Here is a 51,384-nt window from a genome sequence, read left to right as displayed (position 1 = left end):
CGTGGCTGAAGGACGCAAGAATGGAGGGTGCCCGAAACCTGCACTCAGCTTCACAACTGAATGCTGCGGTCGGTTTACAAGCTGCCACCTACGCTTGAAAAATCATGCACACTTTCGTGTAACGACAATGAGGGTTTATAGCAAAGTTCTATCGATGGGTTTCCTTGGTTGCCTTCTGGATTTAAACTTTCACTAGTTGAGCGTCGAATTTGACCAGCACGCAGTTTGGTCTTTTGATCGCAGCGCTTTGACCATTTCCCATTCGATTTCGCACGAAGAAAGCTTTGTGTTCAACCACCATAATCATTAGACAGGGCTAGGTGATTTCGCTGTTTAATTTTGAACTTCCATGCCCTCCTCTGCAAATCTAAACTTTGTCCAGCGTGTCGGAAATGTGTCTATGCTGGAGGTCTCGGGCTGATGTACCCATATTTGAGGCAACTAATCGCGTGTTTTTGGTGTCTTCACCAGGCATTACACGATTTTTAGGTGCTCTGTAAAGAATACTTAAGCATTAAAAAACACCGGCTGACGCACCGATGCCACCTTTTTTAACTATCGGTGCCAGCCTTTATTCTACGCAGGTGGTAAAACAGGAATGGGAGGAGGGATGGTGGATGGTTTGTAGCTTAGGCTGTTGAGTTGGTGAATAATTTTGGCTCTTGATAAAATGACCACCACAAATGTGGGATTTACACTTGGGCTTTCAGGCTCCCATGCTGTCACAGTGTCGCTCACCAAAACCGAAGGCACAAAGCTCACGGTTACAGAAAGTGTAAACTACCGCAACATTTCTACGGCTACACGGTAATCCATGTCGTATGCAGGTGCCTTTCTATTTAAAGCAGACGTATCGAGGTATCCCAGCGCTAAGGCTGGCGTGGAAACCGTAGTCATTGAAACCAGTGAAAATAATTTAAAGTGGTAGAAATGAATAATAACATTGCTAATAGTTTTATTCCTACTCAGATCGCGCGGAGCCAGGCGCACAGCGCTGCAAAAAGCACTCGTGTCAATGTAGCCCATTCCCAACCTTACAAGCGTCCAATAAGTTTGCGTAGCCGTTAGTGCATTTAAGAAGAAAATAATACTACTAATAGTAGTTTTATTCGTACTCAGAACGAGTGTAGCCAAGCGCAAATCGCTGCAAAATGCGCTCATACCCAACTTTAGAAGCGTCCGACAAGTTTACGTAGTCATTACTGCATCTAAGAACCCAACACACCTGTCTAGACTTTGTTTCACCGCACATATACGCTCACAACGACACGAGCGCTGCAAAAAGCGCTCGTGTCAATGTAGCCCATTCCCAACCTTACAAGCGTCCAATAAGTTTGCGTAGCCGTTAGTGCATTTAAGAAGAAAATAATACTACTAATAGTAGTTTTATTCGTACTCAGAACGAGTGTAGCCAAGCGCAAATCGCTGCAAAATGCGCTCATACCCAACTTTAGAAGCGTCCGACAAGTTTACGTAGTCATTACTGCATCTAAGAACCCAACACACCTGTCTAGACTTTGTTTCACCGCACATATACGCTCACAACACCACCAAAACCTTCAAAGCACCGAAGCAAACACGAAAAAAACAACGGGAGGCTGTGTAGTCCAATGCACCGGCTCATTCCACTGACGAGGGGAGCGCCGAGTGGTGGCGCCACCCGTCCAGCTGCCCGGTCCCTATAGGTATGTTGTTTTGCAACTCACAAGTTCGAATCCCCTATAGCGCATTGCTTTTGAAGTGATTCACTTGTTTTGGGGCAATGCTGTCTATACTGAATTCACCATTTTTTCTCTGTAACGTTCATTTCTCCACGAACGAGTTCGCAGAACGCTTGGAGACAGACACTGACGCGCTGGCTAGGTCTCGTTGGCGTGGTGTGGTCATTAGCGCCGACTGCTTAAGGGAACACTCCCGAATCAGCCGACCCTTGCCCTGGTGCGAACACGCCTCTTACGGTACAGGCACGGGCCAGGCAAGCTCCAAAGGTGGGGGAAAAGCGCATCGCATTTGAGAGCCTCCGGTGATGCGGAGGGCGTTCATCCACTGCGTACGCCTCGGCTAGTGATCGTTGCGATTCCAAACCGCGTTGGCAATGTACGGCCGACAACATGTCAGTAGCGCGGTATGCCGCTTACTGGGATATCGAAGATACCCGGCCAACGATAGCGTCGGATGCCAAAGCAGAAACCGAAACTGGTTTCCATTTGAATTTTGGACATCGCGTCCAATCACAGTATCACCTCGTATGGACGTTACTGATTTAGTTGGTCCGGCAGCCGTAGACCACGCAGGGTAGTTTTTTTTCTTTTATAAGGCTTTATAAAAGAAATATCGCCTTATCGACCGGATAAACGATGAAAAGTGTGCCTATTTTGAGCCAGTCTACGTAGTGCAAGCAAAAACTGAAGATTGGCGAATTCACTTCAACGTCCCTTTAGGTGCCCGAAGGAAATTTCTCCACCGCGCAACAAGGTGTGCCTCACCGTCAAGCTGTTGCTTCGACCTTTAGAACGAAGACTCAAATTATGTACTAGTGACCACTGTTTTACCCGTGGTTGTCAAGCTATCTACGTCCCGCTACTTATGACCATGCGGCCATTGTGGATCCCAGCAAGAATAACTAACTGTATTACAAAAAGGCTCAAGATTAAAACTATTGAAGGCTCCCAGAGGTTTAAACGAATGATACACCGACCAGGATTCCTGTTTCGCTTGCAGGCGGCATCCTGAAGAAGACTGACCTCGCTGACTACCAGCCTTCAAGCTGGACAGATCTCCCTGTGGCTGTGAAAATGGCGAATGGAATGTTTCTGCACTCGGCTCCAATCCCGGGCTCCGGTATTGTGGTGGCGGCTGCTGTCCAAGATATTTCAGTGAAGTAAGCATCCCTTAAAATCATGTTATCTACCTTGCTTTGAGTATGTATCGTATCGTTACTCCACATTCTGTGGCATAAGTGCAAAGCGAGCGATTTCTAGCCTTCCGCTGTTGTCCTGGCCAACGTTATTGGTCCTGGCGACGGCTGTTGAAAGGATGGCCATGCGGTAAGCACCTGTTCTTGTACAGCTATCGCCAGTTTTCCAGAAGGCGGGGATGAGTGTAAATCCGGGACCATGTGCTGTACTGCCCGTGCAAATTTACTTCTGGCCGTACTGGACCATTGATTTGATTGATTGTAGGGTTTAACGCGCCGACGCAACGCAGGCGATGAGGCGCGCCGTAGTGGAGGGCTCCGGATTAATTTTGACCACCTGGTAATCTTTAACGTGCGCCGATATCTCGTACTCACGGGCGTTTTTGCTTTTCTCCTCGATTCGTTCGTATGGGAGCAGAACAATGCAGTTGCCCTTTTCTTCCGTCGTGCGCACTTCGTTTGACCTAACGCGGCTCTGAACAGTGCTCTAAGCTTAAAAACTACCTCGAAGAAAATACTTTGTGTGCATTTTCACACGAAAGTATAGGCCTCGAGTCTACTGTTTATAAATATTGAATTTCAAGGTATCATTTTGCGGTCCGAACCCAATATTTTGCAGGAATTATTAGAAAACAAATTGGATGAAAAGGGCGAATATTTTAACATTGTGTTCTAGAACGGCATGGGCATTCAACTGTCTTGTTTTTGCGGACTGCGTAAGTCAACTGAAGTAAACACAGCGGATAGCATTGCATTAAAGGGACACTGAAGTGAATTTTTCAAGCTCCCGTTTTTGCTTGCACTGCGTAGACTGGCTCAAATTAGCACACTTTTCATCGTTTTTACGATTGACAAATCGGTAATTATTTTACAAAGCGCGAAAGAAGAAAAACTACCATGCGCGGTTTGCGGCGGCGGCACCAACTAAAGCTGTGACGTTAGGAGGAGCGGGCACCGTGATTGGACGATGCCCAAGGTGAGCAACCAAACAAGTTTCGGTTTCGGTTTCGGTTCTGTAAAACACAACCGTTGGCGCTGTTGGATGGGCATTCTCAATAACTCAGTAATCATCGTACCGCGCTTCTGCCATGTTGTCAGCTGTAAAAATGCATAAAGATAAGCCTCCTAGGACGGCTTGGAATCGTAGCATTCACTAGCCGAAACCTACGCAGTTCATGAACGCCCTCCGCGTACCCGCAGACGCCCAAATGTCATGCGCTTTTCCCCCCTATTTGGAGCTTGCCACCCTCATGCCTGTATCGTAAAAAGCGTGTTCGCACCAGGCCAAGGGTCTGTTCATTCTGGCCTGTGCCCACTGCCTGCAAGCCGTCGGTGCTTATGGCAACAGCACGCCAACGAGAACTCGCTAGCGCGCCAGTGCCAGCCTGCGCGCGTTTTGTGAACTAGTTCGTGGAGCCATGAACGTTGCGCCCCAAAAAAAGGTGAACTCAATATAGAAAACATCGGCGGAAAACGAAAAAGTTAACTTACAGAAGAAAAAAAAAAGACGTACCCGCGGGGATTCGAACTCCTGACTTGCAAAATACTTGCGTTGGCATAACTAACGCCCCAAACCACTCGGCCACGGAGCGGTATCCGCAGGCATTGGTAATATAGGGTATATATTGTGCAACCAGTTTACACGTTTATTTATTTTTGGCATTTCAAGCAGCTTAGGTGACTATTTGTTGTATTGCGCTCGTGCTGTAAGCGTCGCCCGAGTTTCCACAATAGCTCACGTCTAGCAATTGCATTTCGTAGACGGAAAAGCGTTCGCACATGCGTAGTCGTGCTGCTGACCGCTGTGCTTGTTCGCCCAGCGCAAAAAAGTGCTTCCCGCACCCTAGATTTACGCTGTACGGTAAAAATATCAGTTGATTTTATTTCCTTAGTACCTATATTGACTTCGCTGACTCTTCTCCCGCCTTCAAGAGGCCTTATATTTTCCTACTGGCGTACCAGTCAGCGAAGCGTCGCATGTGCGCTTGTGCAGCGCTTGTGTGAAGCGACCTTGACTTGGAGCTAGATACAGTGTACAAACTAACCAAGTAAAGAAAGGCAGATTCTACCATTCACAAACGTGTCCTGGATTCGTTTCAACTGAGCGATCGAATTGCGACGACCCGTCGGCGGCCGGCGGACGAAACGCTGGGCCGACTGACTCTGTCTGAAGGCCGGGGAGGCGTGCAGTAGCGCGGCCAATTGCCAGCTTATCCCCTCCTGACGTCACACGAAAACGCCGCAGAAAATGGGCGAGCGTAAAGAGAGGAGGACAGCATTTTCGAATTAATTGTTCTACTAAATAAAATCGCGTAAACGCGCCCAGGGTGGTCGAAACATGGTCTGGGGACTCCGGACTACAATTTGCGCAAGTAATCCCGCAATGTTTACATATCACTTCAGTGTCCCTTTAACGCAGTGCAACCGCATGGCTCTATAGCCACAACATGAGCGTGAACATCATAGCTTAGCCGCTCCACGAATAGCTAATAAAAAGAACAATGTTTTCAAATAATCGGGGTCTTCCTTCTTTAATTCATTCTACCGCAAACCTCATAAGCACGTTATCATCAAAGAACACGAAAAGCCATCACGTGCTAACTAAGGAGTCGCACAGTCAGTCGCTACGTAACATCATTCGGCTGTATCGCTCGACAAGTTCTGCATATTTCCATGTTTAACTGTTTTCTACCTGCCTGTGTGTCCACTGTCCATTCGCTTGGTCCAACGAGGTCTCAACGCGCGAGTTCACGCGTGCAAATAACTCGTTAGTCGTGCCACGGAAACTCGCTCTGTGAAAACTAAAAGTTACTAAAAACCCCTTTACGCGATTAAGTAAGCATAGTGAGTAAACCACGTACATCTCTTGCAGCATCGGTAGCGCTTAGAGATCATGTCGAAGACATCCTGTCCTTAGGTTAGGTGTGGATGAAATTTTGTAGCCGCCATGGCTCTACACACCACAAACAACCGAAATGATTGTTCCCCTCGAAGCCTAATCCCTGTCCAAGGACGCCCCTTTACTTCTCCTCGGAGACTTCAACGCCCCACATCCTGCATGGGGCTACCATTTCGCCTCCAAAAAAAGGCACGGACCTCCTACGCGCCACCCAGAACCACCAGTTGATCACCGGCAACAGTGTCACCAGAGACACCACACCTGATTTATCATTCACTAGAAACATCTCCAGGATCCATTGGTCCTGTCTCGAGGAAACACTCGGCAGTGACCATCACCTCCTCTCTCTTCGCTTCCCAACCAAAAAGAAAACGACCCGGACGGGCACCGCACGCCTGACTAACTGATCCGCCTTCCGTGAATATCCAACCCGTCTCCCTGCAATAAGCCAAAGTTTAAGTGACTGGACCCAGGCCCTCGAACACGGGGTTAAAAAGCACACCCAAGAAATCGCACTCACTGACAGCACTCCGGCAGTCGACCCCCACGTTATGCACATTTGAGACGCGCGTCGTAGTCTTACTAAACGCTGGAAACGGCAGAAGCATAATCGTAAACTTAAAAAGCGCATAGCCCTCCTAACCCAGCAGGCGCAAGCATATGCCGCCGATCTCCAGCTTCAAAATTGGCACTCTTTCTGCAATCAGCTCCAAGGCACTCTCCACACAAAGAAAACGTGGCATCGCCTCCGTTCCCTTCTCGACAACACCAATACTAAAAGATCCACAAACCGTAGAATACATCAACTAATCCGCAACAGCGCCCTCCCCTCTCAAGAACTCCTAAAGTCGATCCGTGACCATCTTTTTGGCGACCCTACTACCTACCCACCCATCCCCGACACATGCTATAGGGGCCTAGCTAACGAAGCACTAGACGCCCCCTTTACCTTCAGTGAACTTCAGGCTGTCCTGGCCCGCCTCACCCGCAACACCACCCCAGGAAGAGACAATATTACCTACCACACTCTCCGCAATCTCGACGAGGACACACTCGAAGACCTCCTCGAACTTTACAATCATCACTGGCAGGGGGGGAACTGTACCTGAGCAGTGGCGAGACTCGGACATCATACTGATCCCTAAACCCAACAAGCCACTGACGCCGACTACTCTTCGACCAATCTTCCTGACCTCAAGCATCGGGAAACTCTTCGAACACCTAGTACATCCGCGTCTAACCGCATACCTTGAAGGCCACAACCTCTACCCTTTCACAATGATTGGTTTTCGGCAACACCTATCTACTCAAGACGTCCTCCTGCAGCTCAAGGAACAGGTGGTCGACCACCTGAGCCGCACCTCCCCCAAAACAGTCTTAACACTCTACGTCAAAGGTGCATTTGACAACGTCACCCAGGCAGCCATACTGGGAAACCTCAGTACAACGAACTGCGGCGTAAATACCTTTCGCTTTATAAAAGACTTCATTGAGAAACGAACAGTTACACTCCGACTGGGCCCTCTACTCTTGCCTACTTTCCACACCCCGGCATAGGACACACCACAAGGATCGGTTATTTCACCTCTTCTCTTTAATATAGCTCTGCTTCACCACCCTGACAAACTGCTAGCCATTCCCGGCCTCCACCAGGCATTCTACGCTGATGATCTGACTCTCTGGACCACCCAAGGCTCTAGTGGTGAACAACAGGACATCCTTCAGAAAGCAGTCGACGCCACTACTGCTTAGCTTCAGCCCAGGGGACTGACCTGCGAGCCATCTAAATCCGCCCTACTGGTCCTCCGCGCCCGCACAAAAGGCCGCCCCGCTGCGCCCACCCCTGACCCCCAGGTCACCCTAAGTGGCTCTTTTATCCCCCAAGTTACCACGCTCAGGATATTAGGCGTTCCCTTCCACTGGGATGTTTCAGGCTCTGCCCTACTCCCCCAACTGCACTGAACAGTCTCCCAGCTCATCCACCTCATACGCCGAATCCGGGGATCGGCATACGGTCTAAAAGAGCCAGACACTTGCCGTCTAGTCCAAGCCCTCATGGTCAGCCGTCTCACCTACGGAACACCGTTTGTGAATCTCAGACGCCAAGAAACCAGCAGGCTGGACGACCTAATCCGCAAAACTTACAAAGCTGCCTTGGGCCTCCCTACATTTACCTCCAATGACCGTCTGCTTCAACTTGGGCTGCATAATACCCTCAGCGAAATTCTGGAAGCCCAACGAACCTCACAGCTACAATGGTTGGCCCTGATTCCCACTGGCAGAAACGTGCGTCGCACCATCGGCCGGGCCACCCCGTCTGCAACTCACGAGCTTCAACGCATCCCTCTTGACATTCGCCGGCGGCTTAGGGTCGCCCCAATCCCAAAACATATCCATCCAACGTTCAATAGGGGAAGGGGAGAAGCTCGTGTCAGAACACCCACAAGGCGATATGTAACCGACGCACTGGCCATCCAGCCACTGCAGCCACCTACAAGCAGATACTGGTTCCCACAGCAGAAAGACACTCGCCGTCGCTCACGCGACCACCACCCAGTGCTAGGGTTGCCACCTTTCTGCGAGAAAAAAACCGGCCCTTTTGGGGTGGGGGGGTGGGGGGGATGGGGCGTAATATATAGAATATTTATTTGTGTCAAAAAAAAAACGCCATGTGTTTGACATGCGGCGCCATTTATTGTGGCATTTTCTTAGAGAGAAATCAACATAACCTTCGTACTGAAAGTGATTGAGAGCTTGGTTATTGTGCTCTGTATGTGCTTCAAAGTAACCGCAATTTCTTACCGCGGCCGCAGCATTTCGTTGTTTTGTTCCTACCTTAGCTCCTCCTCCATCTCATGCAGCGCACTCGCTCGCGTATTTTCTCCGCTCGCGCGTCTTTGCGCAGCTTGTCGACATATATTTATCGTCTTAGTTGTTTAATTGACGCTTATAAAACGCCAAAACGGACATAATCACGGCACGAGGGCCAAAAAACCGGCCAGTGACGGCCGGTTTTAAGTATGGACCGGCAACCGGCCCGCTGTTTAAAAAACCGGTCGGGCCGGTCCAAAACCGGGCAGGTGGCAAACCTACCACCCACCAAAAACAGCCCTACCTGACCATCATCACCCATTCTCAGCAAGCATGTCGGAGGTATCAAGCTGGCCTGGCACCCCCTCAAGCTCTTCCATTTTTCACTGTCTCCCCGAAGAAATAGATATAACAATAGTTTGGACCCCAGGCCACTCTGGTCTTGCTTGGAATGAAGCGGCCCATGCCGCAGCCCGCGCTCTCCACAACCGGACACTCCACTCTGCAAGGCTAGATACCACAGGACATCCAGATTCCTCAAGCCCCACCTTAACACCGCTCGACTCTACCTATCGCTCCATCCTTTCCCACTACACAAACAACAGAAGAAGGTACCCTCCTCTCCACCCATCCCTTACGCCACATGAAGCCTATGTGTATCGCCGCCTTCAGACAGAAACTTTCTATATTCACACGATTCTCTCACACATCTCCCCATCACTCTTCCTCCGTAACTCCCAAGCGTGTGACCTTTCCTCTCACCACCTACCCCCTAGTCTTCTCCTGCCTGCATCACCCAACCCCCCTTCACTCCCCCACCCTTGAGCAGTGGGAGTCCGCTCTGACCAGCTCGGCACTGGAGCAGCAACTGGCTCTGCTAAAACAAGCTCTGGAATCGGCGCGGGCTCGCGGCCTCCTGGACGTGGGAGGCTGGCCACTTCCCCTTCCTTTTCCCCTCAAGCTCAAATAAATGTTTTACCACCACCACCTCGGTATTCTTCAAAGTTCAGCCACTTTTCCATGCGCCAGTGGGACGTCACGGTGACCGCATTGCCGCTGTTGGTCCCCTTCCTTCCAGTTGCAGAAATGAAATATCCCACCAACGGAAGAAGGAAGAGCGCAACAAAGGCCACATATTTTGAAAATTCTGTGCTGTGGCGAGAAAATCACGGGGCGTCTTTTGAAAGGCGATAGTCTTTCTCGGGCTACTTAAAGGAGCCATGAAGACAAAATACAGGTTTGTTTTATGCGAAAGATTTGGTGTTTTATATTGCCCCCAGTGCTTTCCCGGCAGCAAACGGTAGTTTATTCCCTATGAAATTAATCAATTTGTTTCAACATTTTGATTCTCCCGCCAAATCCTGTGTTTGGTGAGGTCGTCGGCGATGACGTCAGAAAAGCAGGCCTTGAAGTGAACGCGAACGCGGCACTATACGTCCAGCGGACTACAAAGCCTTGTTGACCGTCAGTCCTCCGAGATGGCGCTACTATACCGTGGCTGACATTTTCCCACCTTCTATTTGCGCCAGGTCAGGTTTGTTTTTATTACGGTAGACAGTACTCGTGTCGTGAAACATGGGGTATACTCGGCAAACAGGGTCACGTAAGACAATGTCACTTGCGCTAATCTGCCTGTGTTGCGTCCGACAACCCGAAAGCGCCATACTGCTGTGCAGCTATGACAAGCCAAGTGTGCGCATTATCAACAACAGCATGCCCTGGTGGTTCAATGTTTACGTGTACTTTTGTAGTTTCCATGCTTACCCCACCATCTTACTTCTATAATATGAATATGTATATGCTTTACCTTTAAGCGAAAATATCTCGTGAAGGAAGATTATAAGCCCTGCATAACTTGCATTTGCTTTTGCCGGCCTCCGCCAATCGCAGAGTTGTCTGGTATGACATCATAGGCTCTGTGGCAGGAAATGAGCTAGTGAGTAGCATGGCCAACGCCGTTTTTCCTAATTATGGAGCTTATTTGGGCGAAGTTTACGTTAAAAGTGGTGTCAGCATGATTCCAACGAGGCAATATTTCGAATTAACCAAAGTCGTGTTTTGTCTTCATGGCTCCTTTAAGCGAGACTCACCTGTTAGCATTTCTATTGGACCATGAAACACGGGCTTAAAGGCCAACTGCACTCAAAATTTCAACCTCTTGAAAACGTTATTTTCGAATAGTCTGCCTAAAACGACTGCAAGATACAAAGTATGACAGCTGATACACGCGTATCCGCGGCGCAAACGACCATCAAAGATCGGAGATTTTGAAACCGAAATTGAGAAGAGCGGGGCTATTGCGTCCACCCGGCCCAGCATGCGAGCAAGCGGCCGCACGCCGCCGGCCCACGAGAACAAATCTTCGCTAATGCTTCACCCTGACCGCTACCCAATGACAAGCTGGCAGAACGGAGGTCGACCGGTTCTCCTGGCTGGCCGTAGGAAAAAGCGCAGGGCCGGTCGCTGTGTCACCTCCACTTCATGGCTGTTGGCCCGATTCGCCGGCAGGCGCAGCTTTGCCTGCGACGCAGCTATTTTAAACGTTTATAGTTAATTAACAACGCATTTCCCGGGGCTACCAGTCATGTATGAGTTGGTTTAGTGCTCCGAACTGTACGTTGCAAGTAAATTTTGGCGGGGTGAAATTTGAGTCAGTTGGCTTTTCAGAGCCATCGGACACAAAACTTCACGCATCTCCACGATGACGAGTGGGTGAAGCACTGGGAATCGTTCTTACTGTAAAACACCCGTGGCAATGCTCACTCGCGCATGTAAATGAGTGACTACACCTGTGTACGGTATATACAATTCCAATCCAATCCAATCCGATACAATTCAATTCAATCCAATCCATTTCAATCCGATCCAATCCAATGCTCCTCGCACATGCGCAACACTGTGTACACGGACGCCAAGCCCGGACAAAGCGAGGTCCTCAGGTGCTTCACCCCTAAAACAAAAAGCTTTACAAATACATAGACATGTTCACAAGAGCATAGTTTGCTAGTTTTATAAATACCTCCCTTCTGTACTGAAATAAAGAGATAAAACTCTCGCTTGCTAGACAGCTAGAGCCGTCTAATAAAAGCTAGATAGACGAAAATGTGTTTCTTTATTTTTTATTTCGATAAAGAAGTGATATAATCCGAAAAGAAGCAAACTAGGATGCTAACAACATTTATATGTGTTTGTAAAACTTTTCTGATGGGTACACAATGCTTTTGAAGCCCGTGGGACATGAATTCGTAAGTCTTATAGGGTTGGGATCAGGTGAGTACCCCTTAAACGCGAAAATTTGTCTGTCTGTTTGTCTGTCTGTTTGTCTGTCTGTCTGTCTGTCTGTCTGTCTGTCTGTCTGTCTGTCTGTCTGTCTGTCTGTCTGTCTGTCTGTCTGTCTGTCTGTCTGTCTGTCTGTCTGTCTGTCTGTCTGTCCGTCGGTCCCTCGATTCAGCTGTTTGGCCAAAAGGTGAAAGAATGCATTTGTAAATTACTAAATTGGTAAACTACTAAATGGTGTGATCATGTTCGTACTTGTCAGCAGTGTTCAGAAAAAAAGCATTAGTTATTTGAGGCAAGACATCAATACATAAATGATATTTGCAGTTTTCTTCTAATTAAAAATACACGGATGCTTTATTTTAGTGATAGCAAAATAGAAAACTCGCCCTAAAAAAATATTGTGACTCAAACATATCTAAAGCGTTCGCGGCGCCCTGTCGGGGCGATATTTTAACAAGTCCAAATGACAGTTCTTTTTTTAACAAAACTCTCTCCGTTCAGCTCTTTAGGGGAACTGCTGACTTCCTGGCCCCATTTCTAAGTGTAAGCGGAAGCGTGTCCGCACAGCTGAGGGCAATATCACGGCCGTTAGTTAAAGGAGAAGTTATCTCCAACATAGTGTGACTGCACCGACACTATGGTTCTAATGTTTTTGCAGGATAGAGCAAGTGCCATTCTTTAAGAAACGCAAGATAAGGAGGGGGCTACCGGACATGAGCTCAGAGAGGGTGCATAAGTAAGTGACTGGTTGTGACCGTTCAGACATAATTTTTTTTTTGTTATTAATTGCGGATCTAGCATCCCAATTTATAGAGCTATTCTATCCTCCTAATATAAACGTCCACGTTCGGAACCCGTTTCAAACGCACCAGACCCAGGGTTTGCTATGTTGTTGGGTGGCTTAGAAGCAGCTAAAAAGCATATTTGCACTAGAAGTTGGCGAAAGATTAAGAGGAACGTATACTTACAAATATTTCTGCGCGTTGGGTTACTTTTACGGAAAAGCCCGTGCATAGTGCCCCATAACATTTAAGAAGTCTTGTGGCTTCATGAGAGTGCCAAAACATTATTCCACGTGAGACAGATTTAAGCACAAACGTGGGAGTGGCAGAGCAGTCCCGTCAACTATATAGGATTTCCAAAAAAAAATTCACACATAACCACGAAGTGAAGCATGACGAGTGGGCGAAGCACTGGGGATCGTTCTTACCTTAAATCACCCGTGTCATTGCCCACTCGCGCATGTAAATGAATGACAACGCGTGTGTACAGTATACACAATTCCAATCCAATCCAAGACGATACAATTCAATTCAATACAATCCAATCCAATCCAAATTCGATCCAATCCAACCCAATCCAATCCAATGCTCCTCGCGCATGCGCAACACCGTGTACACGGACGCCAAGCAACGGAAAAACCAAGGTTCTATAGGGGCTTCGCCCCTAAAAACGGCGAGCTCCCGGTCGTAATGTACCGTCGGGAGTAAGAGTCTGGAGTCCAAGCAAAGCGGCCGAAGGGCAGCGCATAGTCACCGCAAAAGTGCGGGCGCTCCTGACCTTGCACAGCTGCTTCCCTGCTCTGCTTAAAATTCGTTTTCTCCCGCAATCCACCGAGCGCGTATACCGCAAAAAAGACGGAAAGGTTGCAGAGGTTGAATCCAGACTTCTGCTCCCGGCTGCACACTTCAAGTTGAAGCAAGTGGCCTTGCACTTTTATGACTGTGCCGTGTATGATTACGGGGGTGGTGTAGTGTCGAACAGGATGTTTCGCCCGAAATATTAGATGCGACTGCATCTCATTCACTCGCCTTGTCCATGCATGCATGCATCCCTCCATCCATCCGGCATCGTCGTCGTTGTCCGCTGCAGCTGCGCTGCCTGCGCATGCGCTCTGCGCCGCTCTCACCGCAGCGTTATCTGCGGGTTAGCGCTCGCTCCTTGCAATGCCAGCTGTGCGTCGGCGCGCGCTAGCGCTCGGTTAACGCATGCGCATGCGCTGCTCTCTCTCATTCCCCTCACCGCTTTGCGGCAGTATACAACGCGGTACCTGCGCGCCTGCGCCGCTCCGCTCCGTCGTTCCAGCGCCGGTGCTCCGATGTCCAACGCTGCTTTGAATGGAGACTAACAAGCCTGCTTTCGCGATGGTCGGCGCAACCGCAACAAGCACCGGGCAGCCCAATAACAGAACTGCTAGCACCACCGACGATGAGGCTCCAAAGCGACGTGCACGGGATGCGGGAACCCCGTAGTAGACGGAAATGCATCGTATACGCGTTCATGGCACGTTTCACGCGATGGGAGAATCAACCCAACGGAAACGCCGAGGGAAACCCACGATGCGTCGCATCTACACAGGGTTCCCGCGAAGGGAGGTGGGCGTAATTTTTTTTTTCTCAGTCCTCAGACGTAAAACTTTTAGAAATGTGTCCGCCCGAGCACTTGTGAGAAACGTTGTACGTTAAGGGTCAAGGCTATGTTGTGGAAGTCATGTGCGTTGAGTCGTACTCTGCGTTGTAAGCGTGCCTCGCTAAAATGCCTTGCGACCGGGTGATTCTCTCGCAGTTTGGTGGAAAGGCTGAAGTTCTCCTTGGCTCGGCGGCCCGAGCTCGGCGACGTCAAGGATGTGCAAGAGGTAAGTGGAGCTAGAACCTGATATCCACTGGTTGTCCGGACACATTCGTGCGCAAGCGAATTGCGCCAAGCTATGCCGCGCGTATAACAACGACCGACAAAAGCTTGAAAAAAAATCTTAAGCTCATATTAAATAAACATCCGCCTGGGAGGAATATGGCCCAAAGTTAAAGATGTGATTGGCAAACAGGTTCACATATCAAGCTCTTTCTTTCTGAATGGCTTTATTCCTAATCATGTTAAGCTACATGCATAGCGAGAGCCTCGATTCTGGCAGCGTTTGTGCCAAAGGTAGCTTCAGAAATTTCCCGCCACTCGAAAGCCCTTAACAGCCTGTAGACGCTCGACCCCCGGGCCGGAGATTAAAACGAAGGTCTCGTTCCCCTCTATTTATAGAATCAGTGCTGGCTACCAGCCCCTCGCGTAAGATTCACTAATATTATCAGAAGCCCCACATTCCGCTGTGACCCGGGCTTGGACTCCACGCTACCATGCCCCGTTAACACAGAACTGCCCCTTCTGCACGGCTCCAGCCGACAATGCTGACACAGAACACCTGGTATATACGTGCGCTTCATTGGAAGAGGCCAGAACACGGCACCTTCGAGGCACAGGCCTCCACCCTGGTAGACCACGTGACCTCCACCGGTGGATATGGGTACCCCACCACCGCTGCCTCCTTGCATTTCCCCGCGAAACGGGAGTTCACATGTATCTTTAATGTTGTCTCCCAGATAGCCAAATAGGTAAAGTATCAGGCACGTAGTCCTGACGTCGTAGGTTAGGTTTCCACTATAGACGTGTGCTTGTCCAACTGTGTTCCTTTACAGCGAGGAAATGGTTCACTGCATTAAAGAAAGCGAATGCGCAACTACTTAGTACGGACAAAGAGGTGCGCGCCCAACCTGGTCGTTGCGCATTTCTTGTCAATGCCATTAGGCTATCGCGAACGATAAAAGATACGCCTTATTGAAGTTCGAACAGGGTTTACACAAATGTGCGCCGGTTCCAGAAAGTTAAGCAGCCTCGACGTTTCTGCTTTTACCCGAGAATATTGGCAACACGAAATGAGCGAATTCTAACTCTTTCACTGGAAAGAATATAATTGGCGCTAAAGAGACGAAGACAAAGTAGACACAATGAACACATACAGGCGCCTTATGTGTTCAGTGTGTCTACTTCGTCTTAGTCTCTTTAGCGCCCATTTTATTCTTTCCAGTATACATAAACCAACTGGCTCAACAAGTTTTGTTAAATGATTCTTTCAGAAGCAGCAAGACCTCCTTACCGTTATCCTCGGGTTCATCAGACAAACTATGGACCCCAAGAAGCCGCTGCCCACGCGTTCGAGCTACGGCATTAAGTACGCTCCCGAAGAAGATTTCGGCGGCGCCCACCTGACCATAGTGGCACCGAGCGGCGATGCGGTGTCCGTGACATCCGGGCTGAACGGAATGTGAGTGAAAGCGAATCCTGTAATGGAGCAACTGTAGTGTAACTGACAGTGCTTGTCCCCACTTTAGGGAAAAACTAAAGAAAGAAAATTAAAGCCGTTCCACTCAATGAGAAAGCTATCGGAAATACAGAGTACTGATTTGCCATAATGGGGTGTAGCGCCGTTATCCGCTCGCAGCTACCCAAATCAATTCAAATTTCCCGCCCACGCTTGAAACAGCTGCAGTGGGAGTTCTGTTCTTTTTGTGCTTGCTTTTCCTCCCGCACGTGCCGGCATTGCACTGACACCACTTTTTGGAGCGCAGCCCTTTGGCGGCCGTCTCTGGGCTGAGCCGCGTTGTCGCCGTAACCGACTGAACGACGGCAGGACGGCGACTGAAAGAAAAAGCGAACGATGAAAGAAAGCAAAGGAGGAGATGGTTGCGAAATCGGGAGGGGAGGGCAGTTCGGCGTGGCGCATGGAGGAGTGAGTGAGTGAGTGAAAACTTTATTGCATAACAGCCAGTAGTCCTAGACGTCGGCCAAGAGCCCTTGGGCTCTAGCAGCGTCTTCGGCCAGCTGAATGGCCCAGACTTGATCAGCTGGGTCGGAGCTGAGCAATACGGTCTCCCATTGCTCTACAGTAGCGATGTTGCGACCTAACGTTGTCGCCTGTGGACAAGCCCACAGCATGTGGGCTAAGTCTGCCCTGTCCTTACACCGGTGGCACTTGTCAGAATATTGCCCAGGGTAACAGTGACTGTACGCAACCGGGTTGGGATACGAGTTGGTCTGTAGAAGTCTCCAAGCCACGGATTGCCATTTACTGAGGGTAGGATGAGCCGGGGGGAAGCGGGTCCGCTCTAGCCTGTAATGATTAGTTATGTCCCTGTAGGACACAAGGCGATCCCTACCCGAACAGCGAAGTGAATGAGCGTTGTTGTCGTCACCAGCTCGGTCAGAAAATCCTCGAGCGGCTTCGTGCGCGCATTCATTCCCAACCAGGCCAGAGTGTGCAGGTGCCCATATTAGACATATCTTGCCCGAACGCTGAATGTTGTTGAGCCCAATCCTTAGAATTATGCCTCTGGGGAGATGCGCCCCCTTGCGTAATTTATAATAGCAGACTTTGAGTCGCTCACCACGTATTTGATTTTTGCGGATGCCGTCATTGCCAGGGCAATGGCCGCCTCTTCGCCCACCTCCGGCTCGCTCGTGCGGACCGACCCGGAGCTGATGGAATTGCCCTGGTGATTGACTATTGCAATTGCCATAGCATTGCGACCCGGATAGTCGGCCGCGTCCACGTACAGCACGTCCTCCGAATTTCCGAATCGTTTGTGCAGGGCTTTCGCCCTTGCCTGCCTGCGTTCCTGATTGTGAACCGGGTGCATATTTTTAGGGAACGGTGGGATGTGAATTTGATCGCGCACTTCGGGAGCCAAGGGTATCCTTGTGAGTGCCTGTTCGCAGGTGGTTGATGCCCAGGGAGCCGAGAATATGCCCACCCGTCTGGCTGTGGCTAAGCCGTTCCCGTTGAGCCAGCCGTTGAGCCTCTATTAGTTCGCTAAGGGTATTGTGAAGCCCCAGCGCCTCGAAACGTTCGGTCGGAGCAGTGATCGGGATGCCGAGGGCCTGCTTGTAGGCCCGTCTAATAAGGGCGTCAATTTTGAGTTCTTCGTCCTTTCTGAGGTGTAGAAAAGGGGTGACGTAGGTTATCCTACTGAGGACGAAGGCTTCAACTAATCGAACAAGGTTGTGCTCCTTCATACCGTGATGCCGGTTAGCGATTCGCGATATGAGTCGGGTAGTCTGATGCACGCTTTTTTGGAGCGCGAGGACGGTTTCCGAGTTGTGTCCATTGGCCTGTATTCGGAGACCGAGAACCCGTATACTGGACACTGTGGGGATGCGCTGCGTTCCATTCGCGAAAATATTCACAACCGGGGGGTTCGAGTCGGTACGTCTACCCCTACTAGTGGGCCTGTAGAGCAACAATTCTGACTTTTGCGAGGAGCAACTGAGGCCCCTGGGACTTACGTACCGCTCCACCGCCTCAATGCCTTGTTGCAAGATGTCCTGAATTTGCCCGTCACTGCCTCCGCTGACCCAAAGCGTGACATCGTCCGCATAGAGGCTGTGTTGGAGACCATCGATCTTTTGCAGTATTTCGGAAAGCCCCATCATGGCTACGTTGAAAAGAAACGGGGAAAGGACTGAACCCTGTGGAGTTCCCCTGCTCCCAAGCTTGATCACATCTGATTGGAGTCCCCCTACAGCTAGAGTAGCTGTGCGTTCGCATAGGAAGTTACTTACGTAATTGTATACCCGTTTCCCAAGGCCCAGGCGGCCGAGGTTGTCAAGAATTGCCGAGTGTTTAACGTTGTCGAACGCCTTCGTTAAATCTAATCCCAATATAGCTCTGGTATCTAGAGGGGAGCAGCTTTCCCCGTCGATGACGTCATGTTTAAGACGGAGCATGATATACTGCGTAGAGAGTTTTGGACGGAACCCGATCATAGAGTGCGGAAAAAGTCTATTGTCTTCCATATAGTTGGTGATTCGATATAGAACAACGTGTTCCAATAGTTTCCCTACGCAGGAAGTGAGGGAAATAGGTCTAAGGTTTTCAATCTGGATTTTTTTGCCCGGTTTAGGTATCATAACCACCATGGCCGTTTTCCACTGAGGTGGTAGTTGCCCAATCTCCCAGAATACGTTCATATAGCGTGTGAGGGCTGCAACGGACTCGTCATCTAGGTTTCTGAGCATTTTATTTGTAATTCCGTCCGGGCCAGGAGCAGAGCGAGTGCGCAATGCCAAGATAGCTCCCCTAACTTCACTTATAGTGATGGGCCGGTCAAGAAGAGCATTTTCGTTGCCCACGTACGGAGGAAGCCTCTCGCGGGTGCAGTCGCCAATGTATCTGTCCTGAATGGCTTTGAGCAATTCCGTGTTTGTTCCCTGAAATTTATGGAGAAGTATGCTGATGTTGTTTCTTCGAGTAGTTTTACTATTTTCGGGATCAATGAGACAGCGTAAGATGTTCCAGGTTTTGCGAAGGCCTATTTCGCAGTCCATGCGATCGCATGTGCTATGCCAATTTTGCCGAGTTAGTTGCTGCGCTTACGTTTCAATATCACGGTTCAGGGCCGCCAGTCGCCGCCGCAGGGTTCGGTTGAGTTTTTGCTTCTGGAGTCGTGTGTGTAAGCTGTGTTTGGCTTCCCACATACGCAGCAACTTTGCGTCGGCCTGTTGTAGCTCTGCCTCTTCCGGTATAACCTTAGTGACACGTTTTGTGTCCGCTATAAGTTGTTCTGCCCAGCTCTGAATATTTGTTATTTCGACTTCAGAAGTACCGTCTCCCGCGGCCAGAGGGCCTCGTGCTTCGGCTCTAAGCGCGCGGAATGAATCCCAGTCGATGAGCTGTAGTTTTTTACCGGACTTTCCTTTCGCTGCCCCAGAATTTACCCCGATAGTGACGAGATAGTGGTCGCTGCCGAGGTTTTCCTGGGTATTTAGCCAGGTTGCTTCCGTACGCGTGTTTTTGGCAAAGGTCAAGTCAGGGGTAGTGTCCCCACTAACACTGTTTCCAATACGCGTGGGATGCCGCGGATCGTTGAGCAAGCTGAGACCCTCTCTCTGGGCATCAAGCCATAGATTGCGCCCCTTTATGGTGTCCCGCTTGTAGCCCCATTCCGTGTGGTGTGCATTAAAGTCCCCGACAATCAACAGTGTGTTCCCTCTTGCTATTTCGACAGCTCTCCGGAAGAGTTTACTAAATTTATGACTTTTTTTTGGGGAGCTATACACATTAAGGATAAACGTGCTCTGGGCATAGTGTTTCTGGTCTGTGATAATTTCTACAAGGATGTGAGGCATGGACGCCGCGTGCACCCCGGTCTCGCGCCGCAGGGCTGGGAGGTTTCGCCTAACAAGGGTGCTGACTGCGGGTTTTTGCTTGTCTGTTACACCAGAGGCATGAGCTTCTAGGTCATTGAAAGATTTGTAGTTTGACATTCGGGCAAAAACGCCTGTCTCTTGGAGACAGACCACATCAGGTATTTCATCCGAATTCTTGCTTTTGATGAATAGTTCTAAAGGAGCACGTTTTCTTTTGAATCCTCGACAATTCCATTGCCACACCATCAAGGTGTTGGCTTTGCTTTTTCTGTTGGACGAGCTATTGGACATGATCATTTGCAATTTTGGGGATGTCCGCCGGCGGGGGGCGGGAATAGGGTTTAGTGGACTTGATGGGACCCGGTCCCACTTCCCGTCCGGCTCGTGGGATTCCATTCTCTAGTGCTGTTATTCGAGCTTTCAGGCTGGCAATCTGGGCATCAACGTTTTCGCCGAACTTATTCAGCATCGCTCCGAATCTGGCGCTGAGAGTTTCAGTAAGAGTTTCGGTGAGGGTTTCTCCAAACTGACGGAGCATGCCGTCGTCAACGTTTTTATTCGGGCTCGCGCCTGCGGCCTCACTAGAGCTCTCAGAGGTTATCGCTTGGGCTTTACGTTTTGAGGGAGGGGAGTCCGCAGTGTCCATCTCTACGACAGAGGCACGCGTATGCGCGGTTTGTGAATTGACAGTAGCGAGCTGCGCTGCCGGGCTGACCGGGTCTGTCGGTTGGGTACCAGGGCATGCGCTACCGGGGCTTGCGAAAGGGGTTTTTGTTTCTTCCAATTTGGCGATTTTCGCTTTGAGCATAGCATTTTCAGCTATTAGCTCTTCGAGCATCTGCTTGATTTTGGTTGCCTCGGAAGAATGATCTGAGTGGTGGGATTTTAAGGCGTTGGTTGTGGAAGCATTATTTTTCTGAGTTTGTTTGCATTGGGAGACCGTATCCGCCCAGCTCACCTTGTTTAATTGAGAATGGCCGCCTGCTTGACGTCTGTTTCGCGACGTGGATCGCGACTGCCGTCCTTGGTTGTTGGGCCCCGGGTTGCTGAGGGTCCTCCTCCGCGATGTGGATCGGGAGCGGTGTCGACTACTGAAAGGAGCCATGAAGAGAAAACACAAGTTTGGTTCATTCGAAAGATTGCCTCGTTAGAACCATAACGACACCACTTATAACGCAAACTTCGCTCAAATAAGCTACATAATTAGGAAAAAAGGAAATGACCATGCGACCCACCAGCTCATTTTCCGCAACAGAACCTATGATGTCACTCGAGAATGCTCTGCGATTGGCGTAGGCCGGCAAAAGCAAACGCATGTTAGGCAGGGCTTACAGCTTGCATAGCGAGCTAAATGCCCGTGAAACATACTGCACAGTCTTTTTATGACAAAGAACGGTGGAGTAAACGGTTGAAGGTCCGAACGAACTCGCAAGCGTGTGCGCCAATGCGTACGAAACTAGCGCGCCGGCCGAGCTCGACATCTCGCCGTCGCGCAGACGAATTTTCGGGTTCGAGGCTCTTCGGGGCCAACGAACCGTTCCAGCACGCACAGCCGCGACCTTGCTTCGTATCGTAATCCCTTCACAGGAGGTTGGCCGTCATATCGCCAACCAGCAAAGGTAAAAATAGAAACGAGGGGAGTAAGGAACACCAAGAAGCGACGAGATAGTGCCAGTCGTCGCGTAAGTTTCGAGTGGTGTTGGCTTGCTGCTGTCGTTACGAGCTCGTTTCCAGTTTACAACCACTGAAAACTTCATTTTGTTCAGTTACGGCAGGGACCCTTACGTTAGCTCACTTCTGGGACATGCTGGCGCTCGTCGCCGACTTCGTCAAATCGCTCTGACCTTGGGGAAAAACATGCTGTAAACACCGCGCATTGACGCTCGTATCTTTCTGGTCGAAGCAGAGAGCTCGCGCGAACGGCTTTCCATACACGACACCGGCCAACTGGCATAAGTGATACTGCTACTGAAATTGAACTATTATTAACCGTAATCAAAATACGGCACATACGTACCAGTCTATATTCGTCCGTCGCGACGGGGCTGACGAGGCAGCGGTGCCGACGGCTGGGCGTTCGTCTGTTGTGGCTATCGCGGATGGTCGCTTTCCCGTCCACCGCGGATCCCACAACTCTTGCCGCTCGTGCACGTAGAAGCATTGAGCGTTTTTGTGGTGTGAGGTTGTTAAATGCAAGCCGGAGCTCCTCGGCGAGAGTTTTGTTCTCCGGATCAGGCGATTCCATGACTAGGGCTGCGGGTGCACTAGGTTTTACTAGTATTTTTAAAATGGCCGCCGTCTCGATCGACTCCCGCGTGTGGGTGCTATATGGAGTCGACATACTAAGTATCTGTTTCATGGACCGGCTCTATGACGCCATTGTACACGTCACGGAATGTTCAATTTTAGCGGGAGATTTAAAATTTTGGCTTAAATTGCCTTATTTCTCAGTGAATAAAGCATCATTTGCTTCCGGGAAAGCGCTTGGGGTACTACGAAACACCTAATCTTTCGAATAAAACAAACTTTTGTTTTCTCTTCATGGCTCCTTGAAGGATACGTCATGGGATCCTACCCCGTGGCTCCCATCCCGTCGGCTCTGATGCTCACGTTGCAAGAGTTCAGGGAACGAGTCGTCTCGTCCGCGTTGATCCGCTGAGGTCCCGTTGTTCTTGAGCAGGGACGACGCAATGCCATTGGAGAGACACTGCTGTCCTCGGCGATGACAGGGTTCTTGCTCTTGCTGCAGTCGCTGTTGTAGTCTTTTCTCCCATTTCCGCTTCTTCAGAAGGTATGGGGTTTGGAACCGCTGGCGGCACTTCTTATCTCCCGTAGGATGATCGCGGCCACAAAGTGCACACTTGGGTTCACAATCGTGTTGGTCCGCCGGAGCCTCGGTGCCGCAGATCTTGCACACTTTGTTGTCGGGCGCTGGGCAAACGTCCGAGCGATGTCCTAGACGGCCGCAGCTGTCGCACAGTTCGTGCCTCTTCTTGTGGATGAAGCAACGGTATTCCGCACCTCTGTAGTACACATAGTGTGGTACCTTAGGTCCTTCGAAGACGATGAGGACAGAGTTAGTACGGCCCATGCGTCTCGCCTGGAGAATCGTAGGATTCTTCTTGTAGAGGAGGCTGCGCGTGATGTCATCGGCACTGTCATATTCGGGGATGTTGTGGATAACACCCTTGACAGTGTCCTCCGGTGGCGCCGCGTAAGCGCTCACTTTGTAGGTGATGTCCCCGAAGCGGAGCTCTTGTATGGCCGTGTATTTTTTGGCCCGTCCCATGCTTGGAGTGCTGGCGACAATGACGTTTTTTACGACGTTGGTGCGAAGTATATCGTCCGCTGCCTCGTCATAACTTATTCCGGCCGAGCGCAACACTCCATCACGCAAGCCGGCTTGGCTTATCTTGGTGATGTCCAGCCCTTCTCGGGGCCGCAGCACGATTTTAATGTCCTCGCTTGGTAGCGGCGGCTGGCGGGACAGGCGCTGCGACCGATAGGCTTGCGTGTTTAGACGGGACGTGCTGCTGCTTGGTTGGGAGGCAGTGACGGGCTTGCTGGAGCAGCCGCCCGAGGCGAGGCCTAGCTTGGCTAGAGCGCGGGCGCTCCGTCGCCGGTGACTGGTAAGCCACCCAGCCGCTTCACTTAGGTCTTCGGGCGAGATAGACTCACCGTCCACCTCGATGCGTTCCATTTTGCTGCTCCGGGCGAAGGGGGAAGGCGCCGAGAGCCGCAAGGAGTACCGAGGTCCGCGTTCGAATGGTTAGGCCTCGGCCAGGGCGGCCCCGCCTGTGAAGGGGTTCTCGTCCGCTGCAGGCCGGGCGAGGGTCCAGACTTCGAAAAAGAGGTGTCCACCGAAACAGAGGTTCGCTGGACACTCGATGCCGTGGTTATTTCCCAGGAATTGTAGGAAATTACGCCACAAGAGCCGTGGAAAGACAGAGCTGACGTGGAACACGTCCATTCAGCTCGGCCCCCTCGCATGGAGGAAAAAAAAGCTTTTTTTTCCTCCATGGCGTGGCGGCGCGAGCCATCGCTCTCCGAAGTGTGCGGCGGGAGCGCGGAGGGGGCAGCACATGCTGTTCCCGCACGAGGCGTTCGACGGCGCGATGCTTGGCGAAAACGTGAGGGGGGCGTGCGTGTGACTATGATGTGCATCCGCTTAAGACGCAGTTCGCTTCGCGCCTCCGACGCAGAGGCTCATCATCGTTGCCGTCGAGAGGAGCAGGAGGAGGAAAAACTTTATTGGTGGCAAAAAATAGATCTTCGTCTGCCCAAGTGAGAGGACTTCTCATTCCAGAGCCCCTGTAGCTTTGGCTGTCGCCCGGGCCCTCTCGACCAGTCTGCGCTGATCTTCCAGGGTCGAGCTGGACAGCACGGCTTCCCACTGTTCAGTCGTTGGATTGTCGAGAAAACCCGCGAGTGAGAGCAGCCTCAGAGCACTGCTGCGGCTCCCAAATATAGCATTAGGGAGTATCGTAATCGCCAGTCGATGTTTTTTCTCTTACTGTCGGGAAAACCACCCCAACGAGTGTTCCGAACTAAATGTACGCGGGTTCTGCCAGTTAATTACATATATTTTGGGTCAAATATACCTGCAGTTTTTTTTTCGCTAAACAACTAGAGAATGGTGACAAGCGGTAGCTTTTCACCAGTTTCGAATAGTATTGACTATTTAAACCGCTTGGTTTTCGAAGCCTTTGCGGGACGTCTAACGACGGAACGCCGAGCTCCGTCGATTCGTGATCTCACAGCACCGCCTGATTCCGGCAGTCGTTTGACACCAATCGTTACAGCGACCTACGACGACAAGGCGAGCCCTAAAGTGCTCTGCACTTAAAACATCTAGATCACCTAAACGCCTTTATTAGGTCTGAATAATAAAACTTTAATGTCTAATTGAACGTTCTGGGCTTGAAGCGGCGATGAACGAAAACGCCGGTGTTGTGGGTGCCCCCATGTTTGGCCCCGAGAGGAGCACGAGGCCGCATGCAGTGCCGGCAGTGGGGCGCGCCGACAACCTTAATAACGGGCAACTGCTGCGCCGCTGGCTGGGGCCAGTGCGTAGCCGCGTCCGCGTAATCAGCAGTTTGTCTGGCCTCTTTGCAACAATAACTTCCAACCCGCCGCGGTGGCTCAGTGGCTAAGGCGTTGCGCTACTGAGCACGAGGTCGCGGGTTCGTTTCCCGGCCGCGGCGGCCGCTTTTCTGATGAGGCGAAAAGCAAAAACGCCCGTGTGTACGAGATTTCGGCGCACGATAAAGATCCCCAGGTGGTCAAAATTAATCCGGAGCCCTCCACTACGGCGCGCCTCATCGCCCGCGTTGCGTCGGCGCGTTAAACCCCCACAATCAATCAATCAACAATAACTTCCTTGAAAATTGTGCAAATAACGTGTAATGTCCGGTATTCAAACATAAACCACCTAGGGTTCCTCATACTTCAAAGGGTAATCAGAATATTTTTGTCGCAACCGGGACAGATTGCGTCCATACTTTATATATCTTGGTGTTCTATTTTAAGCCGACCACTCAAGCGATATTTAGGCATGAATGTTTTTATCACGCCGTTTTTAAACGATCGATGATTGATGGATTCTGGGGTTTAACGCGCCGACGCAACACAGGCGATTAGGCGCGCCGTGTGGAGGGCTCCGGATTATTTTGATCACCTGTGGATCTTTAACGTGCGCCGAAATCTCGTACACACGGGCGTTCTTCCTTTTTGTACCCATCAGAAAAGCGGCCGCCGCGGCCGGTAATCGAACCCGCGACCTCGTGCTCAGCAGCGTAACGCATTATTTAAGCGATCGATGGTCTGTATAGTGCACTGCATGACTTATATTACAGGCGAATTTTTTTTGTTTTTATGACTGAATTATATGTGCAGAGCAATACATTGCAGTACCTGGCAATAATTTCAGTTGGAACAGAAAATGGAGATGTATAGGATCCTCTTCGCGGAAATGGGGAGAATGTATCTTCCGCGGAAAATGACAGTGGTTGTTGCACCCAACTTACGTGATCATTCCACGACGTGTTCGCAGAGAGCCCGACCCAAAGCTTTCAAGACGGCTGTACACAAATTCTGTGTCTCGCGAGGTCGGTCAATTTTTGACGTTTGAAACCAAAAACAAGCGGTACGCAGTCGCATTTACGCAGCAAGCCGAAGGGCATGCAAAAAAATACATTAGCAGGGGCTTAGCTCGGCTATGCCAGGATATACGTAGCGGGAGCTAAGGCTCTGCTGGTTATTCTTAGCTTTCCTGGTTGTCTAGTATTAGCTTGATTATCACGCTTACTGCTGCTTCAATGACACACACACGGTACACGCATTACGTGACACATGTATATTTATCAAGCGGCTCCGGCGCAGCGTCACCAATTGCCCCAGAGCTAAGCTGGTTCCACAGGCGGAAGTCGGTGTTGCTGTGACGCACGACCCATCGATTCCAAACCTGACCACCCCTCGCATGATCATCAAGTGGACCGGGCCGCCACGTGCGGAACGGAGGTCGGCGAAGACGCTGGGCGTGTGGGGTGTGTGAGAGACGCCGGGCAGCGAACAACGTTCTGTGCGCCGTGTGATATTACTGCTCGCGCAGCACGGCTTTCCAGGAGCCACGCGAAACTGCTGAACCTCGTACAGTGCAGCTCATGCTACAAAAAACTAAAAAAAAAAATCACGCCATATCCACGGAATCAATGATGATAAGTGGGGCGAAGCTCGAGAGGGGAGCTCGAGAGGGGGAGATCATCGGTAACCGTAACTCTCCCGTGAAAGTTCGCCCATTACATCATTAAGAAAGACGTAAGACTGTGTGCGTACATTGTACAAATCAACTTTTATTTTCGGAGTCAATGCTCCCAGGCACAGACCTGGTGAAAGACCCCGCGCCATCGAGGACTACCCCGCACCTCTACCACAATTTGTCACGTAGGATGGGACACAACGGTAAAGAAAGAACTTTTATTTATGGCGAACTTGTGCCCGAACAAGACGAGAGGAAACGAGCAAAGGTCCTTGCGTCTCGTTCGATCTCCGAGAACGACTGTCTGCGTTCGTGGCGTGATCTCTTGCGTGATCTCCCCCTCGCAGTGCACGTGCGCTCGCGCCTCCGTTGGCGAAGAAGACAAGCTCGCGCTCCCGGTGCCGAGTTTGCGCAGCCGGTTGCAGCCGGTTCTTGCGCGTGCAACGCGGCCCACTTTGCGACATCTCCGAAAGCATGCGGCGGTCACGTACCACGAGACACAAGGGATGGACAGACCCATGGCTTTAGGAGCTTCGCCCCTAAAAGTTGCTGGCGATTACGATTCTTCCTAATGAGAAATTTGAGTGCAGCGCGAATTGCAGTCTCATCGGCGACGGCGAATAGCTGCTGCACCTAAGGAAGTGATCGCGTTATCAGCGAATGCACGACGGCGTGAGTCGCCGGGGAAGATGTCTCGTTCCGCCCGCCGTGCATCCCTCCCCCTTACACTTTCACCGTACTTTCATCGTGCGCTTTCATGCTCGCTCTACCTTAGGGGCCCCTTCGTTCTATCGGTTTTAGAAAGGCTCACGCCGACGAAAGACGCGAAACCGCCAGAGCGGGCGCTTAAGAGCTGCGCTCTAAAACCGACGCGTCTGGCTGAACTGTCGCAGTTTCGGCAGCGGCTTCTCGACCACGTCGGGCCTGCTGCTCAACAGCTACATGGACGCGTTCGCCAAGCCGGGCAAGCAGTTCGGGCTCGACCCTTCGCCGGCCAACCAGCTGGGGCCCCGGAAGCGGCCCATGACTTCCATGGTGCCCACCATGCTCACCGAGTCCCAGACGCCCTCGAAACTGGTCGGCGCCTTCGGGGCCAGCGGGGGCCTGCCGGGCATCTCGGCCATGGCCCAGGTGAGTCATATAGGGCGGGAAGGACCGCGATCGGGTGGGCTGGACGGTGCCTTGCGCGGTAAGCGGGAATGGAAAGTTAAAAGCGACCATGAAGACAAAACAAAACTTTGCTCAATTTGGAAGGACTATCATTTGGCAACTCACTAAACTCCATTCCAGCTGCGAAAGACGTTTTTTAACCAGAACAATGCGAGAAATATTCAAACAACTTCAAATTTTGCTGGGCAGTGAGGTATTATGGGAAGAGGTGACATAATATTGGCCAGCACTAAAAACAAAGTTACCAGTCTTTAACTGCTCAACTGTACGACTAAATGGAGCTAGTTGTCGGGCTGCAGTCACCCAGTCGTGCTTCTTAAGAATGGCTTCAACCCCGCTAACGGGATTCTGTGACGTCATAGAGATAATGCCGGAAAGTGGCGGGGGAGTCACCACTGGCTCGCGTTTCCCTTCATATCTCCGTTGTTTGTTCGAAGTTTGCGACAAAATTGGCGGCGTTGTTATCGTGACGAAGGAGTCCTTTTAACGGAACAAACGTGTAGCTTGTTTCAAGGCCCCTGTTGAGAAATAAAGGTGTTCTGGCAGGGGACGTGAGTAAGAAGAGATTAAAACGAGGATCGGCTGCGCTCGGGTACGCGCCATAAATTTATTGCCAGTCGAAGTAGTATCGGGGCAGTAAAATGGTTCGTTATATCCTACATTCGTTATAACTGTAGAAGTAACAAGAGGCTCTAATAAATCGGCAATCTGCCTCGCGCAACAATGTTAGATAAAAAACGCATTGTTCTAGGCTTCGAACCCAGTATAAACGAGGTAATCCTTATCTGTCTCCTTGTGGTATTTCAAGCTAAACAGACCGGAACGTGAAATTACAATAGAACGAAGTTCGTTCGGCAAAACAGACCGGCTTCATATTTAATTGAAGAAGGATGTGGCCTTCCCCTGGTGGCTTTTCACAGTCTGAGCGGAATAAAGTTTTTCACAGTGTCCACGCAGTAATGGACCCAAGGCTGCTAAAAAAATGGTTCTTATGTCTCACTTTTTTAAATTGCGTTTCTATAATGCTAGCTGTCGAATTTTGAGCCTCGCGGGAACCAAATATTTCTTCGTTATAGCCGATATCGCGCGGCTCTCGAGATTTCGGTTTCGTTATAAAAAGAATACATGTCATTGAAATGAAGTTGGACCAAACAAACTTCGTATTTAGTTCGCTATATCCGATAATTCGCTATATCGGTGTTCGCTATAACGAGGTTGGACTGTACCAACGCACCAACCGACACCGTCACCCCCTTGAAAGCCGGACGCTTGTCCTCTCGTTCCTTTCGCCACAGCCCCTTCCCCACCGTCCGGATATACAAAGGCCGTCGGCCCTTGTATGGGAAACAACTGGGAGTGCGGTCCTGGTGCATCGCTCCGAGCACTTTAGGACCCACTGTATCGGATGCCCATGCACGTCATGAGCCTTCACGTACCGCATACAAACCGGGGACCGCAACGCCTCCGGAAAAGGAAAGAAGCCGCCAGGAAATAAAAGCTCCCTGCCGCAGGGACGTGAGAATCTAACCAGGATCTCATGTGCGGCACAGCGGACCACAGCCGATTCTGCCGGTGTTGTTTATTGCGTCATTAAGACGTACGCCGAAGCCTGAAAGGAATTGGATTCGACACAGAGCAGGGCGGGGACGTCACACGGGAACATTACAGGCATCTGGCAAGAGGTGGCGGTCCCATAGGTTTCAAGCACAACAGAACGACTGGGGGCAGGTGATCCAGCTTGTACGTGTATATGCCAAGCAAGCAGAGGCTGGTGTTTGTTAACGGCTGTTAGCATTCATGGAACCCGACGGCCTAACTTCAGGAAGCTTCAGTTTCCAAGGGCACGTGCACCATGCAGCGCCGCCACCGCAAAGCTACCGCAAGGCCGCTTCAAGGTCACTGGTTCATATAGAGCCCATTCCATGGGCGCCGGGAGGGGAGTGCAAAAAGGGCACCCACCCCCTCCTTCTTCCTCACGCTTCCTCAGACCAGCTGCTTCATTTGCGCTTCCTTCTTCTTCCGCTAAAACTGGTGATGAGGATCTTCCCAGAATGTTCATAGGAACCTCAACGTCAAAACATTGGTAGCGGGAGAGGGGCCGCTTTTGTTGGGGTTCTTTCAGTGGGAACGCAAGTAGGCACCATAAACAAAGGTCTACGCCAGCCACCACTGGACGCCTTTACCCTGCAAATTCTGCCCGTCGCATTTTTGAGGAAAAACTGATGTTCTTTGGACAAATTCCGAACCTACCTTGTCCATCCCCGGCCTAGCAATGCCTGGGTTATTTGTTAACGACCCCCCTCGCCTAACGGCACGTGCTGAGCACCGCAAGGGCCGCGTCAAATGTATTTAAAAAACTGGCTTCGGTTTGCTTGCTCCTGCGAACCATTCTGGTCGGAAGCAGCGGCTTGGAGTCGGAGCGTGCATTTGCTTTTTCCGCACAGCTTTGCTGAAACTGCACGGCCATCACTGCGAGGGACGAGGTTCTGAATATCATGACACATTCCGACGCCCGGGCACCTGCCGTGCTTCAAAAGACTAAAGGGACCGCGCACAATAAATGCATGCGTCTATTGGATGGTGCTGGGATGCACACTCTTCGTTTTGCAACTGTGGGTGCGTGCTCACAAGCATTTGATGAATGTCACGGTTGAAGCTGTTTTGGCCCCGTCTGCCATCTCTCGCTACCACTTTTCCTAGTGGACCACCGAGTCCGCTGCGTCACCTGATGTCTTACTTGCGACTCCCGGTAGAACAGCGAGGAATTTATGCCCCCCCCCCCCCCATTTCTTTTTTTGCTCTTCGGCTAGGTGGCTGCGACGCGTGAAATCAACGGGAGATCACGAAAAACATTATGATAATTCCAATGGGAGTGCATTGCTTTTTGAAGCCCGGTCGGAATGATTTCGAGCAAAAACGCTTATCCGCGAGTATACGTACAGGATGCCCAGGTTGCGGCACGGAGATAGAAACCATGCGACATATTGTAACGGAGTGCAAAGGTATCCGTCCCGGTCCTCAGTTAGGGAGACCTCCAGCATCCGGAATTCCTTGGCTTTAAGGTTAACGGGAAAGTGAATTTGAAAACAGTAAATGATAATAAAAGAAGGTTAGAATGTTGGTGGGAATAGAGCCGAGAAGCAGCTCGGAAGACATCTGAACAAAAAAATCGGAATAGCACAAACATACCATTAAGGGCTATTTTTTTCCTATCGAGGTGATCGTACAGTTGCGTTACGACTAAGGTCGCTGTGGAACGCCACCCCAACACAAAAGAGAAGCCTCTAATCATCATCATCACAACCACCACCACCACCACCACCATCAGCATCATCATCATCATCCGGGGTTCCCGGATGCGTCTCCGTGGCTGCGGCGGGCACACGTCCTGGGACCCTAAAATCGGTAGCATCAGTTTTCAGCCGTTCAGCTGGCGTGGAGTCAAAAACTCGATTTTTTCCTCCCAAGCCAGTCGAGGTCATAACCTGTGCTTCGTAGGGTAGACAGAACGAGAGGAGAAAAGTCCGGCTAGGGCACCTCGTAGCCGCCAGGCGCCAAAGGGTCTGTGAGCATCGCGGAGATGTTTTAGACAAGCGCGAAGCTTGTCGGGGCGTTTTAAACAAGCGCGGAGCTCGTCCACTTTAGCGTTTCGCAAACCTAAAATATACTTCAGAAGCTTCTTTCAAGAGAAAGAGCGATAGCCTTTATTTTGGCGGGAGAAGTGGGAGTGAAGATGGAGTGTCTTGTGACACAAACTTGAAGGCGTTCAGTTCGAACAGAAAGAGGTGGGCTCTTTACTGAGAAGGCGGGAGAGGCCACGAAGAGTGAGAACAGCTGGCTCACGGCTCTAAACCGCTCGCGCTAGACCGCTTTTTAGAGAAAAGTGTGCACTTAAAGCCAGCGTGGAGGGTTCCAGTGCATGATGGTCGATGTATAAGGAGGAGGCATTAGGAGGAGGCTTGAAGGTTCTCAACGCGCGAATTTCGAACAGTGCAAATTAGGAGCTGGAGATTGGCGGGGGAGAGGGAGGCGCAGAAGGGACATCAATGCGGCAGGGATGGGGTGTACCATTTACGGAAGGTCTCTGGGGTAAGGCTATCATTGGCAAAGCAGTTGTTTATGAAAATTTCTGCTTCTCTTGGGAGCGAAGGCAGAGCGGATAAAAAGCCGGTTAGAAGAGGTCCTTGAGCCATTTTTTGTAGCGTAGAAGCCGTATTGCTGGCGGTAATGACTTAGAAGGTGGAAAAGCCATGTCGGGTAGCAGCAGAGGTCTAGAGGTTGTAAGTACACTCACGTGGAGCCGAGTGCCTGCCTGATTGTCCGGTGATGACTCCTCGTGTCCAGGCTACCAGTCAATGCGAGATGAATGGCGCTAGATCTCAGGATGGAGATCCGATGAGGAATTTTGTCGGTGATGGTATTGTTTGAGGCGGGACTTTTTAGTCTTCAGAATATTCAGGCGATGGGTGTTGAGAGCCGGGATCCAAGCGAGCTCGGAGGAACGTGAGGGACTGTCGATAGGTTTGTAGTAGGCTGAGGCGAGAATAATTTTGCTTCCAGTAGGGAGGCGTGTGAGAACTGCAACGACTTTGTGATTAGAAAACGATACCTCGGGGAGGATGATGGGTGAGGTAGCGATATATTTTGGAGTAAGATCTCCTTTTTCTTTGGAGCGAGCGCGCTATACTTGCGCTATACATGGGTTCGTGTGTGCAACATAACGGGGGATGCTCGGAGTTCCGTGTGTTTCTTGGAGGAGAATAAAGTAAGGTTGGGTCCGCTTAAACTTCACCAGTAAAGCATTGTGTTGGTATTGAAAGTTGTGGCAGTTCCACTACAGTGCAGTTGTTGGGGAAGTCGTAAGACAATTTGCGGACGCGGATGTAGGATCTTTCTTGGGAGTTCTTTGGATAGGTCAATGAGCGGAAGGCAAGTATGTAGAAGATAGCGAAGTTGATTCACCAGCGTGTCAACGTAGCGTGCGTGTTTTTGCAATCTTTCCGTCGAGCGAGTCGTTCTTGATGGACATCAGTATGCATAGTTTGCAGTACTTGGGTAATTCGAGGGTCCAGTTTGGATTGAAAGGTAGGAGTGCGTTTAGTAGTAAAGCTTCTAGTGCGCCTTGTGGGTGGAGGCAGTGTGCATGTGGGTGGTTGGAAAGATGGCGATTCGGAGGAGGTCGGGGTTCTAGATTGTTTGGATCGTTTAAGTTTTATGATTTCTGCCTGGAGTTTCTGATTTTCCGCACGAGGGGCATTCAGTTGAGCAAAAATATGGGCCATATTGCTGTCAGACTTTTTCAATTGAGAATTACTTTTGGGATCGTTTGTAATGGTTTGCGTAGTAGGAACCCGAGGGGCAGCCTCGATGCTTATATTAATGTAGCGTCTTGCTTGATAAAGAGAAAACGTACCGAGCTTGTCGACGATCCCGAATGCGACGATATTTCTACCCCCGTCACAACACCTGAGCAGCCTCCATCATTGCAGGGCCGCCTCCACATCGCTTCGCCCTCAAATTATCCCTCGCAGGACCACTCCATCGGACCCACAAGTGTCGCCCCAGTGTTTCACGTTCCAAACATGTGGGTACACCCACTTTTTGGGTAAAAGGCGAATCAAAGCTGATTATTACCGATTTCTTGATTTTATTTACATTTTGACAGAAATCTCCTAGTTACGCGTAACCATGGATTTAATATGGACCGTGAAGTTTGCCCCTTTATTGGTGATGTACATGCTCATTGGATAAATTATTGAGTTAGTTTTTCTAACCATATACTCAATAAAACATAATTACAGTAGCTTTATCGAAACCTATATTTTTAGTTTTGGTCTGTCGCATTCTGCGGACGTCCATCGGGCTCTCACAGGGAGAAGGAGACAACTCTTAAACAAGTGGCCGAGCCAAAGCTAGGCATTTACACATGCATAAGTAGCAAAGAACAGTATAGACCATCTCAGTTTATTTTTCTGCGCGCAATGATAAAAAAATGGACATTTTATATGGAGATATGATCAGTCTAGAGGTGCAGCAGCCCATTCCGCATCCTGGCAGAAATGATAAGCGAGCACAAGATTAAACCGAGAGGCAGTTTTGCGCACCTACATTCAGAGAACCAGCAGGCAGCAGGACAGCTTGGCAAATACAGGCCGCGACCAAACAATCCAGAACTGCAGACAGATACTCGTAGAATCTTTATCCCTTTCTTGGACTCTCTGTTGAAAGATTTAGAGACACGCTGCATCTGTGTTACCTTTATTGCGTCACTCAAAGGCGTCGAGGAAACGAGCAAGATTTGAAAACGGACCACTGCGAGTCAGCTAACAAACACTACGGTTTTGCAACTTCGACTATGAAGCTAAACATTCCCGTCGATCGTGAAAGAACATGGACTTAAATGAATACCCCGTGGATGTGCTTGCATTCGCCGAGAAGATACATCCCGACGTCACCCCGCCGCGGTGACTCAGTATGGATAAGGTGTTCTGCTGTTGAGCCCAAGGACGCGGTTCGATCCCGTGCGTGGTGGCTGCTTTTATGATGCATGCGAAAGCGAAAGGCCAGTTTGTGGATATTTCGGTGCACGTTCATTAGGCTGTCAAAATTAATTTAGAGCAGTCCACAACGCTCACCTCACAGATGCGTGAATTTGGCGCGTTAAACCCGAGAATCAATCCATTACATCCCGATATCAGTCGTACTCTGGTATTCACTGAAAGTTTAGCTGTGAATTTCTTCGCTTGGAAACACTGGAAACAGCCGCGGACATGGCCGAAGTGCTACGGACATGGCGCAGCTTGTGCCACTCCGCCAGCACGCCGCAGAAAAAAACACCGGCATGCGTCTTCTGCTTTGTTTCAACCCGATTCTCAACGGTGGTGTCAACGGAGATGTTATAATCACACTCACATTGGAGTCGATGCATTACTTTGCGTTCGGTGGGGTAGATTTTGTAACGTCCAACACACATCAGGTGCTTAGCACGGACAAGTACCGCCACCCCGCGGAGCCCGACGTAACCGCTGACGGCGCACTCACATTGTTGCCTGCATGAGTGCCTAGACATCTTGGAAGTTAACATCTTGAAAGTTAAACATCTTGAAAGTTAAACATCTCGAAAATTAAACATCTTGAAAGTTAGCAATTAAAATTCCGTATTTTAAAAACCTAATAACACAAATGGGCTTTGTTTAATATCCGATGGGTGCTCTGGAATTTTACTTATATTTTTATGCCCCCAACCTCTGCCCCTTCTACGGCAATGCAATGGGTTTGCCCCCCTCAAGACAGAATCCTACCGATGCCTATGAACTGTTCCAACATGCTTAGTGCATGCGGCATTCATTGCCGGACGATGCGCTGTGCCCCTCACGTATGGGCGCTTGTGACATTGCCGCAGCTGATCACGTGCCTGCGGTATTACTCGCTGCCCCGATGCGTCAAGAATGACGTGCGCATGCAGCCGACCTTCCGGGACGTCGTGGAAAACCTGGTCTTCGCAGAACCGAAGAGCTCAAAGTTTGATGCGGTGAGTGGCGTGACGGCACTGAGCAACGTCTCAATGCGGAACTGCGCCGTTCACACATCCGAAGCTCCCCAAGTTTATTCGAGGATAGAATAGAAGAAAAAACAGGCGCAGCACTGTGTTTCGTGAAAACTGCCATTAGATACTGCGCTCTGGTTATTGCTGCGTGAGGAATAGATAGGCCATGTCGGCAAAAAAATTGTGGTTGATCCCTCTTTCATAGGAATCGGTAAAACACGAAAGGGAAAGGGTCCTTCACAGGAGCAGTTGAATGTGAAAGGAACCTCCTCCATATGCGAAGGGTTCGTGAACCTGACTCCGCCAGACGAAGTGACGCCGACACGCAAGAAACAAAAAATAACCGGTTCATTGCGGGACAACAAAACCAAAAATGCATGCACAGAAGCAGCAGCTTGAAACAAATACGGTCATGGGAACAACGCGACTGCGAAGGGTGCCTCAATTCACGCTCGTCCCCCTTGCACGAAGGGGCTCGCATCGAGGCGCCAACTGTCGGCGCTCATTAGCGTCATGATGCACTACTTAGCTTCGCCTCTCTTAGACGGCAGCACCATCTGAATGAGTCATAGGGAAGGACATAAGGCGCGTTCGTAGAGCTGCGCACGTCTCTGTTCATAGCGCAGTGGCCAGAGCGCCACGTGCTTCCCGTTGTGCAGAGAGGCGAGAGAGTTCGTGGGCTCGAATCCGGCCACGTCCGTGGCACTTTGTGTGGTGACATCACTTGCATGACGAATATGACGCCACTGAGATCTTGGTGTACCCGGGCATAAAATACTTCCGTGTTAAAATTTTCGCTTCTGCAGTGTTTATTTTGGTGTTGTTCCGTCAACAAAGCACGTAACAGATGAGCAAAAGAACAAAACAGTGGTGATAGCGAGGCCAGAGAGCTGCCACTGCCTCAACGGGTCTTGTGATTCCCGCGGCCTGTTGCATGCGTTGCAAAATCGAGTGTGTGAAAGGGAAAGAATGGGAATGACTGCGATGAAAGGCCGATCCTGGTGAACAACGAAAGAAGCGACACGCTGTCAGTTCCGCTGCCAAAGCGAGCAAACGCGACCACTGCAACGCGTAGGGCGCTGAGCGCGCCAGCAGTGCGCGCGAGGTACGTGCGAGAAACGCTGACAAGGCGTTCGCACCGGAGCTAACTTCAAGTCGGCGCGAGAGAGAAACGAGATGGTGACGCAATCTTGAAGACCAACCAGTGGATCTTCAATTATTTTTTACCGCCTTGTAAGAGTCCGTAGCCTTAAAACCTGACATCGAAAAGCATTGCAACTGCATACGTTTTAAAGTTAACGACGATTACCTGTGCGAGGTGTGTGCGTTGTGGCAGAAACCAAGGCTTATCTAGGAATCAAACGTTTGCTTCCATCTGTTGTAAGATGAGAAGAAACTACCTCAAACGAGGCTTAAATATTTTCAGCGCGAAACGTTTTTCGAATACTGCAGCACGATGCTTTATTCTTTTTTAACAAGACGCTCTGGGCGTATGCCCTCACGCAGGCGACAAAGCTGCGAAAGTGGGGAAACACTGTGACAGAGAAGAAGCTTCCGTCTTCGGCCACGGGCATCCTCATCACCACCGAATACTGGATAGCGCCCAGCGACACCGTGCACGTAGACGGAAGCCACGCCGGAGGCTGAACGTACTACGTCCTGCTTTCGTGTGTCACGGGCGGAAATAAATATGACGCGGTTTCCCACATATTTGAAAAGGAAAGTGAAAGGTCGGCGATTCTATGAGTGCTGCCTGGCGTGCCACAGTTTGTGTGTTTGAAGCCGTTGTAGCGTCCCACGCGCGAAGTTGGATTTCGGTATTCTGATAAATGTGCCACATTAACTTCAGGTTAGCGTGCAATAGTTTCTTACGTGGAACCAACCAGGACCGTAGACAAAGTAAGAAAACGTTTTTTACAGCGAAGCTGTTTATGGCTGGGATCGTGCACTTTTCTTCTTCGTGAACAGCTCTGCCCCAACAACGAAAAACTGTGGATCCCGCGAACATGTGGGAATCAACGTAAACCGAAGTTTTTGATGATGTTTACGTCGTCGTTAATGTCAATGTTCTGAACTCATCATCACTTATTGTACTGTTAAGGGCCCCTTGCGGGGTATTTTATAAAGGGAGAGCAAGGAGAAAAGTTCCACAGTAGGTGATGCTCGATGGTACAGGCGTAGAAGTGAGGCAGATTCGTAATGAAATGGAAGCAACACCGCAAATATATATACATATACACATAAAGGAACCGTAACAATGAAAATCAAGATTAACAGCTGAAATGATTTGTGAATAACTGCTTGAACACTGAGGGGTCGCGTTCGTTGACAATGGTTTCGGGTTGGTTATTCCAATCTTCTATGGCTGCAGGTTAAAAGAATTTGTTGAAAGCGTTAGTTGACCCATGTAGGGGCTGCAAACTTAACGAGTTAAACAGGCGACGCGATGAACGGGAAGGAGGGACGAGGACTGCACTGCGTTGTGAAGGGAAATTATAACGAATTGTCTAGAGTGCCGTCCGACGGCACTCTGGCTGATGGCTGCAGGCATGGCTAGAGTTCCGTCCAACGACATTCGAATATTTAAGACTAAGCTAGCACCGGCCAAAGCGTCTGTCTTTGTAGTGTAGAGTCGCCGCTGGAGGAAAGGGAGACGAGCCAGCGTCGACGCATGAGCTCAAGGGCCTGCCGACGTGCAAGTCACCCGCCGTACAAGCTGGCAAAGAGGGCCAGGGAAAAGAAAATGACTGGCCGGGCTTCAACACATATGACTTATCACTGCCACCAGTGAACCAAGCTGCCTAAGGAGGAGCCATCCTGGAAACCGACCAAGCGGACGGTGGGAAGGAGTCTGACGATGACACCATCGATATGGCCACGAGCAAGGACCTCGCTAGCAGGACCTGCGGAAAGCGTGGACGCGAGAGCAACGCCGAAATTACAGAAGGCGACAACGCGGCTTCCGACGAGCCGCCTTGGAAAGCGGTGCTGAGGCGGCGTTCCACACAGAAGCCCCAGCGTAGCGTTCCCCCGGACAGGAGGGAGACAGCGTCGACGCCGGCGAAGACGCCGACGTAGTCGCGCGAGTGTTGTGCGCCGGTGTGTGAGTGCACCAGCGTCGGTCATCCTTGTGCCTGAGACCCCTGGCCCGAGTGTATTTTGCGCTGCTTTTGAATCCACGCCCCGTACCTGTGGTGCTGTTTGTAGTGTATGGGGGGGGGGGGGGGGCAGGACAACGTAAGGATAATGTAGAGGTCGGAACAGGCGAAATCACAGGGCGCAGGGAGAGATGGTGCGACAAGCATCTCTTATAGGTTACAATGCGTTTTATAGGTTACAACGTAAAGGATGCATGTCAAATTTTGTTGATGTAACCTATAAATCATTAAAGTAACCTTTAAACCGCTTTTAACTTTACGCTTGTAATCCTTATAATGGACTGGGATAAAGAAAACATCAAAATGGTTCCATTGTAATCTTTATTTTATAGGTTGCGTCCGTTTACAAGTTACAATATAGGTTACAAGGATTAGAGTGTGGTGTTTGTGGCTCAACCATTTCCTTCCCTGAGCCGAACTCACAGCGCGTTTTTCACTAGTTTTCGTGGAATAGCTGATTTTGCGTCTGTCGGTAAGAAGGGTAAGTAGTCTGCTTGCCGCAGAGAAACCCGCTGTAGGGTTTCTCTACAGAATGCCTTCCAACATTCATCTCGCGCACGTGTGCAGCGTCCGCCGAACAAGCCCGGCTTGGAACCGGATGGTGACGAGCGGAGTGGCGCGAGGAGATGCCGGACCCCATCGCCCGGGGCCTCTAACGACTGCTACGCCCGCCTATGGAAAGCTACCGTGGGAGTGCAAAAGCCCCGTTCCACAGTCGGTGCGTCCGTCTGGACAAGAAGGATCGCTCAAAAAGGAAGCGCAAGAACGTTCAGCGCTCGTCTGCGCTATTCTTTCTTAGTCCTCGTTTTTTGCGCTGTTTTGTATGTTCGGAGTGTACCAACTGGTACCACTCGAGACGCTAAAACATTACCAAGCCGGACGACGGCAGGGTAACCAAGTGAAGGCGCGCATTGCAGTTGTATGGCTGCAAGAGACATCGGCGGCATTCCTTTAGACAACTACAGCCAGTGACAGCGGCACTGTTCATTGACAGCCATTGTTGTGAATGGCTGCTATGCACAACGGCTGTATAGTGATGCCAGTGCCGGTGGACCCCGTCGGGGCTAACGTTGGTCGGGGCGATGGCCCTCCTCCATTTTCGTAGCTTTGCCGTGTACCCCAAGCCGTCGGCGCAGTGGCAGCCCTTTGGGACGGCCTTTGCCGGCGACCTTCTACGCGGCTTTTGGGAAGGCTTTCGTTCCCTCCCGACATTCGGGGGCGGCGGACAGGGGGGAGCGAGGGTCAAAACCTTAATTGGTACGTGTGTTGCTGTGCGGGGGCGGCTTCGCTTCCGACTGCGTGCGCAATTTTGCTGAGCTTGTCCGGAGCTGCGGCCGAGAGCGGTCGCATCAAGACTTGCTCCCGTGGCGGTTTCTGGGCGCCAGAAGGCCACGAATTTCTCGCCAACCGCGTGGCGGTTCGGCACCCTTTTTGGCCCCCGAGCCCCCATCAAGGATCGTTCCTCCATACCCTTTTTGTGTGCTGTGGTGCCTTTGAATTGTAATCCAGTTTTCATTGTCTTGTGTTATCTTATGTTCATGCTTCGTCGTTTCCTGTAAAAGTGTAAATCGACTTTTTCTTCATCATCTACATGCCTCGTCTCGTCATCGGGTCCTTCACCATTCTCTACGACGACACTACCCACCTCAAAAATGAACCAAACTTTACTGGCGGGTTTACGGACCCCGAGCTGCATTCCTATGAACAGACCTCAAGAACACCGGGCTTGAGCGGGGAAGGGCATGGAGTCAAGGTGGCCAATGGTCAACATGAGAGAGACGGGTGTGCAGATGGTGATTGGTGAAAATGAACCCGGACCGGACATCTCGACGGATACCAACCAGACTTTTGGCCGAGAGGAATTTCGGCTTCAAAATTAAACTGCGAACTGTTTCTTTGTATTGAAGAGGTTATAAAACCCTGGGTACATAGATGAAAATACGAGGCACATTAAACATAGCCTGGTCTCGCGATGTCAGAGTATCGTCAAGGTGTCGGCGGAAAGCAACAAGTTTACTTCCCCAACGGGCCGAATGAGAAGACAGAAAAGAAACACGTTGGCGCCTTGAATCTTGCATCCTGAGCCGTTGCTATGGGCAAGGACAGCAGGAAAAAGCACGCTGCGACGCCGAGGAAGCGACAAGGCACATCCCTGGAAATAACAAGGTTCTTTACAAAACTTCCAAAGTAAGTGCTGGCGCTTGCGCCGTCTTTTTATCTGCATCTACTGCAGCCCAGTGCGTCTCGATACTCCAATTTCCGAGGCCTGAATCGTTCGCGCTTTGAATGGCAAACCGTAAAACGTCGAACTCTGAGGGTGTTTAGGATCATAACACACGGAATTAGGCGTATGACATCTCCGATTTACCTAGCATTTTGTTTCCTTCCTTCATCACTAGTAGCCACAGGTTTTGTTCGGAGAAAAATATGGAAGGGCAAGAGGTTTGCCACGGAGATCTGAACACTCGAGTGCCTACATGCACTTCCATTTCTGCCGGCTTCGATTGCGTATATCGTGTGGGATGCTCCGGAAATATGCCTTGACATTAGCAGATGGAATGTATAGTTACTGTGCAGTACGCGTATTTATTCCTGTAAATATTTTATTACTGCTGTTCTTTTTTAAATTTGCAAAATTCGCGTAGGGATCTTTAACGTTCCCCGAAATCTCGAACATGCGAGTGTTTTGGCTTTCCGCCTCCATCACAAAGGCGGATACACTTAATTTCATTTCTCTATGCAGGTTTACGCGCCTTCTTGGTAAACGCTGGGTGTTCATCGTGTTTGTACTAGTAACTGCCGGTACCCTCGCCCTCTACCCTAATTTGCATAGAAAAGTTACCTTGGGACCACCCCCCCCCCCCCCAAAAAAAAAAAAAAAAATTCTGGGTACATGCCTGGCACAGACGCTGCGCTCGCGCTTCAGACGCCGAGTTGACGACGCCGGTTGCCGCACGTTCTAGAGCGTGCTGAAGAGGTCAACTTTGGCAGAGGTGTGAAAGCCTGCACACAAGAAGATCCGGGCCCGCCAGTCATGGAGAACTGTCAGCAGTGAGTTCGGAAATAAATGTGAGGTGCAACAGCCGGGTCCCCAACGAAGGAAGAGGGGCGGCCAGCTTTGCTGTTTCTCCAGCCTTGCAAAAGCTTTGCCGTGCTTTATTTCTGCTTAAAAATGATTTTTTTTCTGGGGGGGGGGGGGTACTGGAATGGTGGTGGGGCAATGAAAGTTGTCAAAGGCTTGTTCTTTCAAATTGGACGACGTTGTATTTCGTCTTGATGGCCCTTTTAATGGGTGCTCTGCCCGTACGCTATCCCTCAGGTGTACGAACTCCGATGGCTGGGCAACAATGTGCTGGAGAAGCGGCTTCCATCTTCGGCCACGGGCGTCCTCGTCACCAAGGTTTCGACATGGATGGCGCCGAACGACACCGTACATGTCGACGGAAGCCGCGCCGGAGGCTGAACCTGCGACGTGCTGTCCTCGGTGGCACGAACGAAAATAAATGACACGACTTCCAATATAATTGAAAATTAAACTGAGAAGTCGATTATCGTATTCCAATACTGCCTTCCGCACCACTGGTCGCTCCTTGAAGCTGTGGCGTAATTGCTCTTTCGAAACGGGTAGTTTATATTTCGGTAATCTAAGAAATAAGACACGGAAGCTGGCCGTCGGCGTGTAACACTTATTCGCAGTAGTGGCTTACGTGGAATGATACAGGTCAATAGGCAATGGAGTTAGAAGTCGTTCATTTCCTGTTGTTTTCACCGCGCCTGCAAGAAACCGTTCGGTTTTTGCTGCAAAAACAGACATGGAAGGCGAGCTGTGCTGTCGTATTCGCCTGCTCAAGGACTGTTTACTTGTGGTTGCAAATACATTGTGGCTGCAATCCTATACACGAAATGAAGACCCGCTGCCTATTTCCTGGCACCCTACATTACCTGCAGTATAGGAAGGCCAGCAAACCCCTTCATCATCGCCCCTTCCCAACTCTACGAGTAGTGGGTAGACCGGGGGACCAGCTCTGACGTTACAGTATAACAATAAGTCGTTGTTAGCGGCCAGACAGACCACCCTACAAGACTGTTGGCCCTGTTATCTCGCACCAGATTGCTCGTTTGGATGAAATATCTCCCTCTCTCCAGTCAGGGTAGTGTACTTTGCTTTTCACCTATTTCTCGCCTATGCCGTTTCTTTTCGTGTTTTTCCAATATTGCACACGAAAGGAGGCTTAAAAAGAAAGATATCGTCTCGTAGAAATTATCGACAGACTCATTATCGCAGCTAGAGGTTGGTACCCAGGCTTGTTTAACATTTATCATATATTTGTTGTTTACCATGGTCTTAATTGTTGAGACTCTTTCGCTAACGCAGCAGAATTATTCCCCGTTATCTGCCTGTGAAAGCTCTTGATGCCCTGACTTTGTTCATGCCCTCGGTAGCACAGAACATGCTCGATGTTGAACCCCTTGACACCATCACATGTTGTTCTAACCTCGCCTAATCCTACGATTCCCCATGTAACGGCTTGAAGCCAGAAGCACACAGCCACCCTCACTCGACAAAGTCCTGGTGCCAGGCGTTTCCAGGCAGAGGTCAGTGGCGGTTTGTCCGCGCCCAGAGATTCCATGCAGTCTCTGCATCGCTGACCTAACTGTGTGTTCAGTTATGGATTAGTTTGGATATTTTATTATTTTCTGCGTTGATAGCTTCTTAAACAAAGAACGTCAAAAGAATCATGTCTTTTTTGTGCACATCCCGTTTGTGGGAAGTTTAATTTTAATGGCTAAAGTAGCGTTAAATGCTCATTTTTACTGCGGGAAAAACTTTTTTTTCATGCAAGTGTCCCAATTTTCATACGCCCGCATGCCCTGTACGGAATACCTTTATGGCGCTGTGGCCTTCTGACGCCCTTGTGACTTCACAGCCCGTGACATCGGTTCAGGGCCCGGCGGTGAAGCAGCGCTTTGCGTGTGGAACTAGGTGATCGTGCGGTCAATGAGAGCGAGAGAAAGAGACCCGGGTTTCTGCTTGTCCCACATGTAGGTCCTCTTCATGAAGTCATGATGGAGTTGAATACCCCTCCACATCGCAGTCCTCCCACGCCTTAGTCCCGAGATATTCCGTTCCCATGAGGGTACATGGAGGAGAGAGAGAGAGAACAACTTTATTAAAGTGCCTGCAGCTCGGTTAGATCCCCTCACGCGGGGGTCTTTCCGCGACGCGGCCGTGACGTCTTCTCGACTTCTGGTCCCTCTACTTTGGCTCCGGCCTCACTACTCCCTTCGGCCGGCTTCGCCTGCCCCTTTGTTGGGGCGTTAACCTTTCGTCGGTTTCGCTTGGTCGTTGCCTTTCGAGGGCCGCCGAGATCTGCTGGACGGCCTTGGTCTGTTGTTCCTGGTCGTAGCTTCCCGCTGCGGCCTCGAGATGCGGCGGGATCATAGTCTCTGTCGACGCTTCGCGCGGGTTTTTGGCACTGTGCCAGAGGATGTGAGCCGCGGTGGCGCTCTCCTTCTGGCACACTCGGCACAAGTCACTCTCGTACACGCTCGGACACACGTGCCTCATCAGCACCGGGGTGAGGAGGGACCCCGTCTGCAGTTGCCGGTATATCACCGCTTCCTCTCGAGTCAAGCCCGGGTGGGGTGGCGGTACCTTTCGTCTGCTCAGTCTGTACCACTTCACGATCTCGGTGTAGGTGGTCATGGTCTCCATCCACCTCCACGACTGGTCGGCTTCTGCCGCAGCGGCGCGGTTGGTTAGTCCTCGCGCCACCGCGTTTGCCGTCTCGTTATGGTTGGTGTTGCCCCGGTCCGACACATCGATGCCCACGTGTGCCGGGAACCACTTGATGGCCACGCACCTCCTCTCACCGGCGAGGTCGACCGTGCGTAGTACTCGTGCGGCCTCCCTGCACACTCTCCCTCTGGCGTAGTTACGCACCGCCGTTCTTGAGTCGCACGCACGCAGGGTCGGCGATGGCCAGGGCGATGGCCACCTCCTCTGCCCGGTGCGCCTTCTGGGTTCTCACGCTCGCCGCCGTTATCGTTTCGCCAGTCGACGCCCTGACGACCGCCGCGGCGTAGGCCCTCTCGCTCTCCTGGTACTCCGCCGCGTCCACGTACATGGCCCCTTCGTCTCTGGTGTGGAGGTCCACGAGCGCCTTGGCCCTCGCCATCGTTCGCTCCTTGTAGAACTCGGGGTTCATGTTCTTCGGTAACGGGCATACCTGTAACTGTCTGCCTGTGGCTTCTGGCACAGGTACCTGTTCGTTTTAGGCTCCCTCCTCCATCGGTGTCAGACGCAGGTCGTGCAGTATCTGTCTGCCCTTTCTCGTTTCCGAGAGCCTCGAGATCTGGGCGGTCCTCTGCGCCTCCGCGATCTCCTCCAGGGTGTTGTTCACCCCCAGAGCCAGAAACTTCTCGGTGCTCGTGCAGTCGAGGAGTCCGAGTGCCGCCTTGTACGTCTTGCGTATGAGCGCGTTGATCTTGTTTCGCTCGCACTGCCTCCAGTTGTGGAACGCTGCGACGTACGCGATGTGGCTTATGGCGAAAGACTGCACCAGTCGGGTGAGGCTCTCCTCCTTCATGCCTCCCTTTCTGTTTGACACCCTTCTGATGAGCCGTGTGGCCGCGGTGACTTTAGCCGCGAGGCGGTTCACCGTCTCGCCGTTCACGCGCTTGCGCTCTATCAACATGCCTAGCACTCGGATCCTCTCGACCTCTGGGATCGTGTGGCCGCCGCTCATTCTGACCTTGATCTTCTTTTGTTCTTTCGGCGTCTCTTCGTCCCCTCTCTTTTTCCTGGTCGTTCTCTTCGGAGGGATCACCAGCAGTTCGGACTTGCTCGGGGAGCATATACGAGTCCGGAGCCGTCCAGTTGCTCCTCGATGGCATCCACTGCTTCTTGCAGCGTGCTGTCTATTTGTCCGTCGCTTCCTCCCGGGACCCACAGCGTTATATCGTCGGCGTAGATGGTGTGTCGGACCCCGGCCACTCGCGAGAGTCGTTCGGCCACCCCGATCATCACTAGGTTGAAGAGCAGCGGCGAGATGACCGAGCCTTGGGGGGTCCCGACACTGCCGAGCTTCTTCTCCGGGAGCTTCAGGTCACCGGCGTTGACCTCGGTGGTCCGCTCCGCCAGGAAGTCCCTGATATATTCGTACGTTCTCTTCCCCATGTTCAGTCGTGACACCTGGGCCAGGATCGCCGAGTGCCTCACTTTGTCGAAGGCGCTTTTCAAGTCCAGGCCCAGGATCGCCCGGTTGTCTCTCGTGTTAGCGTCGTCGTCCAGGATCTCGTTCTTCAGCTGTATCATGGCGTCCTGCGTCCCGAGCTTGTTCCGAAACCCTATCACGGTGTTCGGGTACACCTGCGCTTCCTCCAGGTACCTTTGCCATCTGTTCATTAGAACATGCTCTAGCGCCTTGCCCACGCAAGACGTGAGTGAGATTGGCCGGAGGTTCTCGATGTTCGGTGGTTTGCCTGGCTTGGGGATCAGGATCGTCTTGGCCGCCTTCCACTGCTTCGGCAGCTTCCCGGCTCGCCAGCACCTGTTGTAGTACGCCGTGAGCTTCTCGATTGCTCTCTCGTTCAGATTCTTCAGTGCTCTGTTTGTCACGCGGTCGGGTCCGGCGGTGGACTTGGTGTTCAGGTCGTGTAGGGCCGCTCTCACCTCCCACACTTCTATGTCCCTGTCTACCCGCTCGTTGGTCTCGCCTTGGTAGTCCGAGTGTGTCTCCGCGGGGGTGGCCGGCAGGTATGTGTCGTCGAGGCGCTTCTTCACCTCGGCCTCTCCGTGCTCGGCCAGCGCCCTGTGGAGGGTCTTGGCCAGGTTGTCGTGCTGGTGAGACTTGGTCTTGGTCTCGTCCAGTAGGTGTCTTAACAAGTTCCACGTCTTACCACAGTGCATTTGTCCATCCGCCGCGCTGCAGGCTTCGTTCCACTGCTGCGCGCATAGGGCCCTGCTGTGCGACTCGATCACGCGGTTAAGTTCCGCGATCTTATTGCGCAGTTTTGTGTTCGTCCGCTGCGTCTTCCATCTCGCCGTGATTGACTGCTTGGCCTCGATTAGGTGGGTCAAGCGGCTGTCCACTCTGTCGACGCGCGTGTCCGTTTCGATTTCCCTGGTGGCCTCCCTCGTCTTCTGCACGATCTCGTTGGCCCACTCCTCGATGTCCGTTATTTCGCCTTGATCTTCAGGCGGCAGCAGTCGGAAGGCGTCCCAGTCCGTGAACTGGTGTTTCCGCGGACTTTTGCCGATCTCTTCGTTGGCCCCAAGCGGTACGGTGACCTCCACGATATAGTGGTCGCTGCCCAGCTCGTGTCCTGTATTCCGCCACCCGAACTCCGCCGTGTCTCCGCTCCTGCCCCTGGCGAACGTGAGATCTGGCGTGGTGTCCCGGGCGACCGAGTTGCCCGTTCTCGTGGGGAACGCGGGGTCGGTGATCAGGCTCAGCCCAAGTCCGTGGCGTCTTGCATTAGGTCTCTGCCCTTTGCCAGCGTTCTGGGGTAGCCCCAGGCCCGGTTCTGCGCGTTGAAGTCCCCGCAGATTACCAACCTATTACCGGGCCCCGCCGTTTTGCTCGCCTTCTGTAGAAGCGCCTTGAATTTCTGTCTGCCGTGCGACGGGCTGCTGTAGACGTTCGTCAGGAATGTGCTCTCCCTCTTCTTTTTCTTCCCCGTGATTACCTCCACCATGGTGTGCTCTATCGTGCTCTTGCTTAGTAGTTCATACTCAACGTATGTAATGCCCCTTCGGACCAGAGTGCAAACCCCCCGGCCTGGCCTACCGGTCGCAGTTTGCGAGCTGGGCGGGCTGGCGTGGGTCCGGTATCCCGGGAGTCTGGCCTCTTGGGTGCGGGTCTCTTGCAGCATGATTACGTCTGGCTTTCTCGGTACTTGTTGTAGGTGCTGCTGTAGTACCGCCTTCTTTGCGGCGAAGCCGTTGCAATTCCAGTGCCAGACCAGGAGGCACCTCGTCGTTACTGCTGTGGTTGCTGTTGCTGTGGGTGTCCCGTCCATGCTTGTTGGAGGTTGGCCATCTGCGTCACTAGATTTTGCACTGTCGTAGCCAGCTGCTGGCAGGTTCTCTCGAGCGAGGTGAACCGGTCGTCTATCGACTTGGTGAACCCCGTTCGGACGTACTCTTCGAAGTTGTCGAGCCTCTTCTCCATCCGGTCGAGCCTGTCTTCGAGGTTGTCCATCCTCTCGCTGAGTTTACGCTCTTTTAGGTTCTCGATTGCCCTTTTCTTGGGCGCAGGGCCCGCTGCCGCCGCCCTCGGGTTCGTTTCTGCTTCCAGTTCCATCTCTACTTCTTGTGCCGGTTGTGGTGTCTGCTGTTGTTGTGGCTGCGTTTGTATCCGCTGCATTATGGCCGCTGTCGTCTTCTTGATTTCTGCCACTTCCCTGCTGATTCTGTCGACCGTCGCCTCCAGTTCGGTGTTTATCCGCCCGAGTTGCTCGGCCACCTCTCTTAGCGCCTTCATCGAATCGCTTTCTTCCTGGGTTTTCCCGCCGCTTTGCTTTGGCGGCACCACTTGCTGCTGTTGCTGCCGTCTTTGGGGCTGCTGCTGCGGCTGCGGCTGCCCCTTCTTGGCGGCTCCCGACTTTGTCGCGTCGGCCCAGCTGACTCGGTCTCTGGATTGCGAGCGGGCACGCCGTTGGCGGCTCGCGCTCTGGCTTCGGTTCCTGCTCTGGCTTCGCGGGCGCGACTCATGGAGAGAGAGAGAGAGAGAACAGACTTTATTTACAGATCCTGCGTGGGGTTGCCAACCGGCCGCGCAGGGCTCGGGGCTTCCCTTCTAATGCCCTAGTCTATTAAAAGTCCTAGGGCACTGGGCCTAGATCTCGGGGTGTGCTCCTGGCAGGGCGTCCGGTACTGGGGTCCCACGGCACCCGGTAACCGGGTCCTTGGTCCCCTTTCTCTTCTGCCTAGCCAGGGCCTCCTCGAGCCGCTGGATCGCCCATCTCTGTGATGATGAGTCTATGGAGCGCAACCAGCGTTCCACTTGCTCGGGGTACGTGGCATCCAGGGACTGCCCGTCCCCATCGCGCACTTCACCGCCGCACTTCATGATGTGGCCGAGTGTCGCTAGTTCCCTTTCACAGACGCTACACACTGGGTCTGCGAACACCTCGGGCAGATGTGGCGCGCCAACGCCGGGGTTAGCACGCATTCAACTTGCATCTGACGAAGCATCACCGACTCCGCACGGGATAGTTCGTGGTGCGGGGCCGGGTACTCCCTCCTCTCGCCCCTGAATCGCTTTAGGATCTCTCCGTAGTCCGTCAGGGGCTCGAGGTCTTCCTCGGCGTTGGTTTCGCCTGCATCCGCGGAGAGGCTGGTGCTGGCGTCCCGGCATCTGACGAGTTCACGGGCCGCCGCGTCCGCCTCCTCGTTGCGGTTGTCGACGCTCGGCAGCTCCCCCATGTGTGCGGGGAACCACTTGATAACGGTAGTCGGGCTAGCGGGGGTGCTCCCTGCAGCCCGCGAGGCCCTGGCGAGCCCCACAAGCCGCTCGGCATCCCGCCAGACCGTGCTCCTGGCGAAATTCTTTACCGCTGTCTTTGAGTCACTTAGCACCGTGCGGGTGCCCGGTACCCCCATCGCCAGGCCTATCGCCGCCTCCTCTGCCTGGCCGGGCGTACTGGCCCGCACGGTGCCTGCGTTGAGTAGATCCCCCGTAGATGCCTGGACGACTGCGACCGCGTAGGCGTCTCTCCTTCCAGGGTACTTGGCTACGTCCACGTACGCAGCGCCCCCGTCGTGTTGGTATTGCCTGGCCAGAGCTGCCGCCCTCGCCCTGCGTCGGTCCAGGTCCCTCTCCGGGTCCATGTTCTTGGGCAGCGGGAACACAATGATGCCCCTCGCCGCCTCGTCGCTCAGGGGGACTTGCTCTTCTAGCACCCCGTCGCTGCTTGCTCGATCTCCCGGTGGCTTGAGCCCTGCGCGGTCGAGGACTCTCCTGCCCGTTGTCGTGCCGTTCAGCCGGGTCAGCTGCGATATTCGTTGGGCCTCGCTGATCTCCGAGAGCGTGTTATGTACTCCCAGAGACAGCAAGGCCGACGTTCTCGTACTGGGTAGTAGGCCCAGGGCACTCTTGTAGGCCTTTCTGATGGCGGCGTCGATCTTGCCTTCTTCCGCCTTGGTCCAGCGGTGGAAGGCTCCCGCGTATGTTGCTTGGCTAACGACGAAGGCCTGCAGCAAACGCAGGAGCCCCCTCTCGTTCATGCCTCGGTGTCTTGTCGACACCCGCTTCACGAGGCGGGTGGCGATCCCGATCTTTGTCACGATGTTCTTCAGAGCCGTGGTGTTCGTCTGGACCCCGTCCACGAACATCCCCAGGATCCTCAGCCCGGGCACGTGCGGGATCGGTGCACCGTCGCTCGTCCGCACCACGATGCTCCTTGCGGCCTCCTGGCTTGCCGCCTTCCGGTGCCTCCCCGGGGGCGGCAGGATGAGAAGCTGCGATTTTTGCGGCGAGCACCGCAGGCCCGTGCTCGAGAGCGCGGACTCCACGGCGTCCACCGCGGCTTGGAGATTCGACTCGATCTCCCCGTTGCTGCCGCCCGTGACCCAGATGGTGACGTCGTCGGCGTATAGGCAGTGTCGGACCCCCGGGTTCAGCGTCTCCAGGCGCCTCGCCACCTCGATCATGACGATGTTGAAGAGAAGTGGCGAGATGACCGAACCCTGCGGGGTCCCGACACTGCCCAGCTTCCGCTCCTCCAGCTTCTTGCCTCCCACTTCCAGCCGGGCCGTGCGGTCCGACAGGAAGGCTCGAACGTAGTTGTAGGACCTCGCCCCCAGGCCCAGGCGGGAGACGTGCTCCAGGATCGCCGAGTGCCTCACGTTGTCGAAGGCACCCTGCAGGTCCAAGCCCAGGATTGCCCGGTTGTCCTTCCCGGGCAGCCCGCCCGGAGGGTCGAGGATCTCCCTCTGGATCAGCAACATGGCGTCCTGGGTCGCCAGGCGTGCCCGGAACCCGAGCATGGAGTCCGGGTAGATGCCGTGTCGCTCCAGGTAGTCGTTCCACCGGGTGTTGAGTACGTGCTCCAGCACCTTGCCCACGCAGGACGTGAGCGAGATGGGGCGCAGGCCCTCTATTCCCGGTGGCTTGTTAGGTTTGGGTAGCAGGATCGTCTTCGACGTTCTCCACGCTTTCGGTAGAGTGCCGCTCCTCCAGCACTCGTTGTAGTACTTTGTTAGCGCCGCAATCGCCGAGTCGTTCAGGTTGCGGAGCGTCTTGTTGGAGATCTTGTCCGGCCCTGCGGCCGAACGGCAGTTGAGGTTCTGCGTTGCGAGCCTCACCTCCCACTCTTCGATATCTCTGTCCAAGTGGGAGTTGGGCCGCCCCTCGTAGTCTCGGTGGTCTTCCCTGCTGGTCTCTGGTAGGTAATGGTCGTTGAGACGTTTGTGCATCTCTTCTTCCCCCATCTGGCGCGCCGTGGTGTGGAGGATTTGCGCCATTCGGGTGTGTTGGAACTCGTGGCTCTTGGTTTCGTCCATCAGTTGTCTGAGGATCTTCCAGGGGCCGCTGCGGTGTAGTTGTCCGTCGACCTGGTTACATAGGGCGAACCACTGTTGGGCGCAGAGTTGCTTGCTGTACCGCTCGATCTCGCGGCCCAGCTCGGCTATCTTCTTACGAAGCTTTCTGTTGTGTCGTTGTCTTCGCCATCGCCGCTGAAGCGATCGTCTGGCGTCGAGGAGGTGTGCGAGCCTCGAGTCCATCGTTTCGATGTCTCCGGTAGCTTCCACCTCTTTCGTGGCTTTGTTCGTGGCTTCTTTTAACCTCGCGGACCATTCGTCTATGTCGGCTATTTCGCCCAGCTCGGACTTTCTGAACTCGTCCCAGTTTACGAGTCTGTGCCTCT

General features: G+C 52.0%; 2 protein-coding genes across 2 annotated transcripts; one reads left to right on the top strand and one right to left on the bottom strand.

Moving 5' to 3' along the window:
* Positions 1 to 13,979: 13,979 nt before the first annotated feature.
* LOC144146928 (uncharacterized) lies at positions 13,980 to 37,049 on the top strand. The gene is made up of 6 exons (XM_077678889.1): positions 13,980 to 14,281; positions 14,472 to 14,541; positions 15,809 to 15,996; positions 27,528 to 27,765; positions 35,207 to 35,335; positions 36,857 to 37,049. Exons 1-6 carry the CDS (start codon positions 14,115 to 14,117, stop codon positions 36,995 to 36,997), a joined length of 933 nt encoding a protein of 310 aa, XP_077535015.1. The 5' UTR covers positions 13,980 to 14,114; the 3' UTR covers positions 36,998 to 37,049.
* LOC144144709 (uncharacterized) lies at positions 22,417 to 23,577 on the bottom strand. The gene has a single exon (XM_077676238.1). It carries the CDS (start codon positions 23,575 to 23,577, stop codon positions 22,417 to 22,419), a length of 1,161 nt encoding a protein of 386 aa, XP_077532364.1.
* Positions 37,050 to 51,384: the final 14,335 nt, after the last annotated feature.

Source organism: Haemaphysalis longicornis, unplaced genomic scaffold (assembly GCF_048455015.1).
Source record: "Haemaphysalis longicornis isolate Haplotype H1 unplaced genomic scaffold, Haemaphysalis longicornis Haplotype H1 scaffold_7, whole genome shotgun sequence".
NCBI classification, from domain to species: Eukaryota; Metazoa; Arthropoda; class Arachnida; order Ixodida; family Ixodidae; genus Haemaphysalis; species Haemaphysalis longicornis.
Note: the sequence above shows the minus strand (reverse complement) of the source record. Positions and strands in the feature narration are given on the sequence as shown.

Coding starts and splice junctions, on each gene's coding strand:
- LOC144146928 (XM_077678889.1), top strand. CDS start 14,115: ATGAGGCTCCAAAGCGACGTGCACGGGATGCGGGAACCCCGTAGTAGA. Junction 14,542..15,808: donor ACGTCAAGGATGTGCAAGAG/GTAAGTGGAGCT, acceptor TGATTCTTTCAG/AAGCAGCAAGACCTCCTTAC. Junction 27,766..35,206: donor GCATCTCGGCCATGGCCCAG/GTGAGTCATATA, acceptor ACATTGCCGCAG/CTGATCACGTGCCTGCGGTA.
- LOC144144709 (XM_077676238.1), bottom strand. CDS start 23,577: ATGGAACGCATCGAGGTGGACGGTGAGTCTATCTCGCCCGAAGACCTA.